Raw genomic sequence first — 72,089 nt, forward strand, 5'->3', positions numbered from 1 at the left:
GCCAGGATTTCTTTTGCTCCTTCCCAGGTGATGCAGGACTGAAAAATCACAAGGAGGTGCACGAAGCAGTGAAAATGATGGCTGTGGGAGCAAACACTGCTGCGTGCCGAAGTGCCCTCCCCCCCTCAGAGCAGAGCTGAGGCACATAACCCTGCGAAGGTCTCGCCGCAGGAGACATCGGCGTGTCAACTCTGAGTTAAACGTGATCATGGCCTGCACAGCAGAAAGCACTCTTGGGTGGACAAGAATGATGTTTTATCGCTTCAACGTATTTCCTTCTCACTCTCACAGTAGCATGGAGTTCACTTGACAGAAAACCATTCCCGTAACAAAATGGGGAGAGGGGGATTTTTTTCTGCCCCGTTTGCAGGGGACTCTAGGCCCTGATTCAGCCTGACACCCGGGACGCCTCTCCCGGCCCCGAGCGCTGCCTTGTACAGAGCTGTAGCTCCCCGCTCGCCTGCTGGAATTCCCCTCTCGCCGCCTGCGCTGGCTTGATGCTCTGTCCCTTAGTGCGTCTTTCCACCCTCCTACCGCAGCCCGTCCCGGAACCGACAGGGTGTTCCGGGAAGAGTGCGTTCTTAGTTTATTATTACTACAATTAATATTTGAGGATGAGGACATTCTCTCGGAATGTTTGGAAGCACATGAGGTTTTGTCATGATAGGATTGAAAGGAGATTTATTTTTCCTCATGAAAGGAGATTTTTTCTTTTTTTTTTTTTCTTTTAATGTAATAAAATGGAGATACTGAAATAAAATAGATCCTTTATATTTGGTAGTGTTTCACGTTAATATTGCTGACATTTTGCTCCCTCTTTTCCAGGAAGCTGTTAGCTTTTATTATTCCTTTAATTGCATCAGATTATCCAGCAATACCCATCGCTGCGAACTACATGGCCTCAGAAGTTTTACAAGTGGTACTAATGTAGGAAAGCTAAGATAAATTAATGCAAGACAGACCTTGAAATGAAACCACTTGACCCCTACTGAAATTTGCTGCCAACACCATTTGGAGTTGTGCTTAATGTTTAAAATCACTGTATCATTTGAAATGACATTGTGAAGTGGTATAGTTGCTTTAAGACGTCGTTTTCAAAAATGAGGGTTACCATGCCGTTTGCTGCAAAGCAGTGAATCCCAGGAGAACCGAGTTGTTCCTCCAGATTAAATTAAAAGGCATTAATCTTTTCAGATGCAGTATCCCAGATACAAATTCTTCCTCTGTACAACTAGAAGAGTCAAAAAGGGGAAAAAATAAGCAAAGCTGTACTGCATGCCAGGAAGAAAAGACATGGGATGCATTTCTAGTTCAACCAATAAATCCTTCTCTACAAGGTATGATGTGCTTCTACAAACTGGGCGATAGCTCAGCCCTCCAGTGACAGCCGTCGGGTTATTCCTTGCATAACCAAACCTCTTCCTTGGGTATGGGGGCTGATGGGCATCACGCTGTGTCTTTGAGGCAGTATCTATAAATAGGATACCCACTCTGCTGTTTTCAAGATTCAGACTTGGAAAACTTTCTTGTGTCTCCTCTTACAGGGCCTGGCGTAAAAACGGAATGTATAAATGGATACAGATTGAATTGGTCCAAGCCTGATGGTGCGGGCAGATATCCTGGGTAAGTTCTCCCCCTTATTCAACTTGGCTTTCCATCAGGTTTGTGGTACTTCATAGTCATCCTTCTCTGTAAATCATCATCTTGTTCAGAGCAGATTATTGCTGTTGGGAATCTAAAGCAAAATACCAATGGATACAGCTTTGTGCTCCATCAATTTTTGCCTCCTCTTTCTCTTCCTTGGTCCCAGTTTTGATTTTATCTGCACTTTGCATGTTTGTGACAACACTGAAATAAAAGATAGAAAGGGTTTACAGTGTGTTTGTTGGTAAAATGAATACGTACTAAATTTAGCTTAATGTTTTTCTGCGTGATACCCCTTGTCTTTTGTTGATATAATGTCTAGCTTGAAATTTAGTACAGCAGTAATGATTGCATTGCAGCCTGGGGCACAGTACTGAGGAAACAACGAACTGCAATGCTGAATCAAGTCAATTCCTTCACATTTGAGAGCAGATATACGGGCCTTTGTTATCATTAAATGAACTTCAGGGAGTTGGTGAAGATACGCAGAGACAAGCTTTGTGGAGCTCCTTGTATTTCATGTGAAAGGAGGATCCATCTCGCCCTGGCTGTGTACAGTGCGAGAGACTGTAGGGTGCGTCCAACTCGGCTGATAGTCAGCGCAAAATGGAGACAGCTAAATTTAGGCATCTCCATGTAGGTTTACGAGCAAGATGTCTAAATTCTTATTTTAGTCTATAAATGAAAATCTGCCAACACTGAAATCTCGCATCCAAGGTGGAGATTTGGGAGCTCTTCTGCTCTTCCTAAGGAACATGGGGACACCCCCATCTCCAAGGGGTGACGTGAACCTGCCCTCTCCTTTTTGTCTATGGACAGAGACGGCAGCAACTGTGTTCTGAAATGGCTAAATGCATTAAACTAAATAGAACATGTGGTAAGTTAATGAGTGCTAATCAAGGTTAATATGCTGAAATCGCTGAGATTCATCTTTTCAAGAGGAGGATAAGTCAGAGGGAAATCAAGCTGCATATGTCTGATAGCTGCACAAGATTGCTCTAGATGATTTAATGGGTCATTTTTATTGTTTATGCTCTGTGCATTCCCGTTCAGTAAGAAAAAGACTTGCCAGCATGAAATTAAATGAGGGGTCGTTGTGTCAACTAATATCTGAAACTGAATCTAAATACTGTTGAACTCGCCAAACGCATGAAATACTCAGAATCAGGGGATATGGGGGCCCGGTGGCACCACGCACCCACTGGTCCACGACAAACGTAAACCCAACTTTGCATAATAACAGAGGATCTCTTTTTCTCATTCTCAGACATAACCTAATTTAAGAAATACTCTACATCTTGTATTAGTGGTGGACATAAATATCTGTGGACAGTGAAGTATTATATCTAAGGATCTGTTAGGAGAGGCAAGAAACTGGCAAGATGCAGTTTTGTTAAAGGAAAAACATCCAACAGTGATTTATGTGCAGTGGGGCAGCGCGTGAGAGGAGAAGACAAAAATTGATAGGTCTGCTCAGGAGTTTCAGCAGCAAAAGAAATAGGAAAGTAGAGGATGATGGTGGGGTCAGAGAGAATCTCGGAAATGCAGTATTGTAGGGAAAGAAAAGAAGGTAAAAGCTGTATAACATACGTCAGGGTTGGTTTTTTTATTACATAGCGTTTATCTTCCACTGCAGGAGTTACACAGTTCGTTTTATATTTTTTTCATATGCATGGAATCTGAAAGGAGAAAAGTCTTTTGTTATTTAAAGAGCTTGTACAAGACCACTTTTACTGCTCAGACCTAATATCTCAGTTCAGCTATTTGTCAATGCAAATAATTCTAGATGTTCATTTTGGGGAAACTGACAGTGAAATGCTACCTTTATGCAATCAAATATATTCAGTAAGGCATAATTGGTAATCTTTTCTATGCCTATCACACCTGGTTGGGTATTTTTCTGAAATGTATTTCAGCAGGAAATGTTGATTTATCCATATTTGAAATTATATTCATCAAAAGAAAGGATCAGTTTTGACAATTTTCTCCACTCTTAATTTCTATAAAACTTTGAATTGTTTAAATATTCTAAGATTTTCTTAAATGAGGAAATCTGTTTTTCAATTTTTGAATCAACTTTTCATTTCAAAATGTAAGCTATTTATAAGGAAATAGGTTTTAAAACTGAAGATGTGTCGAAATAAAAATGAAAGCTTGACCTGAATCTACTTTTCTGTTCAGATTTTCAATTTACAACAGCTTTTTTACCATTACATTTTTTTCTGCTTCATAAATTGTATAGCGGATGAGGGAAGCAGTTCTGAATGTGTGAAACCACATGCTTTAAAGAGAAGAGGCGCGTATCTGGACTCCTCAGACGTGACAAGCTTAGAATAGATGAGTTTTTCACCAGGATAGGTAATATTTTTGGGTATCTTTTTACTTCCTGTTTTTAAGCCATTAGAACAATTCAGATTTTTTTTTTCTTTTTTTTTTTAATTTTCATATCCAGGAAGCTGAAAAGGTTTTTTGGGGGGTTGGTTGTGGTTGATTGTTTTAGCAGTTGCTGAACCTTTCTAATGGCCCGTTGGTTTCTGGAGCTTTAAGCAAGCAAGAAAAGCCCCAGACATCATGAAGCCCACCACAGAAATGCAGATGCGAGCCTTGCTCTCTTCCACTGCCCTTTGGTTGAGACAGTTAAATGTTTCCATGGAGAAAATGTTCTGACATACTGTGTTTTCTTCCATTTCCAGTCGGTCACCTGCAGACCACGATGACTTAGGGGAGAGCATCTGACGCCGTCACCCGTACAGCCTGGCTACGTCGACAGGTATCAGAGCGGAGCAGCTGCTGGAGCTGGCATGAATCGCGGAGCTGCTTCATTTCCCTTCTCAGGCTCTTGCTTGACTCATTTTTGGTTATGTAGCCTGGCTGCCTGTCCCTGGCTCTCTCCAGGCAGCTGAAGTTTCGTGATAAAAGCAACAAAATGCCCCCACTAGGGTCCAAATTGGACTTTCCTGACAAAAGAGACACCAGTGCTATCACTCAGACACCCGTCCCTGCCTCAAGCCCTTTGACTTTTTAGCAGGCTTCAACCCTCACCACTTTGGCAGACCCGCGATGCTCTGCGTTACTGTAGGCACTATTTATGGGTTCTGCTAGTTTAAAAGAAATTGGTGAAAAGAGATTTTCAGGGACCCTTTCTTGTGGATGCTTTGATATAAAGGTACAGCTCACATTGAGCATGATGCTTTCTCAGAGATTTCTGCATCTAGTTGAGATTTCATTGAAATTTGGCACTTTTTGCAATCAAGATTCATCTAATGGTTAAATAATTATTTAGATGGCACAATATTTCCCATTCCCTCTACTATTACAGATCATTTTGTTAACATGGGTAGAACGAGCAGCTTTAACATCTAACATCGGCCCCTGGAGAGTTTTGATCATTCACGTTGGATATAGTTGAAAAGCAAATCTCCAGATAAAGGTTCTGTGACTCAGTAAACCTCTCCCAAAGTCCTCACTCCTCCAGTGCTTTTCTGCCTGGATGCTTTGATTTCCTAGTCTGGAACAGTCATAGGCATTATACCACAACTATGGATTGGACACCAAGATGAAATCTTTGCCTGACTTTTGGATATGTAACAATAAATATAGAAGTCTACATTTATACCTATTAAAAAAATTAGTCATACTTCAGACAAGAAAGAAATACAGAGCTAGCTGAAAAAAAGCACAAATCAAGTCCAAACAAAAGAGTCATTCCAGGCTTCATGTTATCTGCTTGTAGTATTACACTGAAAATCTAATTAACGTAATGGGACAACAACTTTCTCATTATTTTCCAGAGCTTTCAGTTGTACAAGAAGCAGGTTGATAATGCGTACACCGATGGCTGTCACCATAATAAATTCACTCATATCGAAGCTCCCTTTTTGGGAATAAAAGGAGTGGAGCAATAATATTGATAAATGATAAAAATACACACTTATGGAGGTTTTCCTTGGATGATCTCCATGCCCTTAGAAGGAGGAGACTATTCATCATTATCCTTGTTTTTGCAGGTAGGGACACAAAGGACATGCCTGTGCTGTAGTGGCTGTGCATAGCTAAGCTCGCCTCACATGAACCTATCCTGAGGGTAAATGCTGCAAATCGTTAGCTCACACGGGTCTCTGCACCCGGACTGTTACCAGCAGCTGCGCTACAGACAGCTGAAGATAATCCCACGTTTGGATAACTCTATGCCGTGTTTCAACCAAAGAAACGATGGAGTGGTGGCGTATGCAAAGCCCTGATTTGGAGCAAGAGACGCCCAGCATCCTCTTTCCTTTTGGGTTCTGAAGCGGGCTCTCTCTCCAGGTGGAATCATGACTTTTTTTTTTCCTAGAAAGATGGAGTCTTGTCAAAACATGCTCAGCTGTTTTTAGGTCATCTATTTTAGCTATTTCTTTCCCTGGAAATAAACTCAGAAAATTTCCCGTTGGAAACACCACTGATACTAATAGCATGTCCACTAAAAGTATCTTTGGTGAAACAGCATGTGAATTTGCCTTTCAAAACTCTCATAAGGTATTCCCATTGCGAAATTTTATGTCTCAACCTTGAAGGAGCAGTAGGCTGACCTTTCTTTAACCTGTCCCTTGGGCAATACTACTGTTTAAATACTGGTACTATATCCCTAGCAATGCCTATTCCGTCAGAAACTACTTGGACAAAACGTGGAACCTGAACTAACTTGAGCCTTCACACACTCACTGAGTATAGGAACATTGCTAATATTCCTCTGTAGGAATAGACTAGGATATAATAGACATTGTATGAATAATATTGTAACGATACAATGTTGTTACATGATTCCCAGGAAAGAGTGGGAAGAGGGAAACTGTCCTTTGTGGAATACAATTATTATGGTCTTCTCTTAGGTGGCATTTGGCTCCCTGGTTTACCTGGCCCATTTCTTTCTCCCCGTACAGCACAGAGACGGTGCCAAGGTGCTCCTTGCTCTTTTCCCATCTCACATCTGCATGGAGACGAACCGGGGGAAGCCGGGCTGTTCAGGAGCTACGCTGCAGCTACTTGGAACTGCATTTTTTTGGAGATATCGCATCACATACCACATCAAATGTGTCTTCAGCCTTACTGGGACAACTCGTCCTTACAACCAAAGGCAGTCTAGCTCCAGTCTGTTATTTTAAACACAGGCATAAATAGCTGCACTCACAGCCGCTCTGGTGTGCACAGTCCAGTCACTACGAATGTATGTTGCAGCAGGGTGACGATCCCAGAGCGTCCATTGTTACAGGGAAGGTGTTGACGAGAGCAATAGCAACCCAAAGGAACACGTGGTTATTTTGGACTTTAGACAGCTTCCAGCAGCAGCCTGAAGGTCTCATTGCAGCAGGGTTTTATAGATTCACGTGAGCAGCAACTCTGTTCCCCTTATGCTTTGATCTTTTGCTTGCCCTTTGGATGCAACGTTTCGGTTTCATAGAGGGCGTTATCCTTTGTTTGGAGTGACAGATGCTGCCGGGTTTCCCCTGCGGCCATACCTTTCACTGCGTCGAGGGGTAGGTGCTTTGATTAACTTTTGTATATATAATTTGGTGGTTTCAGGGACCAAGTTTTTCCAAGACTAAAACGAGGAGGGGTTTTTTTTTAGCTCTTTTTCATGTAACAGTTGCCACAATCTAATGGGACTAAATTTGGTTTCCTTCTAAATAAATTTCACTGTCATTTAGCAAGACTGCAAAATTAACTAGATGCAGCAGTTCTGTGCTCCATAGCAGGAAGCCAAAAGCAAAGATATTTTAGATTAACAAATGAGGTGGAAATGACTTTTCCCCCAAGGACTTATTTCCCATGGGAAAACTAGTTTCTCAGAAAAAGGGGGCTCTAAAAATAGATTGTGTCAGAGTTCTGAGCCAGCCTGCGTCTTCCTCATCCTTCACGGAACAGCACGACACGCACGCGTGCTGCCGTCTCCAAGAAGACTCGGGCAACTCAGAAGCATTTTAACAGTTTAACAGCAGCAGCATCAGTGCAGGCGTGTAGGCATGTGAAGGTCACGCAGGTGTGCAATTTACTGGAGTGTTAATTAGGCTGAGCAATTATAAAGGGTAGAGAAATTCAGCTGGTGGAAAAAGCATTTTGCTTCTAGCAAAAGGACAGTGTAAACACTTTGCTTATCTACAGAGAATACAATGAATATTCTGTCTTTGCACTGCTCTGGCAGAGCTAGGAAAAGACGGATGAGATCTAATTAATGGAGAACATTATGGATTTTTGTCCACAGTTGACAGAAATGAAAGCTGTATCTTTTCAATATTTTAATCCTTATCTAAATGGACACTTACTGATGTCCACAACCTGCATTCCCTACCTTGCCTCCACTGCTAAATATCTTCAGGACTCGTAGAAGTGACTCCCTTCCTGCTGTTCAGGTTAGCGTTAGGGACGCACCAACGTGTTCAAACTCACAAAGTGATGAGCACGTCTGCTAAGCCGCTTGGGATTCAAGGACAGCCGGTGAAGTTGTACCTTGCGAGCTGCAGCCCGCTTGCACTGACAGCCGTGATGAATGGGGAGGAAAACCACCAGAGTCTCAAAGTGGGGACTGATTCCGAGGAAGATCTGTAAGAAAGTGGTGCAAAGCCCTCAAGACTTGTTCTCCTGAGGACTTGGCTGCAAATGACAAAGAATGAGATGAACCGAACTCACGGTACTTTCATAACTGGAAAGGGGCAAAATGTCTCATGCTTTTATATAACTTTTGCTGTCCTGGGTTACGTCTGAAATAATAGGCTTGTATTTCTCCCCAATGATTATTTATCCAGAGCGCTGGTCAGGTGAGTCAGTCACCTAAACCACCAAAAACTCCCTCATTCACTGCACTGTTGTCACAGTCCTTCATATGGGCTAAGCATGTTCAGAGGAAATTCACATTCGATATTTCAGCTTCAGTCCCTCTGTATTTATAGTTCACCTAATGCTTATGAACAGGCAGGTAGCAGCTGTCATCTAACAGCTTCCTTCGCTAGTTATTTATACAGCCTAAAAACGTTTATGGAATTAAATAATTCAATTGTATTATTACTTATTACTTTTCTCCATGTAAAACCTGGGAACTATGGTAATAAAACACTACTTTTAATAGTATCACCATATTAACAGAGATGGAAATTTTCTAAGATATGGACTATTTTTTTAAAAGGATTACGTCTTAAATTATAACGAGCGAGGAAACACTAAATGGTTAATCTACATAAAATTTTAAGAAGAAAGAATGTTTGAAATAGTAGTAGCGCTATTTTGTGGGGAAGTAAACAGACAGAGATAAACCAGAGAAAGATATTCTGACGTTTACCCATAATGCTACCCAAAGCCTGCTACCCAAAGACTCTTGGTGAAGTGATGAAGACCCAGAGCATTGTTGGTACTAGGGGAGGCTGTGGTAAAACAACCTGTCATGTAGGCTGAAGAACATCCCATGCCGACTTCCTTAGCTAAACAAAAGTTCTCTGAACTTCTGCTAGAACACCATTCCTCCTCTGAGACCAGGGAAGTCTGTCCTTCCTAACATATCTCTTATCGCTCCGGTCTGTTGCCTCTGTAGGACTTCGTCGTGCTGCCAGGAGGGAGCCTGTCTGTCCCTGGAAGCTGAACTGATGTTGAATTTCTATTTGCAAGACCTTTCTCTAGTACGTGGCCGCAGATTTAGTAACAGCCATTACTTTAAGGGTATCGAACTACTGTAAGTATCTCAGCAGTTGAGCGTATGCCCTGGGAAAGGCTAACGTAGGCCACTGAGCACCGGACACATGTTTTGTTGGTGAATCACAACAAAAAATAACTGTGAGAATCACAGGAGTTTAATAATTGAAAATCATAGAAAAATTATTTTACATCATTAAATCGACTGTGTTAGTGATACTCAGCATTAACAGCAATATACATGCAACTGAGACACTTATTAATAGATTAAGTACCTTGCTGAAAGTCTGCTTCTCCTCTCCAGTACATAATTCAAGAACAACCCAATGGAGACAGCACACAAGAATGGACCCCTGGGTCGTCTTCATATCACAAGTATGTACTAATGCATTTTTTGGCAAAGTGACAGAATCAAAGAGAGAAAAGCTAGAGATGAGAGTGCTGTGGGTGAGAACACTTTGATGGACAAAAATGCCATTAATGTCAGAAAACGGTACATCTAGGATAGAATTTATATCAAAATTTTGTCAAAAGGCACTAGGAAATAAACAAACAAACAAGCCAACCGTGGCAATCAAAAAGAAGTCAAGTCATTCACCTCCAACCTTCAAACCTTAGTCATTGCCCTGCAGGTTGAGCTTGTCTCCTGATGCACCGATCTACTCTGTAATAAATACAGAAAATTCACCGTGTGTGTCAGGCATAGTAATATAAGCTACACCAGTCATGGAGGAGACTCACAGGTCCACCAGGCAGAGTGGGGCTTAGGCTTAACAAAAAGCCTGGGATCTGAATTAGCCTGACAGCCAAATAAATTTAGCTTTGTGTTGAATTTTAGGCTGGCCCTAAAAAGGGTTATGGAGCCAAGATGAACACACTCTCTGATTTTTGTGAAATTCTGGAGATGAGTGATGATGTTTATGCTCATGTCTATTGGAAGCAGGGCGGTTGGGAAATAATAGAGGAAAAAAACTCCTTTAAATAAAAGCAACATTCTCTGATATCTAGTAGACAAATACCAAAAGATGAAAGAAGATGAAACATAAAGATGTTGTTCCGGGCAATGGATTTAATCTTACATACCTTGGCTCCTCTGTGCCGTTTCAGGCATTATTAAAGTAAGAACGCATGTTCCAGCCTCAGTGTTGGTCTCCAAGGCATTTTGGAAAGTAAACAGGGAGCCTGTGGAGGCACAATGCCCGAGAAAAACACAGCCCATCCGTCAGCGAGTGAGCACTTTTCACCTTGCCATTTAGTCCTGACAGTATATGGCCCCCAGGTGAGTAAGGGAAGTAATTGTCTGCTTTTGTCATCTCCAGATGACGCCGTACATCACCACAAATACTCCTTTGCTTTGGTCCCTTGGTAAGGAAGATGCCTCTGCTGCCTTTCTGAAGAAGTACCTCAAGGTGAACAGAGTCAGTGTGCAAGGGGCGATGCTTTATTCACGTTTTTAAGCTACGCATTGCAAGACTTAGAAACCAAAGCACCATCTTTTTTTTTTGTTATTTCTTTACAGATATTATTCATGAATGAGAAGGTTGGTGGATAGTATCCAGGATGTCCCGTACGACCTCCCACGCTTATTCCCCAAACACAACTCCTTTAGGCTATGATCGTCTTGAGGAACAGAATGGCAGGAGAACTAAAGCATGTGCCTCCTATTACTTACTGGGATGATTCATACGATATTGCGTATGACACTGTAAAAAAATTTCTTCAAAGCATTCTGAAAGGGACAGGGATTTATTCTGAGGATTGAAAAAAAATTTCTTCCATTTGTTTCATTTCTAGAATGTTAAGAAATCTACAGTATATCCTCAGATCTGCTGGATTGCCACTGACACAAATAATTCCAACTGTGATCAAGGCACGCAACAAAGTACCTTCTTAGCTTAAACAACTGTGCTGACTTCCTGTGCAAATTAGGGAGCTCTCTATGCTAATTGCCAGCTCTGATCATTTGTTATCAAACTCATGCTATTTGTGCACAAATGATGAATCAAGTGCATGTGGATCTGGGGCAGACGCTCGCAAATTCCTTCAAGAGAAGTAGAAGTTCTTTCTGAAATACAAACCACAGTAAATACAAAATTGGGTGACTGTTTAGTGGTTGTTAGCTCTAAAAATTGTATTTTCTTCCAGGCAAAATTATTTTCTCGCAACACTTCAATTTAGTCAGTAAAGCAAGTTTTAAAAAAGGGTTGCTTTATGCAGCCATAAACCTTGTTATTGCATTATCCTATGAACTCGTATAACTGAAACATTCAGTTGACGGGTCATTCTGGGAAATGAGCTGAAAACCTGAAAAGTAAGTTTCAGCTACGTATTTAAATACAGCGATTATTACTGATGTACCATTTGTACTGAAGTACTTCCTGGGCTTCCAGTCACAGAGAAAGGCACCAAAAGGGTGTAACTTTGGTTCCACCTTAAGAATCGATGTGTGATTTTCGTTTGTCTCTATATATGTCTATATAACATTCACTGTACGTTTGTATGCACAAAGTCTGGGTATCTTTTGATAAAAAAGCAGTTACATACACGCTTGTTGGTGTTACAGGTAATTTTTGCCTAAAAGGAAAAAAAACACCTGCCAACTCTTCATGCATTCTCCTATCTTCCTATCCGTAATACGTATTTACTTGGAGCAGATTTTTTCTCCGGTCACGTTACTTAATTGTCAGTTTGGTTTTGTTTTAGCTGGTGGCTGCTGTGGAAGGTGATGTTAGTAGTCATCGCCGGTACAGAGAGCTCTGAGAGGTGGTAATAGATTCACCAATGGCTGAAAAAGAGAGGCTAGCATAAGGACTGGCAAGTTTCTGCTATGCTGGTCATCTTATTGACAAGAAACTTCAAGAAACCCATCGTATATGACAGTAAAATCAAATCTTAAATCTTCTTTTTGTCTGAAGGCTGCAGAATGAACTTAGGTGACTTTCCATCCCTCAAATCTTCACTGTCAAGACTCATTGCATATTTCTTTGAATCACGTTCACTACTTTGATGGTAATATGGATTTTTTTTCCCTATGGTGAAGGTTCATTTAGTGAGTCATTTTGCTCTCCTACGTAAAATAGCTTCTACATCTTTTTTTTTTTTTTAAATGCATAGCTGATTAAATCACCAGTAATTGCTCCTCAGAAAGAACAGTATTTTAAATCTCTTAGACTTTCTGCCTTTCAAATCAAAGAGTTCAGTGAATCATTAGGCATTTCAATGTATTAACAATTTGGGTGGTTTGAAGAAAAAAAACCTCTCTTATTTCCTGCTCTGTTAAAGTTACTTTTGTTCTTACTTATTATCTGCTCCAGAAAATTAGTGTTTCTAGCTTTCCCAGTGTGGCACGTATCGATGGTTGCATGTGCCACGTTCAAAATACAGCAGTGACTTCCATTTGTTAAAGCCGGGAACAGGTCCTTGAGCTCTGTGGGTGAAGCTGACCCTCACTTGCTGACCTGTGGAAAGCTACCCCACAAAGAATTACGTCTTGCTTTGCTGAAAACACCCACAGGGGTGGCAGTGACACATACAATAGCAACGAGAGTTTGGGTTTTTAGCCTATATGCCCTGAGCCTACACACACAAGCATACGCTGGCTGAATTGCCAATTAGAAAATAAAAACTGCTGCCAAGGGACTGATGTATTGAAGTGTTGTATTACTGGAAATCAAAAAAAAACACCTAAGAGAGTCGTTATTGTTATGTACCTTCAGACTAAATGGCTTTTATTTTAAGCCAAGCTGCTCACTTTGCCTAAAACGCCCTGCAGGATTGTTTGCATGAATCAAGCAAGTGAACTCCTTACAGGTCCTATTGATGTATCAGCTGAAGGTCCTCACCCTTAGAGAGACAGATCTTTGATTTGGTCAAACCTACTGATTCACTTTAAATCCAGCTCCGTTCATATCTTTACACTTAAAAAAGGGATAATCAAATTTCTTCCTGATGAGATGCAGCGTACATGCTGCAATGTGCTTAACATTCTTCATTGACTCCCGGAGGTAGAGTGGTCCCCACACCTTCCGGGGACTAAGGAGAAGGTTCAGTCTCAGCCCAGAAAAGCCAGCGTCTTTCATACCTTATTCAAGAAGTGGAGCTGCTCTTGGTAGTGTTCACAGCTGCCTGCTGTGATCGCTCAATTGCATGATACATCATTTCAATTGAAAAAGCAGTTTAATGCATTGATAGCGGTTTGCCCAGCTGGAAAAGTGTGTGTAGTACTTTGTACTTCGTGGCAAGGAGCTGACATTTGTTTTCATTAGCCATACATCGTGGTGTTACATGAGGCAATTGTGCATAGTAAGTTTACATAAAACCTCCCCTCAACTGGTGAGCCACAGATGATCTCCCCAGTAATCAATATTGACATTAAAACCATTTCTTTTCCTATGATAGTGGCATTTTATCTACATTTCACACAGAGGAAATGAAAGAGAAAATTAGCATACAGTAAGTTTTTGCAAGGAGAAATGTCCGTGATTCACTAGTTGCCAAATTAAAGTTATGACCCAGTATCTTAATTCCTTATAAATGAAATTACTTTCTACTAATATGAGTAAATCAGTCAGTAAAAGGATAAGATATTCCACATCTTCCTGAATTGAGCGGCATTGTAATCACTGAGTACATGCATGCTTGTTTTTGTCTTTTAGGGGACACCTGCAGACCAGCAGGTTGTGGACCTGGAAGAATGGACCAAGATGCCGTGTGGTGTGTGAAAGAGTCTACATTTCTTAGCACACCAGCAGCACAGCGCTGAGTCACTAAGAATGTCACCAGGCAAGTTCAGGTCAGTTACTGCAAGCTTCCATGGATATTTATGTAGGCAACCTTTGAGACTCGGGTATGGATGGGAGGTACGCTTGGAGCACGCTATGTTGTGGCTGTGCCTGAGATGGTTGCTGAAAGGCAATGTGACATAGTCCTTGTTTTCAAAGGAAACACTGAGGAATGGGGTACGTCTCAGCAGGATTGATGGTGGTTCTCATTAGTTTGTTGGTTCTAATCTACTTCTGAGTAATGTGTGGTAAAGACAAAGTACAGAAGAACCATGAGGAACTGTGCAGTTAGCCTGAATGTGTTGTTCCTCAGCTTATGAAGGAGTATATCTCCTCCTCGCTGTGGATTTCTACAGCATCCGTCTCTGTGGATAGTCATTATAACGGACAAGATCCTTGTTGAACAAGAACAGAGAACTGACTCCAGGCTGTTTGATTTGCTGCTTTAACTACCAGCTCATGGCTGGCTCATGGAGCCAGCACGCCTTGGAAGTTCTACCCAACATCCCACACCTGTCAGTGGCTGACTCAGTGATACCATTCTGCTTCTTAAAGCCAGAGCTAAAACCAAGATCAGTTCTGTGACAAACGTCCACCAGCTGTTTTACTTCACTGCCGTCTCTGGCTATTGAGCACATTCCACACCTGCTTTTCAGCTATTCTGTACCTCTAGATTACTTCTAGCTCAGCTGGAAGGTGAGTGAGATGACACAGATCCCAAAGAAAAGTGGTAACTCCATAGGCAATGTCCTTGCGATATAACAGTAATTATTTTTTCTTGTTACAGTTTTGTAGTACTGGAATATTTCTTTTCTTTACTAACTCATTCTTTTCTTCTTCTCTTTTTCTATTCTTTCAATCTTAAGATTTGGTTCTTCCCTCTGTACATTCCTCTGCCTCCAGTTTCCCACCCACTATTCCTCCCTCAGGAGAAAAACTGGTGCTAAGCTAATTAGCAGCGCTGTACAATGCACGCAGAAGTACAAGGGTGTTGGTAGGCATTTTTCAGGTGTTGTTTACTCAGAGGCAGAAAGATGCCCAAATGACTTCCTCTGGGAATTAGGTGCTTTGCACCTAACGGCTCTGTTGCTAGGGCCCCTTTCAGACTGTTCCACTAATGCTGTCTTTGCTTCTTGCTGTAGTATTTGTGATGTGATAGGAAAAGATCTTAGCAACACTTTGACACCAGGTGGTCTGTGAATCTCTACTTTTTTCTGAAATTAGGTGAGACTCTAGAGCTGGCAAACTGGTAAGAGAAATATCACTAGTGGAAAATACTATTTCTTGGCCACTGAGGAAAAGGAATGCACTTAGCCAACTGCAGAGCTGACTCCTTCATGGTTAAATTTAATTTGGTCATTCTGATGACAGTAACTACCCCTTCAAAATTAATCTCCTAACTTGTACAGTAGGGTAGCAACTCAGGCGCTGTGTTGGATGCTGTAAAGTACCTTATCTTGCCTCCCGCTGTTGCTTCAGAAATCTCACTAGGTCTTAGATCATATCTGCCCCTCCTGGATAGACATCTCAAACACACCAGTGTACCCAAAGTGGTGCTGAGTGCTCCTGAATCGCTGCCTCGCCTTCTGTCGCGTGGCAGTGTCACTGCCTGTTTCTAGACCTTTGCTTCTGTTTGGGTTTAAAGTCTCTGCAAGACCAAAACGAATTATCAGCTACAGAACCGGAAAATATCTCACTTTTTTAAGCTTTTCTTGCCTTTACCTGCAGCGCTTGGATGCATTACTTGGCATGCTCCAATGAAGTTTCATTCATTCAGGACGCGTTTACTAACCGAGTTCTCAGTTTTATCCACTTCACAGTCTACTGGTAGATTGAATCCATTTGGAATTTTTCAGCTTCCCATAGAAGCTGAGAGGGAGCATACAGAAGCTGGCCAAATACTCCATACCGTAGACATCATGCTCATTATGTAAATGGGGGTTGGCTGGGGGGTGGGAATCTGCAATCACTGCTTGGGATGGGCTGGGCAACCAATCGTGAGAGCGACTTGTGTTGTACCACTTTATTTTGTATATTTTTTACCGTTATTATTACTTTCCTCTTCCGTTACCATTCTACTAAACTGCCTTTATCTCAACCTACGAGCTCTTTCCCCCGCTCCTTTTCTCCCTCTTCTCCCTACCCTACTGTGGGGGTGGAGGAGTGAGCGAGCAGCTGCGTGGTCCTCATTACTGGCTGGGGTTAAACCACAACAGATGCACTTCAAAGTGGCTTAGTTTCTCTTCTAAACGTGTAATCAGAATATTTAATAGCAGGATGCTGTTAAAGAATGGTCAACATGAAGACCCTAACTCACTTTGTGTTTAATTGCCCATGTGTCATTAGTGCAGGGTGAAATCCAGGTGTAGATGAAGTTAGAGGGGACAATTGCTATTGATTCCAAGGAGGAGGGGATTCATCAGCTTGGCTTTTCCTCCTGGTGATGGTTGTACCTCCATTCATTAAGCAAACACTGTGAGGATAAAAATAGTGGCTTTCTCCACTCCCAGGAACCTCGGCCAGATTTTCATACCCAAGGTGTTCCTCTGGGGAATGACATCTACTTGTCAACACTCCCTCCCTGGTGATTGCACTCCTGGTGGCTCCATTGTCAAAAAAGGCTTTTTCATACACTTTGGTTCTGCTTTCTAAATTTGTTTTAATCTTCTTAGTTTGAATCAGTGCCTTTTAGTCAGTCGGGGAGTTTTTAATCGGGTTTTCCAAACTGTTACTCTAGAGCCGTATCTGGGGGGCTTTTTAGTAGCGGCATGGCTTTTATTATGTCTTAAATACTAAATTCAGGACATTGGCACTCAGATTACTCATTTTGCTCCCACTTTGAAAAGCAAAAGCCCCTAACAAATCAACCCCCACCCCAAAAGGCCCGTTTGTGCTCCTCTCTGCAAGGAAACTACAGCAGTAGCAACATGCCCAAATGGCTAAATATGTATGGTCTTGACAACTGATTACAAATTAAGTGCTATTACTTGACACTGGGAGATTCATCTTTTCTTTCTAATCCCTTAGAGCCTGGAGGCTGGCAGAGGGGTGTGACGGAATAAGCACCCTATACTTAGCGGTGGTGATCACCCTATGGCCGTACTTGGCGGCTGACTCACCTGAGGCAAACAGCGGAGGAGACTGGCCTGATTCTGCTCTTCCCTGGGTGGCTGTGAGAGCAAGTCTCACCACAGTTTGGTAGCGGATACTCATTGGCTTGAGAAAAACCTCTCTAAAACAGAGGTACTGGAGTCTTCAGGCTGTCACCAAGTTTGGAATCTAGCCCTTGTTCAATGCATCAAAAGGTAACGACCTTCCTTCTTCCTAGGGCTAATCATAGCCTCTCCTGTATCACTGCAACATAACTAAAATCTTGCTTTTGTGACAGTAAAAAAAGAAGAGTAAGGTCTCTGCAGGCTAGCGATGCAGACCCAAGAAAAATCAATACCTGAGAGAAAGAAAAGATAAAACAGTAACTATACACAGAAGGCTTCAAAGAATTTAGTTTACTGTGTCCTTGGGAAGGCTGGTCCTGCTTTTGGTCATTATTTGGCACCGTGCCCATTTAAACCACAATCCAGGCAAGAATTATGAGTCGCTTCCAATAGAGAGTATAAATGTGGGACTGGGAGCGGGGCAGTCACCTAACTAGCAGACGTCTGTGCCAGTGAAGAGAATTTTGCAGCATCAACTGTACAGCTCATGTTGATGCTCTAAAAGAAGCAGATGCACAAGACAGCACTATTTATTTTAATCCCGTATATACAGTCTGTTCTTTCATTCTTTTTACAGAGCAGCTGGTTCTTCATACAAGCAATTTCAGTCCCATATAATCTTTTTTTTTTTTATACAGGACAGAAATATATGCCTAATTTAAACTATGTTGACATCTATGGCTCCAGTGGTGATTGTGTCTGTGCAAGAGTGGTGTTAAAATTGATTGAAGAAGTCTCATTTTGTCTTATATATTTCTTTTCTACAGAACCCCAATGGCTTTGACAACATTGTTCTTGCAAAAGCAAAGAACTTTGCTTCTGTTGGTTTTGTCACCCCCCGGCCCTTGCGATTCACCCTTTCTGTTGACAGCCCAGTTTCAAAACGCTGCTGCTTCCCTCCCTGTCATTTTGAGGATGTTTCGTCCTCCCCTCCTTGAACGTTTCCACACAGGAGTTAAATTTCTTGTGCTGATGCTGCTGTACCGGTCTGCCTCCAGCCTGTTCCCTCCCCATTCTTCTCCTCGCTTTCCCTCTCCAAGCAGTCTCTCCCTCCTTTGTTCCAGTGCCTCCATAAGATGGTTTTATCTGGGAAACTTTCTGCAGCTCTGATCCAGCAAAGCACTTGCCTGCTGTGGGACTGCTGACCTGCCTACAGCAACACAAGTGCTTTGCTTGGAGGCGGCAGCTCTTTGTCTATTGTATTTTCTGTTGCTGAACTGCATCTTGGAGCAGACCCGTAACCACCCTGAGTGCACTGCGCCTTCTTTTCTGTTTCTGCAGTACATGAGCATACTTGATACTCGCTGAACAGCAGCCACCACCCCAAGAGTGTCACAACACAAGCTGTGGCTCCAGAAATCAATGCAATGCCATAAAATGGAGAACGATTAGACTCAGATGGCAGATAAAGGGAAAGAACAGGTTTATTCCAAAGCAATTTGAACTCGAGCTTTTGTATGTGTTTTTCTGAACTGTGACAGAAACGTTCAAACATTCAGAAGGAGCGAAAAAAAAGCCAGGCTGCTATCAAGCAGAGTGCTTTTTAGCATCTCCCATGGAGCTTTGACCCACATTTTATATCTCAGAAACTACAAATCCCATAAAGCAACTCAGAAGAAACACAGAACACTTTGTGTCCCTGGTGTCTTTTACAGTTGATGCTACGTGGTTCCTTGAGCAAGGTTTCATACTGAACACACACACACAACTCTTTGCTAGAAGAAGTATTTTACTTTAACCCTCTGCGCTAAAAGTTGGTCGTATGGAACCAAGGTGTGGATAGCCCACTTCGGTTTGCAATTATGACATTTCCTAACTGCCTTAAGCTAGGGGAAAGAAGTAAAAATGAGCAGGAAACAACATTTTTAAATATCTTTGTCATTCACCATTTTCTCTTACATGAGAAGCAAACCAGAAAAGTACTTTACCTCATCTCTTTTCAGCTACTTCCCTTAAAAAAGGAGCAACACGAATGCTGCTATTCCAGCCATATAAATTACAAGTTTCCTTTCTCTCTCAGCCCTCTGCCAGGCGTAGGAAAAAGACCAGTCATCCAGGATCTTGCCCTCCATTGGAAACTTCTAAGAACCATAGGGGAAGGAAGACGACGGAAACGGATACATTCAGACTTTTTGAAGGCACGCAGGTAGGCGCTACTCACAACCTATCAGCATCCTTGGGACACTAAAACACCCTCAAAATCCTGCCCACAGGAACCTGGCTTTACTGCTGAGCTACAATGTTGGGTGTAAAGACACGAGCTATAAATAAACTTGCTCTGGGGCCAGATGCACCCTGGCTGTGTTGTGCTCAGTCCCAGCTAACTCATCTCGCCGCTCAGGAGCAGCGGAAGCAAAGAGCAGTTGCTCCTGCGGAAATCCAGACAGTGTGCACCAAGACATCCGAATGACTTTTCATGGGGAAAACACCAGGCTTGAAGGAGACGTTTCAGCAAGAGTGTCCTAGAAGAGATTTGCCTTCCACAGGTACTGGGATCATGGCCAAAGGGAAAAGCTCTGGGGCCAATACAATAGACTGAGCAGAAAAAAAAAAAAACAAACAAAAACCTGTTCACGCTCTGCCTTCATCTTCCTACCCAACAGTTTCCCCAATGCTCTCTATACACATCTGCAGCCAAACAAAGCTTTGTTTAAGGTGTAACCAATGTGCAACCTTCCTTAAATCACGCCAGGCAGGCGACGCTGCAGCCACTCAGAGACAGCTGGACCAACAACACATTTGCCAGTACGGCTACCGGCAACGCCAGGCCGGGATCCAGCCTCTCAACCAGATGATGCTCTCGCTAGAAACAAAACCCTGTGTGCCAGCAGAGCTCGGATGGCTCCAGAGGCTACTGACGCCACTCCTCATGGGGCTGGATGAAAGGACAACTGAGGAGTTAGACAGGACCAAATATACTAGAATTTGACTTGCCTGTGAGAAATAAGCAGCAACTGACTGAGAATTTACCAATAGGTAAAAATAATTGCTGGGCAGGTAGGATTTATGAGGTACGCGGGTCTACTGATGGTCTCCTTTACATGCTGTGGATCCCAACAAGCACATCTCACCCATTATTCCTGCTGTCAAGAGCAAATGCCGAGTTAAAGAACACAGCATATAAATTTCAGGTAATCTCCGCTGAATTCAAGCTGCACTGCGTTATCTGTAGTGACGGGCAATAAGCACTGACTGCTGCCTGCTTCTTTCACAAAGTCGTTCAGCTTTCTTTGGGAATGCTGCAGCTGTTGGGTCGATCCCACTGATCATATGCAAAGCACAGCACGTAGACTCGACTAGCATACTTACTCTTAATCTCTTTCAGTTTCCTTTAGACAACAGAAAGCAATAAAATAGGTAAGAATGAACCAGAAAGGGGCAACACGGCACACACGTGTCAGTCAGCAGAGGCAGCAAACTGCCTCTCTTAAGGGATAAGCAGTCCTCGCATTCACAGAGGTGTGGGAATTTGCCACTTCATCCTCTTCTCGCAGGCACGGCCTGACCCTGAAGTGCACAATGGTACCAATACCAACAATTCCATGTTTCATCAGAATGCAGAGTTTTAAGCCATACAAGACAGCAGAATTACAACGGCCCGTTCTCTTTTGTCCCCACACGTACGTACGTACACAAACCACATACCACTCCCAATCTTCTAAGAAAATAAAAAATTTTCATTCAGAAGTCCCAAAGCTTCAAAATCCACAATTTTCTCTGCATGCTTCTAAGCAGAGACCTAATTTCAAAGGGATGACTGCTAAAAAATATGCTGAAGAGTATTTTTCTCCCTACTTTGATGTCTTCTTGACCACTGCCACCTCTTAGTCGAGGCTATTGTCAGAGCACAGCCATCAGAGCTGGTCTCTGTCTATATGACAGATAACAGCAGCATCTATCCTCTTGAGAGGTTTAACACAGCAGAAACTGAAAAGATTTGTGTGGACAAGCTTAACAAAAATGCTGTTTTCTACCTGAATTACCTGCCACTCGGTGAGTATCCGGTGCGTCCTGTCAGTGTGCTGCTGTTATGCCGTGCAGAGGAATGTCCTGAATGAAGGTGGTTGTGCTGGGACCTCAGCGTCCATCAAAACAGAGCTGGAAAGTGCGGTACAACAGACATTTCTCTTGCACTCCGCTTCCACCCATAAAGCAAGAAGGCAACAGGGCCCAGCAGAAGAGTAGTACTCTTGTACCAAAGGGGCCTTCAAATAAGATCTGGTGAATGTGAAACTACAAACTCCTGCTTTAGGTAACAGCTGACTGTGTGAGCACCCCAACAAGACACTGAGCTGGAAGATCATTGTTACATTTAAGGTACATCAAGCACTGCAGATGAGAAAAAACTGAAACCCACTTGGCACTGGAAAGTAAGAACAATCTTTACAGTAGAACTCTAAATTGTCCTAATTTCGTAATGTCTCAACGGAAAATCTAATCAACAGACCAAGGAGCGAAGGCAATTTTTGAAGCCATTAGATCCACTTAAAAAGTATAATTATGATCAAAGCTTTAGTTACTAAGTCTACGTCAACACTAGAACGTCCACTGAACGCCATGTGAAGACCACTGCAGACTTTCATCTACACCAAAGCCCACCACAAATATATGAACTTGGCGACCGTGGGCAGAATGAATGGGAGGAAAACTCGACACCAGTAGTGGCAGACGCAGTTTGATGAAATGGCAGAGTCAATATCAGTGCACTCAAAAGACAGAAAATCTCCTCTGGAGCTAGCCAAAGGCTTCAGACATTCCTCTGAGGGAGAGCTTAATTTTCTTGCTCTCCTTTGCTTAATTTCACAAGGATCGCCTAGAGTTTGTTAGTGCTGACCTTGAGAACTGTTTGATTTTAGCTTCTTTGAGCAGCTCCTGGTAGCAGTTTAAATCTCATTTGCTGTCAAACCTCTCTGACCTTGAGTCAATTCATGTCAAAACCCTAATAAACAAACACATTTCATCTAGATTTGTAGTTGTGACATGCAAAAAAATATAGGTACAATATCATACGCGCAACACTAATGATGTTTTATGGAACCCTATCATTATTTTTATAAGAGTGTGTCTAGAAGATGAGTTAGGTTTCTACTCTTGAAATTCTCCCAGTGTCAGTATAATAAACTGTCAAGCCCATGCTGCGTGTCTCCAGGGAACAAAGGTTATCCTTCCACGTAGATCTTAACGTTTGACTAGTAGCCCAGTTGCTAGTACAAAGAAGAACAAGCAAAGGCATTGTTGAAATTTTGTAACCTTTAACAAGATATGACCAAAATCCCACGTTCAAGCACCTCATGTTCTTTGAATTATTAGAAATGTGTACCTTTTTGGGATAGGCAATGTACAGAAGAAAGTTTGGCAAATATTTTATGAAAGCCTGAATAAAAATCCTGAATGCAAACAAAAACCTTGGACCTTCCCTGACTCCTGCAATGTGATTCTCGTTTGCTTTTAGCATATTGTTGCTATCATTAAGTCTACACACTTGTGACTCCTGTAAAAACAAGATTTCAGCCTGAGGAATAGCGGAAGTCAGATATATTCCTGGTATTAAAAATGGTAACCGTAATATTACTTCAGAAGCTTGGGAAAAAAAAAAAAGCCTTCTCAAAATGTACATTTGAAATAACCCAAAAAAGCCTTTCTTCATGGGATTTTTTTTTGTTGTTGAAATCATAGGTTTTAACAGCAACTCACAATAGAAAGTAAATGTTGAAATGTCATTTTGATCTCTCTTTTGTCAGAAAATCTTGAAAACTCATATCATATCCTCACATTATCTTTAAGAGTTTATTTAAACTGGATTTTAATTTTAAAAACTGTGCTAACTTTTAAATTGCTACATGTCATATTAATGGCATACAAAGAATAGTGAAGTATAATATCAAGTTAGGTATTTATGTATGTATGTATGTATTTCTCTCACCATATAGAATCTGATAGCTACCGAAATAGTCAATTTCCTTTTTTTTTTCTTTTTTTGTTAATAAATGTTAGTTTTTACTTAGCATGATGCAGGGATCTTTTCTAGATCAAACTGCCTTCTGTTTGTAACACAGTGAAAAATGCTTCGGGGATATTCATACTGTTTGCAAGTTAGAGATCAATGACAGAAACTCAAGAATTCCTTAAAAGGTGAGCGTGGAGAGGGAGGTGAGTGCAGTGGGCATTGAAAGGAGCAGTGGGGACACCAGGAACGTCAGAACGGGGTGAGTGCCCCAGTCCTTCCGCCACAGGCAGATCATGAAGCAGGTCTTGAGCTGCTGCAGTTCATGGTCGGAGTTCTTCAGGTAAACCAGCATCGGTTCTGGTCTACCTCATGGTGATTTTCTTTCTGGCTGTGTCCCACATAAAGACGTGTAGGCGTAAAGTCCTGCTTTATGTCTGTGTCACAGTATCCGTTTTGCCACTGCTTCTGTGATCCACTTCATACAGAAGTAACGGCAGTTTTAGCCTGGAACGTACAATCTGCACTTCGTATAGTCCTGGGACTAAATAACTTCATCTTTACGTTTTCCTGTATTAGAAGGAACAGGTAAAGCAAAATCCCTACACGTACTAGCCAGGATTGCCGACTGTAGTCCTCCAGTATTTTACTGTCCCACATCACAGCCAGCTCTTCGAAAACAGATGATTTTGCATTCCCAGATAGATTGTATGTGTAATTTATAATAGATGCACAAAGACACATATAGTCCTGTATGGAGAGAGAGAATGACTGTTTTATCAAGACTCAGAAGTGAATCCTCTCTCTCTCTGTGATACCAAGAAAACTTTCTTTCTATGACTTTAACTATGACCTTTGAAAGACAAAAAAGGAAATGTATAATTATTGCCACTTACTTCTGTGATGTTCCCCTATTATGCTATTACTAAAGACAACCTACAATGTTCTTTGCAGTGGTACCGTGAAGTTTCACCTTTCAACATGGTCATGGCTGTAAGAAAGGGGTTGGAAAGCAGTTTAAGAGCTCCCTTTGTAATAATTGACGTCTTCCTAGCAGAATGGTTATATTAAAAATAAGCATCTAGTTTGACTTACCCAGAAAGCTACACAAAAAGCCACATGCAAGAGATGCACATACGAATTGCTCCTTAGGAATTATGATTCTTACAGGACATTTGGAAAACTTAATTTTCAGTGTTAGCCTGGGTAGAAGGGAAAGCATCTGAATGTGCTTTGGTCTGACAGGCTTCTTTGTCCTAGCATAAAGCCCTTCTGCTGAGGTTCAGCTGCGTACTGCTGCCTAGTTAATAGTGGCATGGAGAAGATGCTCAGAACACAGGTAAAACAAAACTTGAATTCCTTGAGTTTTTTGAGATATATGCAAGTTTCAAGCGAGTATTGTTCTCCCTCACTCAGCTCCTGTAGGAATTCATTCAAAGCTGATTTCTTTCTTCTCTCCTGGGCCGGCTGAACTCCTTTTTTTGTTTCTTCGGTGCTTACAAGCTGAGAACTGCGCATTGATGAATCCCAGATCCAGCTGCTCCTGGACTATTAAACCTTTTCCTATCTAACTCCACACAAGAAAGTCAGACCCCATAGGTAATCTTTTCACAACTCTGCAGCATTATCAGAGGTCCCAAGTGGTCTGTGGTCCTCTTTGCAAAGAAGACTGGCTGTTATTTAAACCTAGTGCAATTCTACAGGCCTTTAGTTGTGAAGTACGAAGAGTCTCTAATGGGTGGCATTATGTACATTAATCCCTGTGATACGCTGGATGTTCTCTCTGTTTCGTCATGCAGCACCCTCCTTTTTCCCCTCCTGCACTGCGAATTGGTTGTTGGATGTTTCTTAAGTCACATTACAAAACTTTCTGACACTTCAAGGTTACTTTTTCTTTTTTTTTTTTAGTTTTTCTTCAGCCTTGGGGGATGTTTTTGTAAAGCCATGGGAACAGAAGTAAGATGGATAAATGATAACATTTTCTGCCTTTTGACACCTTTACGAAGTATTCATTTTTCCAGTTTAAGCTAACTGAAGGAAGAAAAAAAGATATAAATGAGTGAACGCTTATCCTCTCAGGAAGCCTGATTACCATTACCTTCAGCAGCAGACACCTGTTCAACCATTCTCCCTTAAAAGGATGAAGCACAAAGGTTTCGTCAGCAAATGAAGCAGGCTTTTATTACAGCTGATGAAAATTTAAATTAATTCTTTTGCAAATTTCCAATTACCTAAATCATTTTGCATTGATCTTTGTGCCCATATTTTGAAACTGTATCTGCCTTTAAACGCAGATGTGAGAAATGTATGCCCTGGAGTGGAGACAGAAAGGTAAAAGCAGGCAGGTGATGTGCTTTACTACGCTTTCCTACACCCAAGACAATGACTTTTGGCGGCTGGGGTAAAACACAGTGGCGTTTGGAATATCTACAACAGGGAGAAAGCAGATGTTTCAAGTTTGCCCTGCCACAGCTTGCTATAGGAAAGAATCTTGTCATTTTGGCTTCAGGCATAAACTGGTCAGCCACCGAAATGCCTTCCTGCGGTACAAGCTTGCGTTCGGAGACATCAAAGTAAGACTCCAGCGGAAAATGGACTGGTTGTGCACCGCTTGATTTCTAAGCACCATGCAGCTGCTTTTATTTTCTGGTGCAAAGAACTACTACATCAGACAGATACGGTGCCCTGAAGACCCCTGAGGCACAGCGACTGACTCCCTTCACCTACTTTTCCTGTACTCTAAAGCATGTTTTCAAAGAAGACGCAACGCTGCAGTGTTTACAACTAGAGACGCGTCACGTGGTAGGTATCACCATGAGATGACACGAGGCAGAGTAGCCTGAGATGTACCTAAGCCCTCTGGAAATTATGCCATGAACCAAACTGTCCCTTGAAGTGCCCCAGGTTTCAGGGAACTCAAAGGTGATTTAAAGCCACGTCTATTTGTATTCGATCCCACTGCAAAGTAAAGCACTGATCTAAACTGACAATCCCAAACTCCCTACTGGAGACAGACGTACTGCAAAAGAGGAAGATAATTTCCAAGACACGTGGCAACGTGGCATTCTGAACCATTTCCGTCTTCCTTTACTGTCAGAGGCGGTCAATAGCTAAAAGTGGACAGCAAAGCTCGCATGTAAAGGTGGAGGCCAGAATTTACTTATCTTAAAAGAAGGCAACTGTCCCATTGCTATATCTTCTGGATTTTGCTATATCTTCTGGATTTTACCTATATTTATATCCTTTCACTATGCACAGGGAGACTGAATTGGCTATGGGATGTGAAAAGAAGTATTTCAAGCTGAGACCTGGAGCCAAACGTAGGAAGCGCAAATTGTTTCAGTTCGTATAAAAGATATGGCATCATGGGTGCCCCTTTTGTACACCGTCACTGGCTTTTGTTTGGGAAACGGGTTTTATGCTCTCTATCAAGTTCTCAGGAGGCCAAAACTCCAGCTGCTGTTCAATAACCTTTCCCTCAGGGAGATAAGCACAGTGACACTGTATCCCTAAAAGACATCTCTCCCTGAAATTAATGAGAACTCTCAAGACTCTCTATGAACAGCACTAACGAACAAGAAATATGACAAACCTGACAAGTAACATCTTAAAGGTCAGCAAAAATCTCGACGATTCAGAGATTTTCATGGGAGTCTGGGTGCGCATAATCTGCAATTGCCCAAAAGACTGAGATCCAGGTTGAAGAAAGGATGAAAAACTGAAGGCGCAGAGCCTAAATACGGAAAGAAATAACGAGCTTGCTGAACTGTTGTAGGCAGCCACCGGTTTGCCCGAATCTAGCCAGCTGTAAGCCTCTCACCCGCAGCAGGCAGCTTAAAAGCAGCTGGATGCCTTTTTAGAAAAAAACGACACAGATTCTAAACCAGGACAGGGAAAGGCAGCACCAGAAAAACCTTTTCCTATTAGCCCTGTGGGAAAAGGATCCTACAGCTGACCTACATTTGCTCAGAAACCACTGGGAGGGAAAGCTTTTAAAAATGCAAATATTATATTTATTTTTTTCCTCCTTCTCCCTCCTTCGCCAGCCCCCTCCCTGCTCCCAAAGCTGACTGTCTGGTATCCTACCAAAGAAAATCCTCCAACAGCCATCTCTGCCTGCCCTAACAGACTGTGAAAGATTTAGTCCAAACTTCTGTTCTGATCATGTCACGTCAGTTCTCTCCCGGCGCGAGGGGGCACAGACCAAGTAAGACAGATGCTTCAGTCTTCCAAATAGTTGTCACGTCCCATGACTGTCACTTCGCAGAATTGTGACTTTCTAATCTAGCAAACCCTGTGGGGAGGGGACAAAATAACTCACCCATCTCATTCCTGACCACTTTATGGTGGGTTTTTTTTAAACTCTCTCCCCGTGAGCGAGCCTATCAATAAAATGGTAACTGAATGAGGGGCACCCATCGTGCTGCCACAGCACAGCGAGCACGAGGGGTCTAAAGTCCTTGCTGAGCCGATGTACGAGCTAGAGCCTGTCCCCCTTCTGCGAGGGCGCACAGTCGACCCAAAGCACCTGCTTTGTACGGGTAAGGGGCGGGTAAGTCTGGAGGGACGGTCACAGGCGAGATGCCGTAGGCACAGTTCCTCCCTTTGTGTTTACCCACGTGCGTGGAAGGATATTTCTTTGCCTAGTTTCACACAACGCGAGTTTCTACATCTGCAAGGGGAGACGGAGGTTGTGCAGGCTTTTGCTACACACACAGAGGACGAGGCGTTTCCTTGGCAACAGAAATGCCATAAAAGCTATCTGAAGAATTCCTTGGGGCTGTGCAACAAATAGAAACATTAACATGCTGAGACCTAAATATAGCTGCCTTTTAGTGCTGCTCATCCAAGCCTTTACTTAGCTTCAGCTTGTGTCTGAAACAAATGCAGTCAACAAGACATACAGGGATGCTTTCAATATTTTACAGCGTTTTGCTTTTAAATAGCGCAAGAACGGGGACGGGGTTGCTGCAGCGTGGCTCTGCTCCGGGGTGCCCGTGCCCGCCCGCCGAAGGGGCCGCGCTCCTGCCAGCGGCGCAGGTCGGGGCAACGCGGGAACAGCCAGCTCCTGGCCGATGGCCTCCAAAGCAGAGAGAAACAGCTCTGACACTGCCAACGCTGGGGCTTGCAAAGAGCATAGGCAAAGTCTGTGCAAAGAGGCTTTAGTTGAAAGTAGTTCATGCCTTTTTTTCACTGCTGGGGGGGGCTGAGACTTCTGTCACTTGGCTTTGAAGTCCAAGTACTTATTCAGCCATTTTTGTCTGGGAGTGCTGCAAAAATAGCATCCGGACTACAAAATAAGCAAAAGCGTTTGGACCGCAAAACAAAAAGGGAGACAAATAACATGCAGTGACTCACAAAATGGCCAAAAGACGAACACAGGCTCCCTGGAAATGAGGCCTTTGGATGCCTAAAACTGGATCCAGGCTCACTCAAGTGTTTCTTGAACTAAAGTAAAAATGGTCAGAGATTAGTTCGCATTACAGATTTCTAATAAATCTAAACTCGTGTTACTCGCTGATCCTCATGAGCTTCCCTTGGTCTGCTTTGTATGCTCGTTGTGGCAGGTAGGGTACGGGCCCATCGCTTCTACAGTGGATCGTCCTTCTCCGGCTGAGCCACAGGGCCGGACAGGCATCGGCTGGGTTTTGTCTCTGGGGCTGCTCCCCGGCTAATCTGTGACTCCCCCCGTGTGAGCCAGCCTTACGCCCTGCAAAACTGCAGCACTGACACTCGTCTCGGAGAAGTGAGTGAAAGGCTGCAGATCAGAAGTGTTTTATGTGAGCTAGGTGTTAATTACAACCGGTGAGGCTGGATGCTGGATGACCAGCGTGCAGTTCACGCAGGCTCTGTCGCACTCTCATCGGCTGTGTAATTCAAGGGGAAAGGATGAAGGCAGTGGAACCAGCAGCAAGATTTGTTCAGTAAAACATTCCCACAACCACCCTGTGTAATGGTTAGCGCATTACATTCAGGAGGGAGGCAAAGAAGGAAGTGACCTGATGGCAAATTTATAATGAAAAATTTTGATGGATAAATATCTTATAACAGGTACAGTGTCTGGACACGGGAATTTTATGGAACCACCCTCGGAGAAACTGAAAGAGACTTTACACCTTTATCGTAATAAAAATACGACAAAGCTTTCCTCTACAGCAAAGCCATTCCACATTTCTTACGAGGAAGCTGATAAATTTTACGGATGATTTAAAAGCTCAGAGGAACCTGTGCTCACAGCACCTCTGCAAGAAAAGCTCTCCAGACAAACGTGGCAGCAGTAGCTTTCACTGAAAACAAACATACACAGACTTCTGGAGCCCTGGGAAGGTTAGGCAAGGCTGTGCTGGAAGAGATCATCTAACCCTGGTGGTCTTCAGCCACCTTGGAGACTGTAAAACTTCGCTTTCCCATGGAGGCATAGTCCTCTCCAGAGATGTCTCAGGCATAGTGCGCTACGCAGAATCCATACCTACTTTTCCTGATCTTTTGTGAAACCTTTGAGAATACCCAAAGCCTTCCCAAATCCACAGAACAGAGCATGAGATCCACAAAGCAGCTTGAAACCCCCTCAGGCTGAAGCAAGATCCCAAGCATATTTTCCCCATCTCTAACAGAAGTTTCTCTCATCTATTCTTAAAAAGAGACAGGGATTAATGTTCCTTCAGTGATTCGTGTTAAAAGAGTTTTGAAAAAAGCATACAGCTAAATTGACTCAAAATTTCAGTGGGAACTCGAACCTTTTGTGATGTGAGATAATTCCTTTAATTATGTTTGCCTGAAGCTTTACATGTGTTAGAAGTTCAGTGCGAATCACTGAGTAACAAAAGAGTTTCACAGAGTGCAAAGAAAAAAGTCTATAATCAGCCAGCTCTGTTCTATCTGTTTTTCCCTTTGCTACCTTTAATATTACAGATCAAATATTCCCAAAGGCCCCGAGAGCAAACCGCTTTATCTAGAAAGTACTTAAGCACCGGCTCAATCGCCTTCTTGAGAAAAGATGGGATAAGCGCACATAAAGGCCGTCCTGAACTGAAGACACGAGGTCCCCTAACACCCAGGGACATCAGACCACGTCTCTGGCAGGTACGCGGGTGCGATGCAGCTCTCGCCCAAGCGTGGTGCTCAGGGGAGATAAAGCTTGCCAAGGTTATTAGCTTGGAATCTGTAATATCGTTCAATGTACGAGTCTGAGCCAGAGCCAGAGCCAGCTCAGGGCTCTCTGAACCACGGTCTGTGGCACGGTGGGGCTGGTTAAAGTGTCTCCAAACCCAGAAGGTCCTGGTTCCGACAAGGGCTGATGTCCCACCACGTACAGGCAGAGTGAAACGCTGTGAATTTACAGATGCTGCAGTCTTGGGCTTGCAAAGGTATCTGCTCACGCTTAACTTCACATGCTGTGACTTTGATTTATGGCACTTCTGCAGGAGGTGAGGCCCTAGATATATGAGCACCCTACTGACTCCAGCGCGCTGCTCTCGGCACACACGGTTAGCTGATGCGCAAACCGGGACTGAGGGCCCGAGCAAAGATCAAAGCCTGAGCAAGAAAGAATAGCAGAACAGAGAGAAAAAGCAGTAAAAACACATGTGTCATAATAACAGCAAAGAGCCAATAACTCACAGGGTAAATGACGTCTCATCGCAGAGCTCAGTGCCAACGTGACTCCGTCACAGCTCCACGCCGGCTCCCGAAATCTCGAGATCTGTAGAATGCCATCTTAGCATTAGTCTTGATTCACGTAGGGCTGGAGGTACCTCAACTGTAATTGTTACTGTATTAGCAAGCAAATATTAAGTTAATATAAATGAAGAAGTCCACAGTAATTTGGCTTAATTATTCAGAGAGAAATCTAGCATGAGGGTAAATAGCTTTAAAACTGCTAAATAATTTGACTCCCCATATAATTGCTTGTGTAATTTGTGTTAATTGCATGTCAAGTAGAGGTTTTCAAATATTAAGCAATGCTTATTTATATTATTAATTAACACTATTACGTTACATTTACATAATCTTGCAATGGCACAGTTACCAAAGGATGATTTTCTATTCCAGGGTTTTTCTCTCCTCATTTGCAAAATCTCTTTCAATCCCACTAGTGAGTCACATACCCCTAATACGATCTAGATGATTTCACTTAATACTTTCTCTTTCACTACGACTGCGACCTCTCTATTAGATATCAATTTTGGGGTGAAAAAAGCCAGGCAAGACTCCGCGTGAAACTGCTCTATGTTATAAGGAAGGGAGCATGGGTGAACGATGCAAAGCTTTCACATCTATCTACTCTCAGCTTTTCATAGCACGCCTCCCCGAGCTACCCATTGCCTTGTTCCGCTGGGGAAATACAAGTCAATAATAAGTCACGGTCGGACCTTTATGCGGTGCTGGAGAACATAATATTACAAATAAAAAATTCAGGGAACTGCACGGTAGCTTCCTTATAAATAAGGATACACACCACAGCGGTCTGTGCACGGATGAAAATTTTGCGTTGTTTATGATATTGCAAAATGCTGTAAGAAAACTCACCCTTATTTCTGTTATTATTTTAAGGACAATCCCCCAGTTTTTGCAAATTATGTTGCTTGAGTTCATCTCGGACCTCTGAGGCTAATTAAAAAAGCTGAGACAAATGAATGGATAATTATCAGATTACAGTGGCAAAACCTATAGCTATGGGGTGGCTCTGAAGAGACCTCTTTTCTCTTCTTTCAACTGCAGGAGTGTATAAGCTACTTATTTTTTGTCACTTTTATGGGTGTAAAAGGGGCTGCCCCATTGGCTACATGACTCTAATGTAATCTTTCAATCCCTTGCCGATTTAAGAAATCCTGTTTGCTATATTTGTCAAGGCTCTGTTGCTCTCAGCAGCTGGAGAGCTTCTTTGGTTTGTTTTTTGTTTTGTTTTGTTTGTGGTTTGTTTGGTTGGTTTTTTTTAAAGATTTTTCAGTGCAGCAGGGAGGATTTTCTATTTAAGTATGTCACCTAAACTTTTTGCAACAGATTAACCTCCCAAAAGTATTTAGAAATAAAACAGCACAGAGTCCTAAATAGAGGGAGTAAAAGGAAATGGGCTAATGGATTCAATTCTGAATATAACATAATTGGCACATCGATGTTATTTTCTAAACAGAGTAGGGTTAGTTTATAACAAATGCAATGCCTTCACTGCTAAGGCTGAAATTTGTACAAAGGCATAAGGAATGAAAGTTCTTCTCTTTTTCTTTTGAAGACAAATGAAGACAGTCCAATGTAGCCCTCATTATTAGAAAATAACTATGCAAAAACATTAATATCAATAAAGTAATTACATCCAACAGTTTGCATCCTCCTTCTTGCAGAAAATTAAGAGCTTTATTTTTCTTTGGACACTACGGTTTGAAATATTCTGGCATTCCTGGTATCTTGGATCCTCACTAATGATGGCAATTAATTGTTTCATTTTATTTAGTTTGGAGTAAATAATATTCTGTTACATTATTTGGATGGGAAGCTACAGAATGCTATCTGCTGTAACTGTAGATGAAGTCAACTCGCCCAGACTGTAGTCCAGTACGGAGCAAGACACAATTACTTCCAATACTACTGAGACAGAATTTTGTTGGCAATCACACTCTGCTGCCAAGACCGTACTGAGATTTCCTTGATTTCTCTGTACTTACTGCTGTTCTTCACTGGCGTCAGATCCGACGCAATCTACTTTACACAGTCCTGCCCTCAGAACCGACTGAGTCAGTGGTTTGAGCATCCTCAATTCAGTCCTCTCAGATGAGTTGTCAATAGGCTGCGAAGGGCTGATGTGGAGTGTTGTGCATGCCATTGCTGTGTGCAGAGTCTGAGGACAAAAACATCGGGTTTGCACTATTTTTACTGGCATGTACATTTTAAATAGTCATTTACCACACAGGTCAATGAGTAAAGGCACTGGGATATGCCACTTCCTTTCGTTTAATTGCATGCTTTAAATATGCATTAAGTGTGTCTCTTCTTGTTCATAACAACCCATTTCAAATGAAGCATTTTAATCACAGACAAAACCTGCTAAATGTCTTACAAGGCAGAAAAAGAGCCATTCTCTGGTCACACGCTGAAAAGCCTCTCCTCAAAAAATTCCCTTGGATCAACAAATAAATGAGGAAGGTACACATCTGAAAGACAAAAAACAAAATAGAGAGGAAAAAAGAGTATTGTGTGCATGTGAATTAAACGTGCTGAAAATCATAGTCTAAATTCCCCAGTTCTGCTATGAGTTCTAAAATTAATTGCACATGAAATGCTGATACATGAACTCCAAGTGGACCAACAGATGTGTGACTCCTGTATATAATAAATTTATGTGCTACAGTAGCGAAAGACCTGTTGTGTAATTATCTAACGCCATTCAGTAGCTTGGTCAGTAAGGTAAAAAGGCTCCGTAAATTTGATGGATTATAAATGTTTCCCACATTAATATACTGATCTATTTTAAGGGATCCTTCTAGCAAAGAGATGACACTCTCTTGTAGGACAAGCAGAGTATTTCTTACCACAGCAGAGGCAGAAATCAAAGACTGCTAACGAGCGCTTGGTGAAAGGCAATGCTCCCGGGTCATCTTTTTTCAGAAACGGGAGGTTTTCTCCAAAGCTTGCTGAAATCTTTCAGAATCCTAGGCAATACGTTTATGGTTGGGGCTGTAAACAAGGAAGATCAAAGGCCAAAATGAACTTTGAAAAAGCTTTAAGCGCTTGAAAGAAAAAGGGGGCTGGCTCATCTACTCTGTCTTCAACTAATGGTCACTCCTGTGATATCTACAGTGCAGATATAAAGGCTGTTTAGAGAGAATCGAATGAAGATGAACCCTATAGCCAGAGTATGGAATTACTTCTCAAAAATAAGGAGAGTCATTTTGCAGAAGTACAAGCCTGTACCAGAGATTTATGATTGTATTTTTTCCCCAAATTGCAGCGAAGCGTTGGGACCAATAAATACAGAAATGCATTTTAAAGATCCAAAAGCTTTAGCAGAATCGAAACACCTGTGCAGACATCAAATGTTCTTTCTGCCTAATTTACAGCTTGACTTTAAATGCACAAAAGGCAGTGCGTAATTCCATTATAAAAAGTAATGAAACCAATACTTTTTCAGACATCAATATTGTTTAGGAAGAAATCTCACTTGGCTAGCTGAAGAACAGCGATTAAATTAGTTGGAAAAATTGCTAAGAAATGGAGAGGGTGATTGTCCTATGCTGGGTTTATATAGGAGTGTCACACAAAAAAGATTTGCCTTCCTCGCAAAGAACAAAATGCAAATAATATTCCCAGAGACACACAAAATATCTGGCTTTTCTTAACTATATTTTACCAACCCTGACACTTCTCCAATTATTTGCATTTCTGTAGTGTCTCCTCTATATTTCCAGGATCCATCACGCACTGGAAATAAAGTACCCAAGGACAGAGGAGAAAAGAGGAGAAAGACAGGAAAAAAAAAAATAATCTCCTGATAAATCATTGTTTAGGACATCAAAGCAAACCTGGAAAATCCAGGAGCTTCAGATGATTCATATAACAGACAAATAAAACATACTTATTGCCAAACTCTGTTTTCAGAGAAGCCAGTGCCAACACAAAAATTGCTGGTTTTGTTAATTGATTGAATCCATGTTTCCGTTGTTAGAACCGAAATTAAACTTTAACTGCTGTTTTGGAGCTAGGAACATCTGAAATCAAGTCTTTTCTTCTGTCATGGCTTATAAACCAGACCCATCTCTTTGTAAATCCAGAGTAACTCCAGAAGGCTACTGAAGCAAATTTCACTCAGCTGCATCTCAAACCTCTGGAAAGATATGAAGGGCAATAAATGTTGAAATTACCAGTTGGGACTGCCATCCACCCTTCTAGAGAAAACTGTTTTCTAGTCCCTGCTCAAATGGCTGCTTCTGCCTCAGACACCCTCTCTGAAGGGTGAACATGTTCCTGAGTCCACAGGTAATTTAGGGGTTTGGGCTTACAACTTCTCTCCCGCTCTCCTGCAAAAGGCAGTTCAGGTAGTAGCCGTAAGCACTCTGACATCTCCTCAAGCCATCAGCTGAGCTGCTCCCTGGGAAGCGCACACCTACACGAACAGCGTATGCTGATGCACACCAAAGGGGCACTTTTGCTTCCAGGGTGCCAGTTTGCCGATGATGTTAATATTTGGCTTGAGGAAGCTTTCTTGCCTCAGTACAGGAGTCAATGCATGCGCAACCAAATTTAGCATGGCTACAAACCTGGTGTAACTGCATGACACAAACGGAAAGGGACTGGAACGTGGGGCAAATCCCCTACACCCTGTAGCTTTACATAAACATTCATAGAAGCCACACCACAAGGCTGCCTCTGCTTCATCAAATGCCCTTCAATCAACTGCATGGTGAGGCCGAGCTCTTTTAGATGCCTGTCTTACTTTGCATATAAACAGGGCTGAATCCCGGCATGCAACATGGCTTCTAATAACAGCTACTGGGTAGATGTTTCGTAAACTCTGTCTTTACTCACTGCAGAGTGAATGCGATTGGACATGCTTGCTGAGCAGAAGAGATCAGAACACATAAAAGAACCAGTTACAGAAAATGCAAATGCCAGGGAACAAAAATACCTCCCAAATGACTCATCAGGAACAAAAAGTGATGCTGAGAGATCAGAGGATATCTAAGAAAGTAAGTCATCAAGGGGAGAGCGTTGCCACACCTGCAAACAGCATAGCTGGAGACGTGAATCTGTGTTGACACTGCTGCTGGGCTCTTGGGACAGCTGGCCATTGGGCTTTCTGTGGATGCCCTGGCTCTAGCGGTCCTAGTGAAGTCTGCTCTGACGGCGAGATCCTTGCTGGCGCCAGCCAGCACTCAGCTGGGCAAAGGGACGTGAGCAGGGAGGGCTGATGGTGGCTGGGACACAGGAGGGTTTCTGTCCTCCTGGAACCTGCCAAGAACCAGGGACCACTTGCTGGTACTGGGAATTTCATAGCAGGACAAAAGGTTCCCCCTACTGCTGAATTTTCAACAGCAAGTTGTGTCTTAAATTCTGTTGAAAATATAAGTGCCAGTAAGCGGCTGAAGTCACAAGCAGCATGATCGTGTTCCCTGTCAATCCAGCCTGCCCCGCAAGGCGGCCCGGTTGGGTAAAGCAAGGTCTGAGACAGATCTCCATTAATGACAAACAAAATTATTGTAACTCCATTTTAAGGCCTAACAGCATCATAGAGCCTCTCATTTTTTGACATGGGCTCCATTCAAAAGGAAGATGTTAAAAAAATTTTAAGCCGCTTTTTCCATTTCTTACCAGCACCAGATCACTTCCTTTAGCGTGTTCTCAGGGGCACTAGCTCAGAAGACAAGTTTCTGCTTTTAAGCCAGTCCTACCACTTCTCATATGAATTCATTTCACAGTGTAATAAAACTCTAATACTGAGTTTTGGTCTTGGGGCAAGACAAGCTGAGTTATTTTTTGGCCTGACAAAATTGCATCTGTGGTGTGAAAATGACAGTTTGGCTGCTCATAGGTGCTACCTGTGCACCAAGAGGCAGGTGAACCCACTGCACCCAGGACCTGAAATCTCTTACAAACGAAATGTCTCCTGACTGCACTGCCCTAGGAATAGCTGCAGTGTGGGTTAAGATCTGATGGCGGTGTTGTGTATTGCTCCTGAGTCCCATAGAGTGATTTTAGAGCCTTTAAATACTATTATAGACCACATATTGTTCTGCCCTTTCTATGGTTACAAAAGCAGACGATACTGTATTTTCCTCCATAAGAGTCTGAAGTTCCTGCCTGTTCACCTCTAAGGCTCAAATAAAATCCATGAGCTTAAGCCTCCATGTTCCTGGCTGCAAGTTGCATGCAAGCACCTGCACATCGCAATATAAACTAGCTTTAAATAAGGTAAGAATGCAACCACATTACCGCTCCAAAGGCCTCAGCTATATATGGACCAGGCTACCAGAAAGCAAGGTGAAAGGCACTGGAAGTGAACAGTCAGTTATTCCTTGGCACCGTGGTTGTTTTTTTTTTCTACCTAAGAAGGGAGCTGTGGAATCGGCAGTGCCCTTTGAGCAGCTGTCTGCACCAGCGGGAGCCCAGGGAAAGCTCTGCTCCAGCATCTTCCCGCCTTGCTATGACCTGTCCCGGCACACCAGGCACCTGAGGAGGGGGACAGATGGTCCCCCAGTCATCGAACTGATACACAGCTTGCTTTCCCTCTGTTCTTCTCAACACCAGCCTCACATTTTCATCTTTAGAAAAGATTTACCCAGACAGATACGTTCCCTCAGCCAAAAGAAGCTCTTCACCATTAAACCAAGAAAAATGAGGACTAACTCTGCTGCAGGCTTGTTTTAGACTCTGCATTTGAGATCAAGAATAAAGTCAAGGGTTGAAAGAGCAGAGAGAGAAAAGACACTTTCCTCAGTTCTTAATGTGTTCTGGGTTGGTATTTTCCTCCCGTATTACTGTGCTTGAAAGGCAGCGGAGCCCTGCTGGTCCTTTCAGCCTGCAGTGCTCAGAGCCATGCAGTTTTCGTCTTTAAATAACGGCTGCCCAACAGTCCTTTAATTTCTAGAACTTACCTTTTGCCCACGGGCTGTACCCGGAGAGCGTTGGGGCCTCTCCTCGTTTCTCATAATCGGCAGTGCCGAGCCACACTGTTAAGAGGTCAAGGTTTACTCGTTGGCTCTTTTGCCTGAGGACAAGAAGGCTGAAAAGAGTGAGCCCTTTTCTTTAAAGGGAAAAAAACAGGAAACAACCTGCAATTAAGGTGTGAATATCAGCTCAATGCATTACCTAATTACTTGTTACGATGCCCATGCAGTACATGTGTATGGCAAGGGGGTAAAACGTAGACAACCATGTTCACGTTTGCTGGGTATCAAACTTCAAGCATCTGTTTCTGTTGAAAGATATTTCCATCTCCTGGGTCCCTCCAAGATGTGGGTATTGGAGGAGAGGGGAACTTTTCCCAGGCTGGAAAAGATGATGCAGGCAGCTCAGATACAAGCCCGGCAAATTACACTTGACATTCAGGAGGCAACGGGTGATACCAGCCCCCTCCTTGTAAATCAGCCGGAGGCTTCGCCACGAGGACAGACTCAAGCAAATGATGTTCAGGGCTCAAACGTTGCATTTTTCCTGCGCGCGCTGCCCTGGGCTTACCTCCTGGGAGGGAATAGGAGGAAAGTCTGAAGAGCGACAAAAAATAAGGGTCCCAGTTATACCACACTGAGCAAAATACTTTCTTGTCTTATTTGCGTTAATTCGTTTAAAATACTTCCACGACTGTAAAACCCCCACCGCTAGCACCATGGTGGCTGTACTCTCTGGCTGGGGCTGGAGGGAACAGGGCTGCCGCAGGCCTGGGGGTGCTGTCACACAGACCCTGCCACTGCGGCACTGCATGGTGCTGCCTCTGGCAGCTACGGCAGCACTGGGATTGCAGCCATCCTCCCCAGAGGGGAACAAAAGGCAAGAAAACAGGACATCGAAATGCACAATGTCGACAGAAATGCAGCATGTATCATTAAAAGACTTATGACAACATCAAAAACGGAGACATCAGTGGGGTCCTCTGCATCTGACACATTCGTCAAAATGATTCTGTTGATGGGAAAAAAGCCCTAATAGACTATTAAATATTACTGCTGTCTTCAAAAATGAAAAAAATCAAGTGGGAGTATCACCTGGCCAAACTGAACACGTTTTGAATACCTCCCTTTCCCCTGTTATTAAGAAAACTATTACTTATACAGTTAATGATTACATGTCATTAATAATAGGTACTCAAGAGAAGCAGAGTGACATTACAATACCACAAAAGTGCCGATTTCCCGTCGCAAGATCCTTTTCAATATGAGCTGTAACATGCTCTGTGCCTGCTTAGTTGTTTTGCGACCAGGGTATCTGCTGGCAGCAGCTCTGCATTTGGGGAGTGGAGGCACAGGGACTGTTCGGTGCTGGAGCCTTCTTCCATAATGTTGGTGGGTGGCACCCTGGTGTACACCCACACCCATTCACAACTCACACAAAAGCAGAGCTGCTGTGGATGGTTACCCCCATTATATATCAGATCGAAGATTCCAGGCGTGGTTCTGGAATGTTTCCCCAAATAGAGATGGAGCTTTTTGGAGAGGCTTGGACCTCAAAATTCATGTCAGTGGCACTGGCAGGAATGTGATTTTTCTCAATTCCCGTCTCTGACATCAGTCTCAGATGGTTTGTAAGAGCAGCAAGGCCTGGCTTGAGCATGTCTCGAGAAAGCTGCAGACCGAGAGCTGTATTTCCAAGGTCAGATGCGGGTTGTTGCCCGCCTGAGTTTGCAATGGCAGACGTGGCTGAGGACAGCTCAGCCTGGCACCTCCTGAGCAGCCGTGCACGAGCACCTGGAGATCCACATGCATTCCTGCAAGGAATCGGACAGCCGCTGCTGCCTGCTGCAAGACCCCCAATGTGACAGGAATAAAGCTAAATGTACAGAAATAAAACTCCAGATGTTTCTGATTCAGTTCTAATTTCACTCAAACAGCAGCAAAAGCTGTTGAAAAATCACACTCTGATAGGAATGATTTTGTGAGTGAATTTAGACATCCCCCCAAACAAGTAGCACAAGTTGGTTATTATTATAGCATTAAACAAAAATAAATACTGCCTCCATACTTTCCTATCGCTCTTTCCCTCTTGGTTCAGTGGGCTCATTCTCTGTCTCACATTAGTAATTAATGCACTTGGATTAAAGAGTTAGCCAGGAACTTATTTTCTCATACACAAGGTCCCTTCTTGCATTTAAGGCAGCAGTTGTTGGAAGGGAAATATTTCAGGCATTTTATTAGACTAAACCTGGAGAATTCCGCAGCCTTAGCTGAGATTTTTGCAGTAAGCAATGGCCCAGCTTCGTTGTAGTCTGCATATATCCAACTCCTTTAATTCTTACTTGTTTTCTAGAAGCACCTTCTTTGTGCGATGTGTATCAACAAGGTAAACGCAACTGAACTTTAAAACCATTAGCAATCTGCCACATCTTTTAGAAAAATGGAAAACGCTGCTTATAGAAAGAATGTCTACTAACGATCCAATTCACACTCCCAATCTGAAGCCTCAACCAACCAGTAAAAGACAACTTTACCATCAGCAATTTACAAAGGCAAACTGCTGAATGCAGGCTGTAAGAGGGTGAATTCAGCTGTATTTTGGCTGGGTTATATATAGCAGGGTGCCTTCCCGAGCATTATCATCCGATGCGGGGTCAAGCGTGTGCGTTTAAGTTTCAGCTCACAGCCGCGCTGCGCAGGCCCGCTGGAAGCGCTTTCGGCCTGGTTCGCACTGGTATTACTTTGCTACTGCTGTAAAAGCAGGCCACAACCCAGTCGCTCTGAAACGGCTCTAAGTATCTGATCCCAATTCTGGTTTGTATTTTTAATGCTTTTAGAGGCTTTATCGTGCTGGGACCCTTGTGTTTACCACCCACCGAGTCAATTTTAAATGAAAGCGCTTTCCTTTGCCGGACTCAGCCTACCACTGGTCCTGAATCTCCTCTCCCACCTCCAGACTCGACTGTACCACTCTGGCCATCCCTCATGCGGAGCATTTACCTCCTTTGCCGCAGGTTTCTGTCTGTGGATAACCGCCCGTCAGCGCGCACGCGGTCAGCGCGCGGTCAGCGCGCGGTCAGCACGCGGTCAGCACGCGGTCAGCGCGCGAGCCGCAGCGGCCGAGCCCCCCCCCGCGCGCCCGCCCCTGAGGGGCAGCGGCCCCCCGCAGCCGGACACCGCTGCCTTTTAAAGCCCGGCAGCGACGCTGGCCCCGGCTGCAGCTGCACCGCCTCCCCCCGCCTTACCGGCAGGCTTTCGACCGGGAAACCGGGCTGGTACTAACTGCGAGCGGCCCTCGGTAACTGCCTGTACCTGCCGCAGTTTGGGCTGCGCTGCCCGCGGCTGGGCGCCTTCGTGCTGCACCTAAACACGTTCCTCGGGGCGGGGAGTGCAGCCCTGCTTCCCTTCTCCTGGCTCCGAAACCAGAGTAAAGGTACAGAAACGAAGAAAAATGTTGAACTGGGGTTTGCCAGCGAGGATTTGATCCGATTTCATTTTTCTAGGCTCGGTCTTGCAGATCCTTGCTGAGATGCATGTATTGCAGGCTGCAGAAGCAACACATTTTCTGGCAGGTCATGAGAGCACTACGATTCATGTTACAAAACCTCTTTTTTATTTGCTTGTGTCATTTATTTTCTGTTGAATACAATGAGAAAGCTTCTTTTAATTAAGATGATGGTAGCCCTGCTGTGTTTAATTAGATGACCATAAAGCTCAATAGTCTGTTCTCAAACTTGAATTACAATCTACATGACTTGTTTTGATTTGTCTAGCTGTCATCAGAAAATGGATTTGATGATGAGTCAGTCTCTGGTCAGGCCATCCAGAGACATCATTAATAAGTTAATACATGGAGAGATGCGTACACCACCTCCTGCTGCAGACCTCTGGACACACCAATTAGAAAAGAAGCAGCAGTTATATGCATCTGGAACTTATCCCATATTTACATTCTTTGGGAATACAGCTCCTCATTAAAATAATGAACACTGTTACTTCTGCCATGGGGAAAAAAAATATCTGAGCTACAGATCTAGCACTCCCTTTCCTCCCTTTCATGTTATTAAGACCTTGACCCATTTCCATTTTAAGACTTAGTGATGCCCTGAGTCTACAAATTCGGGTGGGGGGCTCATCACAACCACCTTTAGATATGCGCAAAATGGACTTTCCTACCTGAATTTGTGAGCTGAGGCTCTCCCTGTGGTTACAGTGAGGAGAAGACAGAGAATTTTGGTTACATCTCAGTGGTCTATTCACATTCCCTATGTTAAGAGGCGATAATTGCTGTCCAGACCGCACCGACCGTGCTGCCCCAGGAGAGACACTCAGGTGAATAGCTCAGGCAAAGCGGTTTGCGTTTTGGATGCTGTCATTAGGAAAGTGGCACCATAGGTGCCCAATCAACATAATGCAAAGGCTGAGCTGATGGGAAGCTTTATAAGAAATAAACTGAACTGGTCTTTCTTCTAAACCATCCTCAAAGGCTTGTGAGGAATGATTTTGAGCGGAAAAATATTAGATTTACCAAAAGACGTGTTGTACACTAAGGCAAGTTCCTGTATAAGCCACAGCTATAATAGCACACAACTGTACGATACTCTGGTGTCCAGGTGTTGGATAAAGGACAATTGTTTCTTCTTACAGAAATCTTCTTATAGTTATTTAAGCAAAAACACAGTAGCTCAGGCCCTTGAGCAGGACTCACTCCAGGTTGGCTCCATCCTAGAATCCCACCGAGGAGTTCTTCTACGACGTGGGGTAAGTCAGGCAGCAACCTGGGAACACATGAAAGCTAGTTGTGATGCTTTCCTAAAGGAACCAGGCATGTAAAGCTACTTAAAGGGTGACATTCCCTGCCATGGGAGGCATGTTGAAATTTTTCAAAGAAAAAATTACTGGAATCACAATCTTCTATCTAGTCTCTATCCCACTTTACAAATCTGGAATCTGTGACAAATTTCAACCCTGTTAGTTTAAGTTTGGCAAAACTGTGTGCAACAGTTGTGTGATCTTACTATGGAAAGTGTCAGTAGCCTAAATTATAAGCTTACAAACAAAGCAAAACTAGATAAAAGTAACAACATGTTAAATAACGGGATTTGCTGTAAAAAAATGCAGACTATAAAGAAAGATGCTGAAAAAGAACATATATTAGTATTTTACCACCACTTGATAACAGAGTTAACAAGTGACAAAAGTTCAGCTAAAACAGTGCTTTTTAAATATACTTGCAAGATACTCCTTCATTTTGCTTTTATGTACTTACAAAAACAATCCCCCACAAAATCAGCAGTTATTTCTGCAGATTGCAGTGTATACTCTGCAAACAAAAAATAATTATAGCTGAGCAGTGGAAGAGCTGTGGTTTTTAGTCACCTATTTCTCACATGGCATTTGGTACTCGCTGCACCCTGTGCTGACATGCAATACTGACACACTCTCGCAGACAGCATCCCCCGAAGGCATAAAACTTACAACATTTGCATAAAGAATCCTTTCCTTTGAACAACGTTAACTGTTGCTGCATAATACCCGGAGCTACACAAGTTACGTTGCGCAATCTTATTCCGTGGTTAGCATTCATCCCCTTTATGCCTCCGTTGCACTGTTACAAATCTGCCAGTTAAACTCTATGCAACTCCAAAACGTATTGTCTGGAATGAAACAACCAATTATTTCTTCAGGTTTTGTGGCATAATATCCTAGGAAACCAGCAATTACAGAATCAAAGTGGCATCAAATGGCGTAGAAAGGAGTTAGCATGTATTATTCTTTAAATAGCAGTTACATGAACTCATAATAAATGGGTATTAAGTGCTAAATGTATGATAAGTAATTCTTGACAATGCATTTATCCAAACAATACAAGAAAAAGCTGCAAGATGGCATTGTCAAATTCACTTGTGCGAATGCTACTGTGTGAAATAACAATATTGAAGACTGATTTCTGTTCATCAAGACCCTGGAAATAAAATAGCGCAAGCACACGTGCGCAAACCAAGCAGCATGTTGTTCTGGATTCCCAGCAGCTCTCGGCTGGTAAATGTCATCCACGAGTTTGATCTCTCCTGAGGTTAAGACTTTTAATTTCCCCAAAATAAGTAGAAGGGAGCAGGAAATCGTTTTAACCTCTGAACATATTACGTATAGTATCTTTTGAAGGAAGCACAGAATGTAGATGGAGGAATTACGTGAAGTGGTGTGGGCTTAAAGAAATACTGATTAGAAGTTTTCGGTTTCACTGGCAAGGTTACATAGTCGTTATAGCAACAGGCTTGAAACTTGAGGAATTTCTAGAGGAGTCACATCCAACTGTGAAATAATGGGATGCTGTTGATGGTATAACACATTTGGTTCCTTTAGACTCTGCTTTTTGTCTCAAGAAGAGCTTGGCAACTTGTTTAGCTGGGCAACCGATACAGTCAACACTGCCACAAGAAACTTTGTCATAACAAGGATCTCAACCTCCATCTGATCTCAGTCTTCCACGGAAACCAAGGAATTTTCTTTGGACCAGAAAGAATTCCCCTGGAAAAAAAAGGCCTTCAAAGGTGACTTAGTGTGATTAGCTGGGGGCCAAAGGATGGCACCATGCCCATGCTGTCTTCTAAGAAACCCCCTAGAAACAGGCTTGATGTTGCTGCTAGTCCGTCGTTCCCCAGGCTGGCTTCAATTTTCATGTACATCGTTGCTCTCTCTTTCCCCGCTGACGCCTTTTTAGGTGGGGAAGTGCCCAGGGGCAACTGGACCAAACGCAAACCTGCCAACGGCCAGGGCAACAGGCAGGCAGTGAATCCCGAGTAGCACAACCTGTTAAAACCTAGGCTCCCCCTGAAAGAGAGTTCAGGGGGAGACTAGGTTTTAACAGGTTGTGTTACTAGAGAAATAGAAAAGCAGCTGAAACAACCGTTTTTCTAAGAAGGAGAAGAAAAACCTGTTTCCAAGTGGGGCTACTAGGTCATGAGACGTGCACTCTGCCAGCGCTCCTCCGGCATGCGGCCTGTGAAGAACCGAGGCACAGAACTACATTCTTATATCTGTAATGCAGCAAGCCCCTCGTGTTGTGAGCATTTGTCTTGATTTTTCTTCAGTTCTAGTATAGAGGAATGCCTGCAATGCAGCCTGCTCTGCTGAGTGAAGGAGTATTGGTATCTCTAGGCTTGTTAGGCATCTCAACATACAAACACTTTACTCAAGAAGGGCTAAGATAATCAGAGGGGACGCTATAAACTTTAGACAAACAGAACAAAACTCCTTGCAGAATGAAGTCAAGGCCTTTACCATGCACATTTTTTATTATTCATTAAGAGATATAACAAAACTGTATCTATTTTTGGGGAAAATTTTCATGCTTTACATCTGTTCGAGTCAAAAGTTGCTGTTGCCAAATTTGTTGGAAAAATTGAATGAAAAAGGAGTTTTAGCTTTGAGCAAATATCTCCTTTGGACTTATTCCAAGAAACTAAGTGATAAGAAGTCATTTTTCTACATTTCATAACTTCCAGCTGTGGAACCATGCAGTTAGTAAATCCAGATCAGAACATTTTCCTCCCCCTTCAGAGAAGATTGACAGCTTTATTATGGACAGGGAGTCTCTTCAAAGGAGACTTTCTTAAAAAAAAATAAATTATTATTGGCTAAATTAATTAAATGTTCAGAAGAAAAGAATAACACATTTGGAGAAATAGCAGAAAGCTTCAGCTCAGTTCCACTTTTTTTTTTTTTCTGCAATAACATCTGGCACCATATGTTAAAACATTCACTCTCCCTTGTTAGTCAAGAATTTAATTTTATAATTAACTTTCAGATTCACAAAGCTGAAGGATCTGAATAATGAACTTCCCACAGTTTCTCCCCATCGCTAGCCCTGCGTGCACGTACTCCGATCCCGCTCTGCCTCACCTGCCCCAGGGCCAGTTTAAATTGTTCTCTGTCCTGCTCGTAAATACTGTCAGTCCTGACTCACACACCTGGATCTCAGGGGAAACTTGTCTATTTGTGCACCTGGCAAAGCGGTTCCTGTGCCCATCAGAAAACCTAATTCAAGAGTTGCAATGAAATTGCTTAAAACCACGTGTGTTATTAATCTGATTCCCGGGCTTGAAATTTAGGCATATGCATGGGCTTAGTTTTGAGCATTTGTCCATGTTTGCAGTAGAAGCTGCTCGCTGCCAGAAAGTCCAACAAGTGGTCCAAAAAAGACTGCAAGAAGTCTACAAGGAATAAGCTTTTTCAGAGATGCTGCTCATTGGTAGCGTACTCTGGGATGAAGCCTGCAAACTGCCGTCGCTGCCAGCAACGTTAATGGTGTGCTAGGAAGGGCAGTATAACATCCTCACACACAAATACATATGTGTATATACTCTGAGATTTATACAACATTAAAAAAAAAAAGATTACTGAAGGATTTAATTCTGCAAAAGGTCAATAGTAATATAGTACAGTCGAGATGTAGAGCTCCTGGGGTTTCAAATATAAAAAGAGCTAGCCCGTTGCGGAGTTTCCTGCAGTGCTAAGAAAAATCAGTAGTCCGAGAAAAGATGCATTAGGCACTCCTTGCACATCCACTCTCATGTAAATGAAAAAATATTTTTAATCAAGAAATCAGCCCATGCTCATTGTGATACCTACTAAATAAAACTTATTTCAGGGTTTTGTTTCCAGATCTAGATTACATTCATTCTGGATGAAATTTAGAAAGTTGATAATACGAAATCAAGCAGCATGAACACATAATGAACTTAAGGTTGAGGAAAGGAAACGTCCCATAACTTTATTCTTTAAAAAATTTAGTTGTATCCCGTAGGGGAGTAAATGTCAGAGGAGTACACACTTATTTTTGAGGCAAGGAATCTAATGCCTAGAATGGTACAGGTCAGAACCCAAAGAGCTCAGACTTCTATTCCCTGCTCGGCTAAAGTGTGTCCGTGGGCACATCACTTCAAGATTCATTTCACCGAATTTTAGCTTAGCATCTACTTTAAGATGCTATTTCGCAAGGGGACAATTTATTGCATCATAGGAAGGTTATCTGTCTTAGATGAGATGTATTGCCCCCACCATGGTTAGTTACAAGAGATTAATTTCACCTTAAGTGGAAATAATTTTCAAAAGAGCCTGTGAGACATGAGAACATAAATTCTAATGAAAATCGTTCACATTTCCTGTTTTGAAAGTCTCATGATTTCTTCCTCACTGTTCTGGTACTCTATCTAGGTGTTTCGGGAGGACTGCTTTTTTTAAATGCTTCTCTTTGGAGAGGTTTTTCATGAAACGCCAGTGGAAGTGTAGCACCGACTCCCAGGAAAGAGAGGAGAACCAGCTGGAATACACCGAACGGCTGAGCCACATCTTTGGCTGAGGTTGGCTGACGCAGGACTTGGTGTTCTGCAGGGCATCATCTAGGCTGGGTCCCGACCGCCCTTCGTATTATTGGCAATTCTTTCTTCTTTTGCTCTTGATAGGTTGCTTTTGTTGCTTTACGCAGTAGGTGAAGATGCGTGTTCAGATTCAAGTAACGCACACTGTACTCACGTGAGGATGGTGTTGGGTGTGGATGGGAGAGAAATGGGAGGAAGAGTTTGCAACATCAAGAGACGTGTGGGAAGTTTGCGCTGCCTTTAGGTCAGCTCAGAACAGCTGTCTCCTCTCTTGCATATCATTTTAAGACATGAATGCACTTAAGCTTGTCTTGGATAAGCTCTTTGGCTACCCTGTCACCTACAGAGACACAGTAAACAGGAAAAAATGTCAGGCGTCAGTCATCTGGTTGAGGTTCATAAGAGATTCAAGAGCTTTTCCTCTGGTGGCAGGCTGAAGTACCACTGCGGCTCAGATGGTCTCTGGATTGCATAATTTACAACAGTTTCTTCCGAACACAGAAAGCGTGAGTACTTTGGGACTAGATGTTGTATGACACGACTGGTCTTTGTGCGATAACAGAACTGGGGAATGGAGAAAGCTGTTGTAACATCAGAAATTTCCAGTGTGTGATAGCCAGAAATCACTGGAAAAATACAAAAGTGAATGATGTGCATGGCTTTGTGACCAAAGGGAGGCGGAGGTTCCACCCTCACTAACCTTTGGGGTAAGATGTTTCATTTTCTCTCTCCTTGCGTGGCCAAGCACCCTTTTGGGCAAAGAGGGGTGAGCTCCCTCCTGGGACCCCAGTGGAGGCAGGAGCTGAGCCTCCAGCTGCTCTCACCACAGGTGCTGCATGATGTTCTTACCTGTCTACACAAGCCAGCACCAAGTGGCAGCCAACGGATTTCTGATCGAACGCTCTTGTGTGTAGAGTCACGGAAGCATTCCAAGAAGACAAGGGAGGTCTCCTTCCCCCAAGGTCGACTTTTCAGAAGGAACTTCTGCAGACTTTACTTCACAAATGGCTAAAACGCCCAGTCTTCCTCACTACAGTGTCTGTCAGGTGGCACAGCCTCATGGGAAGCCTTTGGATGACAGTACAAATCCACACGTCTACTGTAGGTTGAGGCAACAAGAGCAGCAAGAGGCCAAGTCTTGCATAATATCAGTCGGTTTTTATCATCCCTGACATGAGTGGCACTTCCGGCAGCACAGCCTTTGGACTAAACAGATTGTATGATGGATTTCTCAGTGGAAATTCTCAGAGCTGTCAGTGTACGTGCTCATTACGGATGTCAAGGACCACAAACAAATCAGAGTGATTGCAGGAAACTAATGCAATTAATTATCCACATGGCAGGCAATTTCTATGGCAAATTCTATTACCCTGAGTCTTGAAAGTAATACAAATAAGTATTCTTAGTCTACATTTCTTGCTGTTGTAAAAAGAGGAAAAGAAACGTTCACGGCAGGTGACCTCAATTTAAAAAGGTAGAAAAGAGGAGACATCTGGGCATCGAGGAAGGCTTCAAACATTACATAGCTGTGTATATTCACATCATCTTCCAATAACTGATCCAAGAAAACCCATTCTTCACATTATTTTAATGTGATTTTATAAACTTACTTCTCAGGACACTTCTAACCAATACATAAATATGCCACCATGGCTCAAACATTATTAAGCTTTCACTGACAGCAGCGTGAATCTTACAAGCTGAAAATGTGACAAAGAACAGATTTCACTGCACATCAGATCTGCATCTTAATCAGGAACTCTTCTCCCAGATTGGCTTCAACATGAGAGCAGCTTTCCTACATTGTTTGTCAAGTATTTACAGCTTTTGAAGACATCCCCTGCTCCCCAGGGAAGGAAGATATTTTCCCCAAAGCACTACACCAAAACAACGAATGAAAAAATGTAGCTTTACACCTGCTAGTATTTTTTCAGCAGGTTTAGAGCACGCATTCACAATAATGACATACCATAAATATTCAGCTAGAAGAGAGTGATTTCTAACCGCTAAAGGATGGTCCTGTTTGACCATCACATCAGTGTGGAGTCACTCTTTCAACTTAAAAATGCACACAACTTCCAACACGTATTTGGCAAAGGTTATTGTAGTTCCTCATGAACTGAGCATTTTTCTATAGAATAAAAAATTGTTGTCAATTATCTACAATTTTAAAGATATTGACTTTTAGGCTTAGTTGTAACATTGTTGTAAATGGCAAAATATGCATGAAAGCTCCATTAACACTAACAGAAGTCTTAAGTTTTATATATTTCCACATAAACATTCAGACACACGAGTTGTTATGTTTAGGTGCCTCAATAAAATAAGCTACTTGTAAAATTAGAGTAGTCTTTTTTTGTGGTGCTGCATCTGTGTAAGTGGGGAAAGAGGAGATATGTACTGAACTGATGAACTCTTTGGATTAGAGCTGTTGTTTAATTGCAGGCCAAATGCTTTATAAATACCACCTACAAAACAAACCTATTCTCTTAGGGCAGTGGGATAATAGAATATGGAATAAAATAAACCTCAACTATATAGCTAGTATTTGAGAATCAGTTTTTATCATTTTTCTCAAAATTATTCCTGTGGAATTGCTCGTGGAACCAGGCTCTCTGGTAAACCCCTGCTTGGCTCTTCGACAGTTCCAAAGTTTTCAAGGATTTAATTTCAATTTGCCCTAAAACTTCCATCAAAGATTGCTCTATAAAAGAGGAAAGGTGGTTTGTTTTTCTTAAACTGATTCTTTGCAAAGAAAAGATTTAGACTGCTTCTCCTTAGACTCTAGGAGGAACGCTTTTCTTAGGTTTAGTATAAAATCAATACAAGCCCCATTCAAAAGCCATTACAGTCATTGAAGAGACTTTCTTCACACTAATGGGGTTTGGATCAAGACCGTGTTTGTGTTACACAGTTCAGGGTACTCCTCTGTATTTGTCTCCTCGTTAATAAATTCTCCCTCGGGTTGTGTTTTGGAATACAATGCAGGCACAGTATTTGTTTAATAATTTTTAGCATTAAGTTACTTGATTGCATTTCTTGGAGCTAATAACATTAGCAACATTTCTCTCAAGTGATTACACTGAGTCTAAATATTCTGTAAACTGTGGGCCGAACAGTGGTTAAGTGCAAAGTGGCTAATTTATTTCGGTACTTACAAAGTACTTCCTACTTTTAAAAGTCAAACCAGAACAGTGCATAGACAAGCATTCTGCCATACTGCTACAGAAATTAAACATTTCAAAGTAACCCTTATACATAAAAAACCAGATAGTATCTGGGAAGTACAGCTTTCAGTTCCTTTTGCCACGTTTACAGTTTTTAATTTGATTCTTAATTCCTTATTATTGTGCCCTTTATCTGAATAGCTAATAGTTAATCTTACCATTCATTCTAGTGCTGTTCTGAATTATTCTAATGCAGCTCCACGTTCATCACGCAATTTAACTTGCAGTCATTTACTTATTCGGAGCAGATCATCTAAGTAACAGCATCTATATTTGTATCATACTCATCATTTTTCAAATACTTGCTTTTTTCACTCTGTTATTTACTGTCCTGTGGGTTTCGGAGGCACAGCAGCACAGCAGGAGAAGACTATCACTGCCAGGTAAGCCAAGTACAGTTTTGGGCCCATAATGTTATTTTCTACTACTATTTCATACTACTTCCTTATGTGTGGCTATTTCACCTCCAGAGGAGAGCCATTATTCTTGGCAAGTATTGATTTTCCAAGCATGTGTTTTGTTAATATTCTGGTGTTGGGCATTTTCTTTTGTCATATGTTTGTTTAGCAGTACGAGCCATGATTTAATTTTGAAGCAGCATATGTTTGAGTACACGGTGTTTTCATAACTTCCCTGGCTAATGTTGATTGACTTATTTGCTGTTTGTATCCAGTGTATTAGCTTGATTCCTAGTGGATGATCTGATTGGAACATGACAGCAATCTGTGCTGCAGAATCATATCTCCATAACTAATCTCGGATTCCCATTATAGCTTTCAAACTTTTGTTGCTTCACTGCAACACATTTTCCTGTGTTCTCCTACTAGTTATTCATTAAGCTACCCTAAAATGATAAACCTAATTGTGATAGCAATATATAAAGCCCATTTCTTGGCAGACTTCAGTCTATGTGAGATGTTTGGTTTCATTGTCCATGGAAAGCCTAACAAAGTAATTTCACCTCATTAATGGCACAAAGTGCAATGCATCAGCATTTAGTCTTCAGTGGAACTTTTTTTCTGAGTTGTTTATTAAAATGAAATATAAAGGGTCAGATGCTGATTTCATTCTTGCTGGGATAAATTGAAAAAAAAACCCTCTAGAGAATTCAGAGAATTTATCACACTGTATATTAAATAAGTCTGGCTCAACAGATAGCAATAATTCTAAGAAAGTATTTCGCCAGAGGCCTTCAGCCAAGACTGACATTCAATTGTAACCGAACCAGCTTTATGTAAATGGTAAAGTCATGTTTACTAAATAACTTACCTTCAAGCAGGATTTAAAGCGAACTGTCTAGCTGCAAGGTACTGCTCAACTCCCAGTAGACAGTACTTTCTGTTTGTATTCATGGTCAAAAACTTCAGCTGATATAGCTTGGAAAATGAATCCTTTATGATGATGGTCTGGGTTATGTCTTGTCTGAAAAATTAGACAGCTGAGAAACCTATAATAATGCATCAAAGATTAGTAAGCGTCAGTCAGTCACATCGCTACCAGCGTTCTCCACTTAATCTTCTTTGAGTCAGAAGAAAGAAGTAAAGAAGGACATCAGCTAGAACTTTTTAAAGAACTGTCTTGAGACATCCTTTTCCCATCTTGTCTTATTCTGTTTGCAGTCTGTGGGTTGCATTCTTTAAAATAAAAAGGAACTTTAGTCATAGCTCAAGCTGTCTTAAAATACTGCTTCTAACTCCGCAGTCTAACAGCACCTTCAAGGGGGAACAATTTTCAAGAGAACAGTCCCTTGGTGACCAGCAGAGATTGAGTGATGACGTTTAAAGTTTTGCTGTTGTTTGGCACCTCTTGAATTTCTGAGCCATTTTCCTTCAGTTCTGCTGGCCCTTGGCAAATCAGCAGGTTACTCTATGGAAATCATAACTCCAAAAGAGAAAAGGTTGCCTTACTGACACCCAGGACCCAGTACAAACCAAGTAACTACTCAGAGATTTTAGATAACAATTTCTCTTCCCAGAAGTCAAAGATTGTCAAGTCGTCTCTCGTGCCATAATGTTCAAGTTGTTATCATGAGACTGTTTGGAGAAGGGGAGACTGGGCGAGAGCTAATGCATGAGACGGTGCGTGTGCCCAGTTCAAGCCAGGCACCCCAAAACAGAAGCACTTCAAACCACTCACCGGGACCCAAGAACCTTTGTAAGGGGGGAATCGACTCAGAAAGGGGAGCTTTGTTTCCTCTTCATCATTAATTTAACACATGAAAGCAACAAGTAAGCAAACACTGGATGAAGGGCCTTAGCTGAGACCCACACTGAGTTTCCTGACGTATCTGTACCAGGCATTTCTAATTAGAAGAAAATGCCCCAGTGTTCCCCTCAGTTTTGGATTCAGGTCCTGTAACCTTTATTTGCAGGGAAGTTTGAAGTCAGGCCAGCAGCTTTACTCACACGAGGATATCTGGGCCACAAGTTTTATTTTTGAAAACTTCTTTCCATGCCAAAATTGCAAATGAAAGCAGTTATGGCTTGAAGATGATTATTTGCATTTTTTTATCAAGTGACTTTTTCAGAGCAAAATTGTTGGCCCTACATTCTGTGGCTGCTAATTACTGTATTTTCATCTCAAAAGTTCATTTCTTAGAGCCTCTATATCCCCTTTTTCTTGAAAATTCAAATCTTCAGGTAGCCTGTGAAAAATCAGAGCCAAATAAGTTTTTGACAGAGGGGAAACAGGAAAAGAAAAGGTTCCTGGGGCTGAAAGAAAATATGATGTATTAGCTGCAGGTGTGTTTCTTTTGCAGTTTTTTGTTTTTAAACAGACAGAGATGGTTTTTGTGAAAATACAAAGCTGTGCCTGCTTTGAATCTGCAGAGCCTCTGGCCTTCCCTTCCTCTGGCACATTGTGTTAAAGGCTTTAGGTTTATTAAAAGATACTAAGAGGTATTAAGAGGTGATTTTGGACCCTGGCACGTGCTGGGGATACGGCGCGAATGGTGTGTGGGCCTGTCTGGATGAAATGTCGTTACTGGGCTGGCTGAAACCACCGAGTCCCACGGCCCAAGTGGTCCCTTCCAGGGACAGCCTGTGAAGGAGCGCTGCCTGACTTGATCTGCGTCAGTCGTCCTATCAACACCTCTTAGTTTCAGGGAATTTTTCAGGAACCATCACCAAAGGACAGCAGAGTGGTCCTGGAGCAGATAAGGAACAAAAGAAATATGATGTCGGTATTCATGTGGAAGATTGCTAGATCAAACTGAAAATCGTTGCGTTTGTTCTTCTGAAGCACCAAATCTCTCTCTTTTTGCATATATGGCGTGGCAAAACTTCACGCAGTCCTCAGCAGCGCAAGGCTGATCCACTGGATCAGTTCCTCTGCCCCACCACGGGCGTGCTCCAAATGCTGAACAGATCTGGGGGGGAAGAAGTGGCTTTCTGCTGTTTCTTCAGCGTACCTGCCTTGGGGCATCCACAATTCCCTCTTCTCTTCCTGTCTTGGACTCGCTCTTCTTCACATCCCCAAATGGGTAAACAGTAGAGGCAAGAGCAAATAGGGGTGCAGAAAAAGCTAAAAGTCTGGTCTGTTACTTTTATTGTGTCTTGTGAAAGACTTGTACAGTCTTCTAGTGAAGGAGCCCTTTTTTCAAGGAACCAGCTTTGCAGTGCATCACATTCAGCACATGATTTATTACATCCTGAAATGATTTTATAAATAAATTCAATAAAAAGATGCATTTGTCATTATAAACACATTGATTACAAGGCACAATATAAACAGCAGAGAGTGGGAAGGAGGACAACATCTCAGTCTGACTTTGTATGTAGGCTTTCCAATGACAGGCTCTTGCTGGTTATTTGACAGAAGCCATCAAGAGGCGTCCTTGGAGGTGAATATTTAATGTGGAATTCATTTTAGCATTCGATTCAGTGGCAATTATTCCTCCAACATTAACAGTGAAATGACACTAATGCACTCTGCATTTTGCTGTTTTCAGAGATTATGCCTGGGTCACACGACACCAAAAAGGGAGAAATGAAGCACTGGAACAAGAGCAACCAACAATTTGTGTACAGTTAAATCTTATTGATGATAGTCTGGTATTTCTGAAACAGGCTCCTCACTTTTTCACTCAGTGGATACACTTCTACAGATATTTATCCCTCACTTGACCTTCATACTTGTGAATTGTGGTATATCTTGCGCCTGGAAATTCACCTTCTGAACATACCAGAGTTGATAAAAAGACCCTGAACTACATGAAAGCGTTTGTCATCTACCCTGTGCTGCTGAACATGTGCACCTAAGAACACGTATAACTGCATATTCTCCGTAGTAACATGACAATTATATTGAGACGGGCTCTTTTATATTTTTGGCTGAATTTATCCACGCAGAATACCATACAGAATCTAACAAAAAAAAAAAAAAGAGCCACTAAATTTGTAAAAGAATCTTTCTACTTCGGTACATCGATAAAAAAGTAGAGGGTGTGAAAACTTGTTGGAAGACTCACGGGGAAAAAAAGAATGCTGGATCTAGAAAAGATGTGAATGGAGGAGAATAAGCTACCTTTGAAATCATTTTTGTCAGCTGAGAAGATGGGCAGAGTAGCTGGATTTTCCAGTTCATTTTGAGCCAATTCCTCCACTTGTAGGCTACATCTGCTCTAGGTTCGTTTGTGCATAGCGAACAGGTTGCGTTTCTCAAAAGAGCAAAGTTGGGCATCAGCTTGGAATTTTGGAGGTTGCCATGGTTTCAATATTTTTATCTTCGCTGCAAGTCATTAAGATTGCATTGCCATCTTCAGAGCAATTACACCTGGAAAACAGGACCTTCTTGCTCGTAGAAGTCAGTGTTCCAGCACGCGCACATAAAACCAAGGAAACTGTGCAAATACTGCAGCCTAGAGCAAATAGTGGGCAAATAGTGACAATTCTAATCCAAAGATACATATTTCTTAAAGGGCCCATGAGTCAATATGCAAATTATTAAAGATTTATAATGTAGGAAAAATGCAGAGTATTTGGTGAACTTTTCAAAGCAAGAACTTGAAGAGGGAAAACCACTGAAAAAATTATTCCAATTAGCAAAGCCATTTGCCAGGAACAGAAAATGACTCAGAGAAAATGTCAGTGGGTTCAGCAGCGAGGTATCCTCTCTTGTTGGAGAAAGACAGCTCAACCTTCTGGAGCCTGATCTGCCTCACCCAGAGTGAGCGTCTTTGCTGAAACACATCTCTGAGGTCCAACTGTTCCAAGAACAACGAGGTTTTTCTCTTGCAGTATTAAATTCAAGATATACGGCGAAGCACACGCTGTTCTCTCCAGTCAGAGCCAACTCTGGTCATATCCTTTTAAGAGCCTGGAATTAATTGCATAGTCTCTCCAGACACATCATGATTTATCTGCTTGGGTGAAGGTTTGTTTATCCCATAAATTAAAATCTTTGAGTGAAAAATCCAAGCTGCCTCTTGGCTTGCAGAGGAGAGAAGGGAAGGAAACTGGGGCTGTGTGGAGGAGGCCACGTAACGCCAAGCAGACGGGAGCAGTGACTGCTTCGAGTGAGGCGCTCCTCTTTGACACGGCAGCGCTGTCCTGCCTGCGGTAACACGCGGGCTGTGCCCTGAGCAGGATGAAGCCTTCCTGGGCCCTCTATAAAGAGAAAATTTGCCTTTCAGTGTCGGCAACCCCTCCTATTTGTGCAGACTCCTCAGTTGCTTCCTGGGTCTTGTGCTACATAGATGTTTTCACTTGGTCAGGGAGGAGTACTCACGTCTGAGAGCTTTTTGCCAAAAGGAGTTGTGAAAGTTGTGGTGAAGACAGAGTAAGTAGAAAAACATGGGAAATTGGAAGGGAATGAACCAGTCCTTCCAACACGGCAGCAGGAAGACAACTGGCTCTGGCTGCAGATTGATGGTGCCACCCTCCATGGGGTGGAAGGAAAAAAACATTTGTTCTGGAGCAGAGGAGTCGCGAACACACACGTGCTTTTACACTGGGATGTAGTTGCACCTTGAATCCAGATCTGTGCTTTTATTGAAATTAAGGGTACTTTCAGTGTCTTTTAAATACTCCCTTTGGTCAGCTCTCCGTTCGAGCACGATCTGTAGCTGAGGCTGAGATGTAAGACCTTTATGTCGGGGAGGTTTGCATGTAGTGCTCTAACTACTGTTACATTTCTGGCTTTCTCTTCTCTCTCTTTCTTTTTTTTTTCCTTTTTCCAGAAGTTCAGTTATTCAGCAGTTAAAGTAAACCAGTTTATTTAGCTGTTAAACATTCCATATCCATCTCACTTACTGCAGTTTTAAAATGCGAGTTTACACCCACAGTTCCACAGAATAGAGCCACACATCACCTTCTAAACAGAAAAAACCCCCAACATTTCAAATCGCAGCTCCATACACTTTAAAACCTCACTGCTTTGGGAGCCGAACACCTTCAAAAAAGACTATGTGCAACTAAAGCAGCCCTTCTTTTGGATCTTCATGAGGATACAGGCGGCTTTTCGTGTATTGTTTAATCACAAGAAAGCTATGATGCAAAGCTTATATTTAAGTCCCTTCTGGAATAAAAAAAAAGGTAAGTCTCTAGCACGGGGCGCTCTCATGTGCATGAGCTCTGCAGGCAGGCGCCTGGTGCCAGAGAGGCCGAGCTCAGGACTTCTGCCGGCTCATGCGCTTTGTCGACTGAGCCCCGTTCCTGTAGAGTGCACTCATCACGTCGAATCAGCGTCTCAGAGAGAAAGGAGGCCTCGGAGTGAAATAAGGTCTCGACGAACTGAACGCGTTAAAAATGCAAGATCTGGAGCTTCAGTCTCAACTGATGTTTCAAAAGGAAGCAAATGTCACGACTCAGAATTTAGGATGAAACAAGTGGACTTTTTTTTTGCCAAGGAGGCCGAGAGCTCTGTCCTTTCTCAGGACCTCTCAGTTCGTCCTCAATGTACAGTGTTTTGCAGCTAGTAAATTCGGTGGCTACAAATATGTGATTTATTGTGGTGAGGTCTGCAGGTTACGCAGAGGCAAAGCCCTCTGTTCTGGGAGAGAGGGGACAAAAGTTTCTAAGAGCTGTTTTAATGCAGGGTCTTCAAGAATATCAGTAGAGCACAACTCAGAAATAGAGGGGCAGATTCCTTCAGTCATGGTGGAAGGGTTCAGTAGGAAGTCAATAATTTCCTATTTCCTATTTCTCCCATTAATATAATCTACATTTAACCTCAGAGAGCTTTCTTCCTTCAGCCACTGATCTCTCTGAGGTTACAGGTTCTCAGGTGAAAAACAGTTTGTTATGGCTATGAAAGATATTTGCTGCTAGATACCATCCATACACAAGTGACATAGGACTTCATGCTGTGCCATCAGCTGCTCTATCGGCTGCAGATGTTTACTCAGGGAGAGGGCACCAAAGCGTGCAAACAGCATTCTGGAGGCAGGCACCTTAAATCCATCAGCAGACAGATCAACACTTGTCTAATGTATCCTAGTCTTAATCGTATCACTCTCATTTCCTCCAAATTTGAGACACAAAAAGAAAAAAAATTGGAAGACTCGGTCACAGTGAGATTCCTGGTGGGGTTTTTTTTGTGCAGAAATGGGACAATCATCAAGCCCTGAATGGAATAAAGCACTGGGTGACTCACATCACATTGTGACCATATCATCCTCTGTCCTTGTTCCAGCAGAGGGAAGGAGAACAGAATTACAATTTGTGGCACGACTGGTAAATTTCAGTGTGAACCAGACATGTACATCCTTTTCTGAATAATCCAATAGTGTCCATCCTCCAAACAGGGAGCTGACAAGACGGATCAAGACTATTTCTTGATGTAGCATTTCTCCTGTCCATTTTACTAAAGAGCACGATTGTCAACTGTTAACAACATTCACACATCTTCATCTCAAAGAGACGAGCATTCGTAGACTGCTGAAGGTGCCATTTCACAAAGGATTTGATAAGAGATAAAAGGTTTATTCCTGTCTTTAAAGATGCTGAGCAAACCTCCAATTGCACTAGCTGAGCTGGATCACCAGATTTCCTTGCCAGCTTCTCACTACGGCTGTTTAGAGGAGGTAAAAGCCACCTGAGGACTCTAAATACATGTCAAAAGGCCTGATTTGCACAATCATAGAGCAATGTCTGGATATTGCCACTCTTCATAACATTGGCACACGGCTAATGGGTGGACACGGGACAGAGCTGATGCTCAGCACACACCAGGATCCCGGGCAGCAAAGCCTCCCCATGGGAAAACGCACCAGCCCTGCAGTGCAGATAACAAGGGACTGTGTCAGCAGCTGACACATTCAGTCGGCTCTGTAAGGCTGCCAGAGTCAGGGAAGCACAGCTAAAATAACGCAATGCATCGTCAGTAACACCTTAAGCTAATTTGGCCGGAGCCTCCAGCGCATGGCGGCGCTCGGGCAGTTATTTGCATCTTCGCCAGTCACTCCCTACCTTACAATACTTCAACTTAATCATACCTTCATTTCTGCCTTTGCTAGGTATGTGTTGTTTGGTTTGGTGTTTTAACTTAAATATACCATCACAAATACTGTAATGATACCGGACCTTGGTGTTGTCTCAGAGCAATATAACCAAACGCCAAGGATATTTTTCAGGCTCACAGCCAGTCAGATGAAGTGCAATGTAAACATGCTGAAACTAACTTTCACTAGCTATCCTGGGAACTAGTAGTAAAATTTAGTGGCATCTATGCAGGGATTAATGAGGGCTAATTTACTTAAATTTGCATAACTGTACTCCACAGAACACATGACACGAAATTAATGTAACAGTAAAGGAAAAAAAGAAACATAAAATTTATCAGACCAAAGGCGAAAAAAACACAGCTGCGTATCTCTCCTGGTTACAGTTAAACATTGATCGTCTTGTAAACACCATCTAACAACGCAATCAGGAGGGCCACACTAGGAGATGAGGGAGAAGGAGTTAGAGACGGAGAAGCCCATGTAAAAGGCTGCAGGATCTGAAATGCGGAGATGAATGGTGATACCGTTCAGTTCAGTAGGTTTATCAAAGTGAGTTTTAATAAATTACTCCTTTCAAAAGACTGCAATTAAAAAAAAAATCAAGTGGAGAAATAACAATGTGGGAAATATGTACATTAATTTCTAATCTAAGATAAGCATTAGGTGAATATTTAACAGTTTTAAAGAGGTTTAGGGGGATACACAAGGTTGATATGTCCAAACCTCTGTGATAAATAGATCTTCTCAAACTTGCAACAGGAATATTACAACATCCCATTGCTGGCACCTCTCAATGCAAAAGCAGCCCAGGGCCAAATAAATGGTAGGAATGACTTAGCCTTGACATTTTTCTTTTCATTTTATAATAATGACACGTAAGAATGTTTCCTCTGTAACATTTAAGTCAAGTGAAAAGCACATTTTAAATGTCTGATATCTTTTTTTTTTGAGAAAGATATGATTCGTTTTTTAAAGAGCAACTTTTCCCGAGCAAACACTTGCAGTCATGAAGCAGAAATCAGGGAGAATGTCAGCAGTTCAGATTTGCCATGTGGGATCTCAGCTTCCCTCGTCACCTGCTCATTTGCCATTCCAGCATGGAGTCCTCAGTAGGAGGCTGACGTGAGCCTTACTCTTCTTTCCTCTAACAGAACAGCGCTGGTATTGCTCCATTAACACCATGTTTGATCTATGCCCATGTAAACAGAGCACATTTACCACAGCATTAACAGTAAATAAATAAATCTGTGGTCATGCGGGAAACCCTTCAATGAGATGACCCCATCTAAGAGGAAAGGGCATTGAATCATCCCATCGCATGAGGCCCTGGGAGCAGGTGGCCCGGCGAATGCCACAAACCTTGATCTTCAGAATCTAGCAGATCCCTAAATCTGTGCACTTTGACAGCACTTGAGTTTAGAACTATTTGTGAAAGACATGACATAACAAAATGCCTGGGGCTTAAGAGAGGTTATACAGACAGGGAGACAGCCAAAAGCTTGCACATCCATGAATCTCAACCCACCTGTACAAAACTGTTCCCTCTCCTCTTTTTCCAGCCCTGCAGATCCAGACTTAAGCTGCCAGGCCTTAGCACGCTTCAGATCACCCTCGAGGTGATCAGTGTGGGACTGGTTTTATCACTGCTGGTATTGTTTTGCTGGGGTGTGTTATCCCCACCTGGCACTTGGTGCCCTGGCAGATGCTCGTATGGCTCCTGTGCTTATGTTCTCCTGAATACGCTGGCCTAGAGGAATCCCACTTGCCCCCAGGATTCCGTTTCAAGCCCCATTGATACTTCTAGAGCAGTCCAAAGACGACTAAATGGTGCTGGTATGCTCTCTTCAGTGACTACTGTTGAGATCTCTATTGCCAGTATTTGAATTTGAGCTTCTGTGTAATCTGAGGATTTAAGTTAATGGTCCCAGAGACAAGTTACGGTCTCAAGCTGTGACATGACTCCAGAGAAGCCATCTCTATGCTACGGCTTTTTGTACCTCTGAGAATGACTCAGTAGACAGAGGCCACAATACGACAGGTAAGAATCGATGATAAATATATGTAATAAGTCCTAATTGCCCTAAATCACTTGCCTGGAGTTACTAAAAGGGAGGAGAGAGCAAACAGCAATAAAACAAGTGACTGAAAGTCCACAGTTTGGCAGCTGAGGGAAAAAATTATCTAGAACAGGCAAGACTTTTAAAGTAGTTGCACGTTAACCCTGGCTTGGTTTTGATAAAGGCAGAACTCACCATCAGCTCTGCTGGGCTCATTATGGCTTTACTGTTTGTCTAGAGAAGGTGTGGAGGTGAGGGAGGATGACAAACAGTTGAAAGCAGCTGAAGACAGTTTTCCGTAGCCATTTCCTTCGGTTAGGTACTGGGCAGAGAGGCAGGTTGTGTGCGCCTCCAGTCGCCCCTTTAACCATCGGCTGGCTGGGGGAAGGGGTTGGGTGGTTTCAGAACTCAGCCTTTTACTCCAGAGCACTCTCAGGTAATCCTTTTTTTTTTTTTTTTCCCCCCCAGAAGGAAACATCCACAGCTTATCTGGGAGATGGTATTCGTTCTTAGAAAGTAATTTGTCTTTCTACATTTTTCAATTAAATAATTAAGCACACATTTATTATTATAATTCAGTGGGATTGCTGACAACCAATTCCCCAGGTGTCAAATTCTCAGCCCCACACTAAGAAAGGGTGCAAGTGCGAGCATTTTAAGTAGTTGCAACATGAGATTTAAATAAAGGATAAAACCTGTGTTGGCCTTTTGCACAGAGGTAAAATTTCAGCAGATGACTTCTGCACTGAATTCATTCGCTGCTGTTCAGGATCTGTCATTCCTCATCAATCACATGGGATTTTGGTTTCGTTTAGACTCACACAGACCTTTCGAGACAGTTGCACAAAAGCATCTTCACTTTGCCAAAAAAACCCCGAGCAAATAATTTTGTATTTATGAAATGTTTCTGCAAACAAGATCTAACTTATCTCAATTGTTTTCTCTCTCAATATTCAAGGAAGCCTGCAAGTTTTTAATTTGAAGTAATAAAGGTCCTTTATGTTCCAGTGGTGCCTTAGAACAATAATCATGTACCATGACCACCTCCGCCTATTTTTTAAAATTCTCCTCCATTTTTTAATATTCTGTCAGTACACTGGTGATGACGGGGATAAATAAAGTGCTTCTCTTTCAAATTCTGTGGGCCAAGGGCTCGGTGTGATGTTACAGCTGGACCCACCTAAGAGCTGGTGGCCACCGAAATGTGTCCCAGCTGCTCCCGGCCCTCGGCCGCGTGGTCCCAGCCTCCCTGGCACGCGTGCCGAGGCTCGGCTGACCTCTTGGGGAGCTGCTTCTCACAGTTAAAGCAGTGGAAAATTATCCTCCTTCTCAAAGAAAGCGATCAGCGTTCTGCCAATTTATGTCCCTAATTAACGTCCTAAATTTCTGTCCTTCTACCAGTGCAAAAGAAAGGGTGGAAGTGCATGTGTGGGATGGGAAGTGTAAGAGGAAAATATCTCCTTCAAGAGCAGCTGGAAATTATATTGGCTTAACCGCAATTTTAAATCTCCTTTAATATTCAATATTAATAATATTCAATATTACTAGATTTTAAATTTTTGGCTCATCCACAAGATCTGAAGCCATGGTAACTAAAATTCCCAAATGGTTCGTTGTCCAAATATTTGGTCATGTCCAAGTCTTCTGAGTGTCAGACAACAGACAGGCTCAGGTGAATTCATCCCCCCATCCTACATTAATCATCGTACCCAGTGCAGTCCACTCAGCTTGCTCAAACATCGATCAAGCAGAAAAATACAGGCTGTCCCTCCTGCAAAGAATACAGGAGACAGAGACATCGCATCCTATCAGCTGCAGCTTATAAATACAGAGGAGGGAAATCAAACATAGAGGGGACAACATGGAAGGCAGAAAAATTAATTATGATGCCGGCATCTGATGGGAGAGCTGCTTGAAAAAAAAAATGGGCCAAAAAAGCGGGATGTATGCCAATCAATGATAAGTTTTTAGAGCCATTTTCACAGTCAATATTGTCTTCAACCTACAGAGCCCCGCTGCCTCCACTGGGATGCTTTTGATGTAAGGCACTATGTGGCAGAACACCGGTGTATACTCAAAAATGAATGGCAGTACAGGTATATACATTTCTCTGAAGGAGCTCAAGAGCGTTCAGGGAAGACCAATTAAATAGTTATTAATTTAGAGACTACCTTCACCAGTCTGGAATCCAGCTCTAATTGTGGCGAGTAACAAAATTCAATTGAAAGTTAATCGGCAGAATGAGCATTACTTACATTTGAGAGTTAATTAGGGTAACAATTACTGAAGAAACAGATTTGCTGCACTGAGGAGAAGTTGCTATGGTATTCCCATATATATTTGAGAAAGCAGTTAAAAAAGCCTCTGATGTAGGCAGAATAGCTGCAGATGAGTGGGAAGTTAAACAGGCAATACGTCCGAATGTCAGGGCAATCCAGTACCACCCTTGTTCTTCCCAAGGTCTTTTTTCTTTTCGAATCAGTCCTGGGTGCTGACGAGGCTTCAGAGTGCCTGAATGTACCACATAGAGAGGCCCAAGGGTGGAGGATGCGGTCATCCTCTGGTCATAGGTTGGTTGGAGGGGATGATTTTGACTGTCAGGGAGATGTCAGGACCAGGGATGAGGAGTATTTTGTAGAGAGAAAGAAAAAAAGGCTTTAGAAGGAAATGGTAGCAGCAAGGTCTGGTCTCACTCACTTGCGTGGGAGAAAGTTCAAAAGAGACTGTGGAGAACCTGACTGGCAGGTTGGATAACTTTTGTCACTTGTGCCAAAAAAGACCTAGAATTCATTTGTGACCAGAATAGGCTTCAATTAGAAATTAATAGCAGGCAATGATGATGAGATCTCTGAGACAAAGGCTGGCATCTAGGACAGGGTGCGGAGAGACAGACCTGAAATAAGAGAGAAAAACCCCCTGAGTTCAAAGCCAGTAGCTGAACAGAACAGAATGGGCCTACACGGGCTGGGGAGCAGGGAGAGGAAAAGAGCAGGAATGCCACAGAAGGACACAATTCCAACAAAAAGCATGTGGTCACTGAATTTAAGAGCACTGACAAGCCAAAGAGGATTTAAATGGAGGGGGTTTAGCCAGGTAAATGCTACAATGATCTCTCTTTAAGAGCCAGATTGCAGCCAACGCGGGATGGCCTTGGAGCAGACAGAGAGGAAGCCAAGTTTGCAGGGTGGATGGAGAGGCTGGCAGGATCAAGGGTTTCTGATTTATATTTAGTTGTATCAAGACATAAGAGGCTAAGTAGGGTGACTACGCAATGGCCATGCCTAGTGACGGTGGCAGGGACATTCCCCACGTGGACAGACCCCACACAAACACACTTTCAGCAGAGCTGGATCTGCTTCACCTTCAACGTAATCCCGGGGTCAGGAACAGGGAGGTTACGCAGGAACTGTTAGAATCACTTATTCAGCTCACATCTGCCTCTCCAGGTATCTCCATTCTGTGCCTAAAATTGCTGCAAGAGAAGCAAGAAGCTGTAACAAAACTTGTAATTTCTCCTCCCTCCCCCCTCACACATCCTGGCTCCCACACCCAAAACAAGAGAGAAAGAACAGAGAATTTGGAAGATGAAAATGAGATACATCTTTGCTTCTTAGGATATTTTTTCTGCTCTGCCTGATTTTGTTGCTGTGACATCAGGGAAAAAAGAGTCTCCCCATAGAAGGACTGTGACCCAAATTTCCTGTGCAGTTTTTTTCAAAATATTTCAAGAGGCAAATGTGGTTTGTGCACCTAAAAATATTAAGAGAAAATATTAATTGTAAGTAAGACAAAAGGACCGTTTCTTAGCACAGTGTCTCAGTATCTATCTTTTAGGATTTTTCTCTGTGGGCAACGAGCCGCCGTAACTAATAGCTGCAGATAATCGGGAGGAAAAGAGAGACACCACCTTTAAGAAGATCAGCCACCATCTAATTGCAACATGCACTCAAAAGGCTGAGAAGCTACTAAATTTCCCACTTCATGAACAAAACACTGTCCTGAATACCTTGAAAATGTTCATATTTGCAAATACTTCTAGTGGGTGCGAGATAACCGATCATTTCTAGGCATATGCTGCGGAATATTTCAACGAACTCCCTCATTGCTGCAAACATCAATTCACTCAACAATATTTTTTGCTGTGTTTAAGGCTGAAAAGGTGGCACATGGTGTCCTGCTTCCCACTGCATGCAGGCGCGCTGCAGCCACAGGGCAAGTCAGCCGAAGGGAAATCTGTGCAGTGAAGCGAGCGGCACGCGGGACCGCAAAGGGAAGACCAGATCCCGCACCACATTCGGCCCATGGATCGCTGTCTGCAGGGATCTGTGCAAGCAGCTTTTACATGCGATAGAATTGGGGGATGGAGCGAGCTCTAACCCGGATTTTTCAATGATTTATTCTGGGCAGCAGGGATTGTCGGGGGGGGTGTCTCAGTTTATTTGAAAGCTGCTTCCAAAACATCGTAAGTGGCCAGTAGTAGGCTCAGCTGTACGATGTGGCATTCTGCGCTTATATAGTGTAGCCTGATGGATGCGTATTAGCTACAAATAATTTTCTTTTTATGTCCTTTAAACAGTGACTAGAATAATAGCTACTACACGCAGTGGAGATGCAGAAATACATAATGCAGTGCTCTTTCACTGGCAGAAAATTGAGTGGAAAAAGGGTTTGTGCTATCAGATCTCTTGGTAATGTGTGGAAGAGCAAACTATATTTTAACAAAATGAAGAACTTATGTAAACTGATAGTGTTTTGTGTTTTCATCCTGAATGTGGAACAGAGTGCAAGACCTTAATGAAACTTTCATCAAGTTCCTTTTTTCAGGGCCTGCGTTCACAAACTCGATGACAGTTCAAGCTTAAACTTTCTAAATCTTGCTTTCATTTTTATGAGTCTAAAATTTCAGTGGAAACACAATGTCATGCAAATTTCTTTTAATGACCCTGATAAAAGTGGGGCATTTTTTTGTTGTTGTTGTTTTAACCTCATCTACAGAATAATTATTCCTATCTATTTCTCCTACTATTTAAGTGCTGACGCTCTACAAACGATTAGCAAAAAACCAAAAAAAATAAAAGCTCCGAAAGCCCCAAATCAAAGCAGAATGTAAAACTGTCCGCAAAACCAATTATTTATAAGATCAGGACAACAGTTGACAAATCCTGGTGGGGTAAGTTACTCTTCCCCTAATAAACTAGGTCTTTAAAAAATAATACACAGAATTAGTTTTCCCATTTATCTACCGATTCACCGTTTTCCTCGCTTGGGAGGTAAGAAAAATCTCCGTGTCAGTGATGTCCCATAAATCTGCCAGCGCTGCTGCGGTGCCCCTGGCTTCGCCCCGGGGCCGGGGGGAGGCGAGCGCCCTCCAGACTCCCAGGGCAGCAACATCCCCCTGCGGCCCCCCCACGGCAGTGCCCCAGGGTCCCTCCCTGCTCTGGGAACTCTCGTCCCATTTAAGCTTTACAACTTCACCACCTAGTGGAAGTCCAGGTGCTTCCTTCCCCGAACGCATCTCGGCTCCAGAGGAATTTCACGCTCGTGGCAAGAGGTGAGCGGCAGTTTTATAGGGGAGAATAAAATTCAGAGAATCACCGTGCCTTGATTTTTGTGATTTGCTTTGGTTTGCCAGACTGTGGTGGTTTGAGATGCTTGGTGAGGGCGTGCTGAGAAGCGGAACTATAGGCAGAACGCAGGGGGATCATACACAAAGTACGAATAGAAACACAGAGCACGACAGTATCGCTTGCTAAGCCCAAATTAGACTCCCGAGTGGCGATCCTAAATGAGAATCCTTAACTGCAGGACTGGGGATCAGCAAAGGCCCTGGAAACCCTTGGTGCTCTTAGGATCGGGGCAAGCCTTCCCCTCCTCTCCTCCTCGTGTCGGTGGCAGGGTCCAGCATCAGCCGGACACCAGCGGGTGTTTTTGTCCGGGTGTTTTGCCCCCGCTGGGCTGTGCTCAGCCGTGGCTGTACCAAGAGCTACGGAGTAATCTTACGGCGTCCAAACCCAGGGCTCGGCGTAACCCCCAGCACTCTGAACTTACAGGGAGGGCAGGGGGAGGATATAAAAGAAGAGTTGCTGGTGGATCTGATGTTTTCTTTAATCCTAGGTGTTTTTCATAGATTGCTACAGCTACACTAGGGTACTTTTCTGCACAGAACACCTTCTTCCACTTATTTTCCCTCTGGCTGCTTTGGTAAAGATGTAAAATGGTAAATCAACAGACACAAGCAGGTTCCTGGAGAACCGAGGATACTTTTAAAAAAATTTTTAGAATGCATGCTTCGTTTTAGAATCATACATAAATGTATGATTGCTTTCTATTATGTATTTACATAAATATTCTTTCCTCAGTTGTTTTCTAGTTTGGTTTTATTGAGTGTGTTTTTTCTGATCACATTACACCTTATCGCTGTCTTTCTGATGGAATACTTGGGGAACCTGTTACTTGAAGATCTGCTCTGTAAGAAGGGAGCAGCAGCTATGTAAAGGAGCTTTGTACCTGCGCTCTCATCAAAAAGTGGAGTTTGTTGTTGTTGCTTGGAGTTGTACGTTTGTAATTTAAAAGCGCTTGTAGCGCTTCTTAGAAGTCTTCTTAACCAACAGATTGAATGACTCTGCTTTAAGTGCTCGTACACTATCTGTCAATGTTTAGATGAAAAGAACTAAAATTGCTAGACCGAGCTTTTTCAATTCAAAGGTATCAGAGTTTAAAAGACATATTTCCTTAAGCAGAAATCGAACAACTAAGTGCAACGCACTTTCTTCCTCCCGGTGAACTGAAGCCTGTGCAGCTGGATACCCGCTGCCATCCCTCTTCTGGGGCAGTGACAAAGGACTACTCCGCTTTCCTCACACTCACAGGGGCGACCTCGGCCCCCAGGGAGACAGTGGGGCTCCCGGGGAAGGAAGATGAGCTCGGAGTTGGGGTGGAAGCTGGCTAGATGGCAGCAGAGCCCCAGGCAGCAGCAGCAGCAGTGGCTGCATGGCCAGCATCTTCCTGGGGAGATGGTTCCCAAGGGACACACGGTTCAGCTGCCAGAGGGAGAAACGACAGGAAAACTGAACTGTCTGAAATTTGATGCATTTGGGGATGCTAAATACAGGAAAACGAATTTGGTTTCTGTTCCAGTTCAACATGAATTCCCAGCTCTCACCAGCTTACTGCTGACAGCAAAGCTGGAGAGGTTGCATGGCAGCAAAGGAAGGAAAACAAATTTCCAATATTTATATTGGAAGTTATGTTTTACTTGTACTTCTACAAGATGAATACCGTTTAAATTTTTCATGGCCCTTTACAGAAAAGTAGATCAGCGGACTATATCCTTGGACTGACAGTCACAGATAGGCAAAACCACAGCCAGACTGTCATGCTTTAATCCCAGCCAGCCACTAAGCATCATGCAGCCGCTTGCTCACTCCCCCCGGTGGGATGGGGGAGAGAATCAGAAGGGTAAAAGGGAGAAAACCCAGGGGCTGGGATAAAGACAGTTAATAGGTAAAGCAAAAGCCGCACGTGAAAGCAAAGCAAAACCAGGAATTCATTCACTACTACCCATCGGCAGGTGGGTGCTCTGCCATCTTCAGGAAAGCAAGGCTCCGACACACGTAACGGTCACTTGGGAAGACCAGCTCTGAACGTTCCCCTTCCTTCTTCTTCCCCCAGCTTTTATTGCTCATCATGATGTCATATGGTGTGGAATATCCCTTTGTTCAGTTGGGGTCAGCTCTCCTGGCTGTGTCCCTTCTCAACTTCTCGTGCGCCCCCAACCCACTCCCTGGGGGGTCGTGTGAGGAGCACAAAAGGGTTTGGCTCTGTGTAAGCCCTGCTCAGCAATAACCAAAACACCCCTGTATTATCAACGCTCTTTTCGGCACAAATCCCAAAACATAGCCCTGTAGTAGCTACTATGAAGAAAATCAACTCTATTCTAGCCAAAACCAGCACACAAACCCAACTGGGATCCTCTGCGTGACTCTGCCGCTGAGTCGCTATGGAAACATGGGAAGATCCTGGATCTTTTCCCTTCCCAGCTCTCACCTGCAGTTCCCAGCTCTTTGTCAAGCACTTCGACGTGCTGAGTTACTGGCGTTACACAAGCGGCAGTGAGTAACTGCAATAGATTAGATGGTCCTTAATGAGGCGTGATCTGTTCAGCAGTGAAAAATGAATCAACCTGATCTAAAATTTCAACTTTAATGATCTGTAGAACCAGGTTAGTCCAGCAAATCCATTCTGGTCCACTCTTGTTTGTTCCTATGGAGAATAAATCACTTGGTAAAGGTCTGTACAAATCAAAAACCAAAAGAGGGCATTTCACACAGGGCAAATAAAAGACTTCGCTTAACATTATTATGAGGCAGTATCTGAGATCACGTAAAGTTTCTACTTGGACATGGCCACAAAATCCCAAACAGTTTTTTAAGAAAAAAAATTTGCTGAAATTTCCCAAATCCCTGAAGTACTGAATAAATATCTGGGAAAGGAAAACAGAATGATATTCTGAGTGTGAAACTGAGCGTTCTGTTGTCAACTGCATACAGATTGCATAGGTCACGGCAGGTGATTAAAACTTACGGTGGTGACATAAGTTTCACTAAAGGGTTGAGAACACTCTTTAAGAACAGAATTGATTTTCAAGATGTGGATTAACCTCATATATTTTTATGATCCTGTTCATATGTAAGTTGTAGTTGTGTTGATGAAGTCCTGAAAACGTAAGGGTAAAAGAGGGGTACGATTTGCAGGGAGAAACATCTTTTATCAGACAGATAAGTTTTCAAGCACAACAGCTCTTCTTTAAATATGTAATTCTTGTTGGTTCTTCTTAAATATTGCATTGTGGTGTGTTAGCATTACCAGCTGTTTCTCTGTGTATAACCTCAAACCCTGTAGTTGCATCTCTCCTCCTCCCCTGCGTCAGCCATGTCTGTGGTACGCCCATGGACCGGTAGCTAGACCTGGAGAAATCTTCCTAGTAAAGAAACTTGTCTATTTGCGAATATTCACACTTGTGCCACTGCCTTTAATGGAAACACCATTTAAAAAATACCTTTGTTCTTCTTTAGACACTCTGCATGTTGAGATGCATTTTCAGATGCAGGTGCCAAAGTATTTAAATAAAAAAATGCAGAGAGACATATTGACTGACCTTTGGTCAATAAGCTCGGAAAGATGACAGTTCTGGTCAAGCAAACCAGAAAAGCCCCCCATGATAACATGTCTCTGAGCTCTCACCGATCTCGGGTTCGTTTAGGATTATGCAGCATTTCCGACAAGTGAAAGCCAGAGTATTTACGTGATTTGGGATTCTTGTAATGCAACCAGCTAGGAAATACGTAAGGCTACTTACATATCCCACCAAAATCATCAGAGGATAAAAGTCAAGGAGCCTTCAGAGCTGGCTAAGAGAGATCTAGCCACCATCGGTACAGGCAGGATTCAGACCTGGGTGGGCGCTGGGCTTTGTACTGCACTGCTAGTTACTGACTTACTGAGGACAGAGTTGCCTTGCTATTTCCAAACAGTGCTGTCTTTTGCCAACTGTTTAATCTGTCAGACCCTGATTTTCTCCTCGTGGAGCTTTAAACACTGAGAGTTTTGTTAAAGATAAGACCAGTAAAGATAATGTTTAAACTTATTATTTTAATATATGAAAACACATAGGTATTCCCTCCTGGGCATTCCTATTGGGTATAGCATTTGTATGTCATTGAAAACAATCAAACTGCATTATTTTAATCAAATAGGAATAGATGATGTAACAAAAGCACAAGGAGCCAAACCTTGCCCTATGTCAAGATATTGAGATTTGGCTCAGTATTCTTAAACCAAGTCAATGGGAACGCATGTGACAATGTTCTCAAACAACCCAGTAAGCTCCAATTTAATACAAGTAAAGCCACTGGGATCAAAAGTGATGAAGGAGAGGTTAAATATTTGGAATAGGCCTTGCTACGTTGAGAACAACTGCCCATTCATTTAAAATCAGTATAAAAACAGTGGGCCCAGTTGTAACTTCATTTGCTTTGAATTAACTCTGGAATAACTCCGCAGAGGTCAACGGAATGATACCAGTATTAAAAAAAGGACCAGAAGTCAGGATCACATTGAGCAGCTGTGTTCTGTTTGAAATACTCTTCTACCATTCCATCTGTAAGCAAGATGATCTGCATTTTTTTGTGAAGGAATTGAAAATGTTTTAGAGGTTTTGTGTACCATTAAGCATGAGCGTAACAAAATAATATTAAACAATACTAACCTTGCAGACTGGGGTAATTTTAAGCCACGTATGAAGGAAATAGTACTTTCTGCTTGGAAGAATTCTGAGAATTTGGACCAGGTATTTCTAATGTAAAAGTTTTGGCTTTATTTTATTTTTATTTTATACGTGCAAAAATAACATTATTTTGCCTTCCGATGACATCCCTGTACTTTCACATAACGATGGCCCTTCTGAAGCGATCTTTGAAGCAGTCAAACCATGCGCATGAGCAACAGCCTAGTTCTGAATTGTGCACCTTGTCTACCCGTTGATGGTTGCATCCCCACAGGCTTACAAAAGGGTGCTAGAGAGGCTTCGTTTTGAAGAGAGCTTAGTGATCACTTGTACAGAACTGATGGCAGGAAGGGGGTGATTTGTTAAAGTGAGATGAGCCCCCCTGAAGTACTCGCCAAACAGGTGGCATTTGTGTGTGTTTGAAATCTTCAGGATGAGGTAAGTTTATCTCAAGAGCAAAGACTGATTTGCCAATTTGCCTCAACATCTAATAGAAACACAATCAAGGTAGAGAAGAGTGAACTCAAGCCCTCTTGTAAAAAGGCGCTAATCATCAGCAGTAGTTATCTGTGGTATGAATAATTCATAGATTCACCGGATTTTTGCGTTAAAAATAAGTACGCTGCTTCTCTTCTTGGTTGTCCCCTATTCTTTTCTTTATTCCCTCTGAAGACTGCAGAGCTCACTCAGGTAAGCCTGACAGTGACATCCCCGAAAAGCAGTCAGCGGTATTCGGGAGGACGGAGTGGCAGACAGACCTCAGTGCTGTTACACAGCTTGGAAGTGGGCCACCGAATGCTCTACAGGGGATAAAGCCGATTGCAAAGCCTAAGTCAGCATCCAAAAGGTCAGGAAGA

The 72,089-nt window shown here is 42.7% G+C and overlaps 1 long non-coding RNA gene across 1 annotated transcript; it reads left to right on the forward strand.

The window, feature by feature from the left end:
• The first annotated feature begins 1,542 nt into the window (after positions 1–1,542).
• On the forward strand, positions 1,543–6,656 carry LOC134522184 (uncharacterized). Its single transcript, XR_010072959.1, has 3 exons — positions 1,543–1,623; positions 4,338–4,414; positions 6,564–6,656. It is a non-coding gene; the product is annotated as an uncharacterized LOC134522184 (long non-coding RNA).
• The last annotated feature ends 65,433 nt before the right edge of the window (positions 6,657–72,089 follow it).

Source organism: Chroicocephalus ridibundus, chromosome 11 (genome assembly GCF_963924245.1).
Source record: "Chroicocephalus ridibundus chromosome 11, bChrRid1.1, whole genome shotgun sequence".
Taxonomy (NCBI): Eukaryota; Metazoa; Chordata; class Aves; order Charadriiformes; family Laridae; genus Chroicocephalus; species Chroicocephalus ridibundus.